Source organism: Phalacrocorax carbo, chromosome 8 (assembly GCF_963921805.1).
Source record: "Phalacrocorax carbo chromosome 8, bPhaCar2.1, whole genome shotgun sequence".
Lineage (NCBI taxonomy): Eukaryota > Metazoa > Chordata > Aves > Suliformes > Phalacrocoracidae > Phalacrocorax > Phalacrocorax carbo.
In genome coordinates this window covers 33848442-33909389 of record NC_087520.1, presented here as the reverse complement: position 1 = coordinate 33909389, position 60948 = coordinate 33848442, and the positions used below count along the sequence as shown (strand labels likewise).

General features: G+C 37.0%; 1 protein-coding gene across 5 annotated transcripts; it reads right to left on the bottom strand.

Annotated features, from left to right (window-relative positions):
- Positions 1–238: 238 nt before the first annotated feature.
- ZNF507 (zinc finger protein 507) lies at positions 239–25060 on the bottom strand. 5 transcript variants are annotated; one of them, XM_064459504.1, is made up of 8 exons: positions 24949–25060; positions 18899–21021; positions 17623–17728; positions 11628–11742; positions 9158–9262; positions 4417–4551; positions 3911–4282; positions 239–2613 (listed from the first exon to the last, which is right to left on the bottom strand). In XM_064459504.1, exons 2-7 carry the CDS (start codon positions 21014–21016, stop codon positions 3919–3921), a joined length of 2943 nt encoding a protein of 980 aa, XP_064315574.1. In that variant the 5' UTR covers positions 21017–21021; positions 24949–25060; the 3' UTR covers positions 239–2613; positions 3911–3918. The 5 variants fall into 5 exon arrangements, with proteins under 5 accessions (XP_064315574.1, XP_064315576.1, XP_064315573.1 ...); XM_064459506.1 differs by having other exon boundaries at positions 3919–4282; XM_064459503.1 differs by having other exon boundaries at positions 239–4282.
- Between the last annotated feature and the right edge of the window lie 35888 nt (positions 25061–60948).

The window sequence follows — 60948 nt, the reverse complement described above, 5'->3', positions numbered from 1 at the left end:
GCATGCAGGCGTACACGTATTTTGACTTAATAGTCTCATATTTCTTTACTACAGTTACTTTTATAAAAATTGTATTAACAGTATTAAAACTAATAACTTGACACCAGAGTGAGAAATGGCAGTAAAGTATTTAAAATACTTTTTGATTTAAAACAGATTCTCATCTCAAAGCATTGGCTCAGTGTTTGAATTTTCCATATTCATATTTCATACAGGTCAAGTAAAAGTGACTAAAGTGTTTAACAAAAAAAGTTTATTACCAAAATACAATATTAAAGTCAATACGTGACAAACTCCTGTAAAGCAAAATAAATTACTCTAACATTGTACAGTATTTCAGAAGGTAGTTAAAGTAGTACTACAGACTTCGCTTCATGGTTCCAAACAGTCATCTATCAGGAACACAATCCTAGAGAGAGCTTAAGGCATGCAGCTTAATGTGCTGGATAATTTTATAAAATGAAAGTCATCCTATTTAATAAGTATCAGAATTAACTGCAGTCTTTACATGTCAGTTTTCTAATTTTTTTTTATACTTTGGCTATAAAAGCAGTGCCATAGTGTTACAATACCATTTTTTAAAAAAATACATGTACCCATGTCCATGAATATCAAATGCAAATGTAAATTTCTATTAAATATATCTTAACAAATGTTACTTTTGAGCACCAACTGTACATTTTAAAAAATTATTAAATAAGTGCTTCTGAAAGAGGAAAATACAGTAACTGACTGAATCCCACTCTGTTTTTCCAGGCCAAGCATAAATTCGAAAGATGAAATACGCACCTATTCACCAGTATAGTCTAGTAGGAAGGAAGTTTTCTCTTTAGTAGAAGTATAGGCATTTAAAACAAAACTTCAAGTAACAGTTCATACCACAGAATAAAATCTAATTTAAACAAACAGGGAATGAATAGCTGATCATCTGATAGTGCTGTGACAGAGATCTGAAAATAGAGCTTAAAGGGGAAGACCGCAGTGTTGGTGACTTTGAAATGTGCTTAAAAACCCTTACATACCATGCAACCAAGCCAACCATACACCTTCTAAAGCAGATAACCTGAGGAAAACCTTTCAGAAAAACTAAGTCTATAATTCTTCACATGCAGAACTGATAAAGTCCATGGGAATTGTGAATGGGTAACTAATGACAAGCAGTGTGGAGACAAGCAGTGTGGAGACAGTTAAAAAAAGTAAATCTCTGCGCATCTGGGAAAAACCTATTTGTTTGCATTTGTTAGGATTGATAATGGTTTTTAGAGGCATCTAACTTTCTACTATTTTATAGGAACATGTGGTCAAAGGTAGAAAAGCAATAAGATGGCAAAGAACAACTGTGAGTAGGCACATCCTGCTTAGCAATCCCATTACCACGAGTCCTGGTGCATTATACTTAATGTGCAAGTGTGGCTTGCATGTACACCAAAACTGTTAATTTTGATTCAAGGTTACATGCTTTTTAAGTCTTGGTTCACTGCCATCTCCCTCTTAGCTTATGAATGCAAGTTTTTCACCTTTTTATCTTTCACTAGCTGAGCAACTTTAAAATAGTTATCCCTTTACACAAAAATAACCATGTGGCAAAACACTGTGAATACTGACTGATAGTTTATCATTACTGTGGATCGCTTTGTACCTTTAATTTTTTCAACAAATGGGATCTCTGAAGCAGAAAGTTGAGATATATTCCAGATAATGTACTATTTTCACATGTATGCTATACTGAAAGTAAAATATTGGTGTCAATAAGACAGTATGAGTATCCCATTAAAAGTTTACTATTTCTAATTGAATTTGAGGTCATGTAAATAAATGATGTTTTCCAAACGTAATATCCATCTTCAGGAATAGGAAAAAGAACATTTAACTGAAAATAATGTATACTTACTTCACATACATATTTAAAACTTCTCAAATATCTGACACAAAAATGCTCTGACATTATATCCTGACCAATTTTTAAAGTAAAATGTGTACCTTCTCCTATCTCATTTATAAACAAAATTAATAGATATTTAACCCAAAAGAACAAGTCAAATTGTGGAAATCACTTGAAAACAAAAATCATCAAATGTACTTGGAATTTTAGTGCCTTTACTCTGGCCTTTGGACTTGTGCTGCTTCATAAATTTGTAACAAGACTTGCTGTTTTCTTTTCCTGTTTGCTACTTCTAGGCAGTGATAGCACAACGGACTGTACACTACATATGCCACCATCTTAGATTTACAGCTGTAGCTTATTTCTGCTAGCAGAAATGTATAAATAGGAAGTAACCATAAAATACTATTTATCTAAGAGTAAGTCCTTTTTTAAGTAATGAGCTACTAAAAATCAGGTAAATGCATCCCCGTGTCAGTAACTAGGCATGCTTCTGTGCATCTGCCATTCCTTAAAAGCAAAAATACATGCCTAAACTAGAAAGTATAAATCTCGCTGCTAAAGGGCTTCTTTGGGAGTGCTACTACTTCACTTGATTGAAATAGATATTTCAAACAATTTAAGTAGCCAACTTTATAAATAACCTCAACAAAGTTGCCAGGTAATTAGCCAGTACAATAATATTCCAAACTGATACGTAGATGAATGTCTTCTACTGCAAACTGCTGTAACTGTAAAAAAAAAAAAAGAAAAAAGCACTGTAATTTTAGAAACTAAAGGCTTTAAAAGGCAGAGACTTCTACATGTTCCTTAGAAAACAAAGTAATCCCTAATTCTCTTTATGAATCCATATTATATGCACTAGTAAAACTTATTCTACAAGTGACTGGATACATTTTTTGCTTAAAATATTGTTTGCCTTTTTTTAAAAAATATGATTTTCTACAGGAAGATTACTCTGTCTTTCACTGAATTATTTCTACAGTTACAGCTCTGCAAGACAGATGGGATATTTAGACAGTCAGTGGGATTTCAAAGAACTCCAAAGCATGTAGGCATTTCTCAAAATCACACTTTGTGCTCACCTACAGCTTTAGAAATCTATAAAGGTTTAATCTACATCTCGTTGTGGCGATTATTAATACCCTGTTCTCATTAAAAACATTGCTTATGCATACTGCAAAGTAATCACAAATTAATAGTGGCATAAGATTATTTTTTAATTTTTTTAAATAGTTGTGCTGAATGGGTCAAGAAAACCATTAAGAAACAGCAGATCATTATTATAGAGGATCTTTTACACACTATCAATTCAAAAGATACCAGTTTTTTAGTTAGGATCCAATCAGACAAACAGTTATTAGCAAAATCTTTCTAGGTTCCTCAGCTCCTGCTGCTCTAAATTGATAGAAAGGATAGCAGTCTTTGAAGGACAACTTGGGAGTTTGTAAGCCCTTAAAAATAGATTGGGAAAAATGAAATGCCTATGCGTGCATGCAAGAACACACATGCCTTCAGCTACCTCCCCTCTCCCTACTTTCCAGAATCCAGGCAGTGGGGTTATGAGATCATATTGTAAAATCTGTATCTGGTCTGTTGCCAGTTTTAAAGAAAAAAAAAGGGTAAAGAAGTTCTTTGCTGAAATACTTGGAAAACAACAAAGAGGGAGGAAGAAAAAAGCTTTTCAATTGATACAAAGCTTTCATACCTTTGGGATTTAATGTACTGTACTAATGCATTATTACTGACTAGTACCTGACAATAAAGAAAAACAACACCCAAAATCCTGCACTCTTGGCACCATATAGAGAAATAACAGGTTAAAATGGATCATTCTATTCCCCACTCCTTATATTTATCTCTTAAAAGATTCATCAGTCCCTGGTTGAACTATTGTATTCCTACTGAAACCAGGACTTAGGATGGGAAATCAAGGTTTGCTTGCAGTTCTTCTCTTTAGCAAGTTTCTCAGGCAAAAATTAGCAAAGAAAGAAAATATTCACTCTAGGAACCCTCTCTTTAACTTACTGCTTCACCTAGTTTGTGCTCTGAGTTGTGCTGTGGTCCTTATTTAGAATGATGTTTATGATTTCACCCTCATGTTCTTTCATATGATCCAGCAGATTTTCTTTGTTGGTAGATTCAAATCCACAAATGCAGCAGCAGAAGAGAAGAACACAGTATTCTGTGCCAAGATGGGGTAGAGTGGAGTTCTTTTCTAAACTGCATGAGGTATTCATCAAGTTAGGTTTTTCATTTTCATCAGAACCTGAAATTTCATTCGTAGTCTGGTTAATAGACTCTGTAAAAGACACCAAGTTGTCTGAACTTCCTAGTATAGGCACTGTACTTCCATCTGTGCCTTCTAATACGGTCTTGTCAGGAAGCTGTCCTTGAAACCTGAAATAATAACAAAAACCGAAACAAATATCAAAACATACAGTTGTTGCTTTTTGGCAAGGACTTCATTTCGGATCAGAGTTGGGTCCTTTGAAAATTCTCAATGATAGGGCTCAAAAGTAAATCAGAAATACCTGCTGCTTTGCGAAATTGCATCATTAATAGCCTTGTTCACTTGTTCATAGTTATAATTTTGGTCACTTGCATGCTTCCACATGTGGGACTTCAGGGATGGAGGATGGCTACATACATATCCACAGAGAGAACATCTAGGAAAAGAAAGTGGAGATACATGTCAATCCTCTTTATGGTCCCTCTTTTCAGTCTCATAACTAAGTCAAGCTTGTTTGCAAAGTTTCATTTTGAAATATAAGACTATTTTTAGGGTCTGACAATTTTGGTTTTTTTTTTTTCTGACTTCTTAAACAACTGAATAACAATCTTATTTGTCTGGCCTATTAAAACTGTTTAAATACTGCAAAAAAGTAATCGTTCTGATGACTGCAGAAACATGGAGTACATGGGTATGGTATCTGGCAGGCAGGTAGCGAGCTCTTTTTGCCATTGCTCTGAACCAAGCAGAAGCTGTTTAATTAGCACTGATAAGTTTAATTGAACTAATAAAGCCTTTCCTAGCGTAGCATATATTTGTTTATTTAAGGATCACAGAATTGTTGAAGTTGGAAGGGACATCTTGAGATCACCTAGTCCAATCCACTCAGCCACAGCAGTGTGCCAAGGACAGTGTCCAGTCAGATTTTTAATATATTGACAGATTGAGATTCAGGCAGGTGACAATTTTGTCCATATAGTTTTCCATCAGCTCGGGTACCATGAGACTATATTTTCTATTTTCCTATAAAACACTGCCTTATACAGTAAAGGAAAAACCCTTGAAGGATAAATCCTATTTACATAGAGATATAGTGTATATTTGCACACAAGTAACCCACGACTGATCAAATCACAGAATCACAGAATCCCAGGTTGGAAGGGACTTCAGGGATCATCTAGTCCAACCTTTCTAGGAAGAGCACAGTCTAGACAAGATGGCCCAGCACCCTGTCCGGATGACTCTTGAAGGTAGCCAACAGGGCTGAGTCAACCACTTGCCTGGGGAGATTATTCCAATGGGTGACTGTCCTCACTGTGAAAAATTTTCCTCTCGTGTCCAATCAGAATCTCCCCAAGAGCAATTTGTGTCCATTCCCCCTTGTCCTCTCCATGTGACTCCTTGTAAAAAGGGAGTCTCCATCTTCTTTGTAGCTACCCCGTAAGTACTGGTACATGGTGATGAGATCCCCTCTGAGCCTCCTTTTCTCAAGGCTGAACAAACCCAGTTCTCCCAGCCTGTCCTCATATGGCAGGCTTCCCAGTCCTTTGATCATCTTGGTGGCCCTTCTCTGGACCCCTTCCAGTCTGTCCACATCCTTTTTGTACAGCGGGGACCAGAACTGTACCCAGTACTCCAGGTGTGGCCAGACAAGCGCTGAGTAGAGCAGGATGATGACTTCTTTCTCTCTGGCGGTGATGCCCTTTTTGATGCAACCCAGCATCCTGTTGGCCTCCTTGGCCGCAGCAGCACACTGTTCGCTCATGTTGAGCTTTCTGTCCACCAGGACCCCCAGGTCCCTTTCCACAGAGCTGCTCTCCAGCCAGGTGCATCCCAGTCTGTGCTGCACTCCCGGATTATGTTTTCCCAGGTGCATGACCGTACACTTGTCCTTGTTGAATTTCATGAGGTTCTTGCTGGCCCACTCCTCCAGCCTATCCAGATCTCCCTGCAAAGCAGCTCTGCCTTCTGGAGTGTCTACTTCCCCACTCAACTTGGTGTCATCAGCAAACTTCATCAGACTACACTTGATGCTGTTATCCAGATCACTTATAAAGATGTTGAATAACATTGGGCCCAATATCGAAATCCCATAGGACTTTTTTCGTACATAAACATACAACAGAGGAGTTTGTTTACAATTGTTTTCTGACATCACTCCAAAGCAAAAGAGAACTCATGATAAAGATGACACAGATCCTTGTCTTTTGGATGCGGAAGCTACTTTGCTTAGGTACCTGCTACTTTGGAAGTTTCTCTGATCACGTGGAAAAGAACAGGATCAATCAAAGGTGACCTTGTTCTAATAAACTATAGCTAGGAACGCATCTCAGTCTATCTCATTCCTCAATGACAGCAAGATGTTTTCTGCTCAACCAATGTGATCCTGATATGTTACACTGTGATAACTCTGTTAAAATTACTACTATACTAGGAAGTTTTTATAAATTTTTAAGACCTTTTCAGAAATATAACCTGGAAACATAAGACCATCTACATAAAACCGTGGTATGCACTACAGTACAGTAAGGTTCACTTCTCTTAGCAACAGTAGGATATAATCCCTAAATGCCTTGCAAATAATCATACACAGGAAACTAATTCTGCTCAGCAGAAGATTGTGAAGAACAGCAAAAACCTCCCAAGTTAGGTGAAGGCATGGTACATTACCTTGCTCATGTAGCAAGATAATGGTGTTCTGGAGAACAACAGGCATGGCCTTCTAGCTCACTTTCCTCTATTACTTGATTTGGGATGTACTATCCTATTTCTATCTTTTCCTTTAATTTGAAGCCTTATAAAGGAAATGTATGCTTTGAAATATAGGCAAGTTCACTCTCAGGTTGAGAATGTTAATATTTCTAATAAGGCTGTTACAAAATAATGGCATCATTAAAATAAGATAAAAGGTAGACCTTATAGTTAATCTATAGATAAAATGAGGCCAAAATAATTTTTTTTTTTGCAAAACACAAAGATCAACAAATAATCTTAATTCCATTTTATATGCACATGTATTCCACTAGTCTTATTATATATATGATTTTTCTGTGCCACTAACACAGCTTGGTCAGTGGGTTGGTAACAATGAATGAAGCAACAGTTCTGTGTTTCTTTTTAATCTCATTTTAATTAAAATCTCATTTTTAGAAGTACATTAATTTACTCAAGTGATTTATTAATCAGATTTACTTTGCTGAGAACAGTATCATGAGCCAGATGCTGTTGACTGCTTTAGCATCAAAGACACAGAAAGTAAACAGCTTTTAGCCTGATGCACTACACTTTATGATCGTATGCTTAATGTAAAGTTACAGTATATGCAAGACATTCCCAGAAGAATAAGACTATTTTACCATTGAATTTAGTAGTAGAACCCTTTCAATTCTATAGCATGATTTGCCCTCCTGGTTGACCTATGTTGAATTATTAAACTTTACTGTTCAAGTGTATCCTAAATTGATCTACTGAGGAAACAATTATCTTGCAGCTTTTGATAGACTATTTCCTTGGAGATGCAGCACCAAAGTGTGGAGGTTTTCAGTAATCTTCAGTAATACTAAGAGCACTCAGCAATACTGTATGAAGTATGACTACAGAGCAAATAAAACTTAATGCTACTAGGAACGTTTTCAGGAAAAAAAATGCAGTGGAAGGACTCTGAAGTTGTAGAAGCAAATTTTCTTGAGAAGAGACTCTTATGTGCATGTGCTTTATTTGGATTCTTCCTATTGCCTTTAAAATCTTCCACTACGAAATGTTCGGAACATTCTGGATTTTCTTTCTTTTCCCAGCTTTTAATTTTTGTTGCAAATTAGTAGTAAACAATTGCACATATTTGTGCCAACATTCTTATATATATAATGTGTTACACATGTAATTTTTTTTTTTACATATATATAAAACCCACACACATACCTACGGACAGACTGTAAAGGACACTCACCACTTAAACATAATGACTATTAATACTAATTCTTAACTAGGGCAGTGTGCTGTCAGTCTGGATTCTAACTAGCATGCCAAGGCTGTGCCTAGACTAGGATATTAAACAAAGCCAGAGAACGTTCCTGGGTACTGGAATTTAACAATCTGTCCTGGTTTTGGCTGGGGTAGAATTAATTTTCTTCCTAGTAGCTGGTACAGTGCTGTGTTTTGGATTTAGGATGAAAATGATGTCAATAAGACACTGATGTTTTAGTTGTTGCTGAGCAGGGCTTGCACTAAGTCAAGGACTTTTCAGCTTCCCATGATCTGTCAGTGAGGAGATGCATAAGGAAGCTGGGAGGGGGCACAGCCAGGACAGCTGACCCCAGCTGGCCAAAGGTATATTCCATACCATATGACATCATGCTCAGTATATAAACTTGGGGGAGTTGCTGGGGAGCAGTGATTGCTGCTTGGGGACGGGCTGGGTACCAGTCAGCAGGCGGTAAGTGGTTGCATCACTTGTTTCTTCTTCCCCTATGCCCCCCCCCCCCATTAGCTTCCTTTTCATTACATTTATTATGATTATCATTATATTTTATTTCAATTATTAAACTGTTCTTATCCCAACTCATGAGTTTTCTTACTTTTGCTCTTCAGATTCTTTCCCCATCCCACCAGGGGGGAGTGAGTGAGTGGCTGTGTGGCGCCTGGTTGCAAACTGGGGTTAAACCACCACAGAGTCTATAATGTTAAATATTAGAAGTGCCCCCGGCATGGTTTTGGCACATGCATTCTCCCAAACAGTTCCAGGCATGCTTTGGTAATTAACACAGTCCAGAAACTACTTGCAATAAGCAGTTTATATGCAACCACCCTATTCTGGAAAGAAAAGGCTGAACACTGTACAAGAGGGAGGTCATGGACATGTTTAATTAGCTAGCATAAACATCACCTGGGAATGCCACATCAAATCTTTCTCTCTCAAAAAAAAGTCACTGGAACGAAGAATGAATCTAGGAGTGAAAAGAATAGGACCTGAACTCTGCTTTGTATCTTAACATAACAAAATCATTACTATCACAGCTTTTTGCCAAATTAGAACTGTTACATACTTGTACTGTTCCATTAGCTGCACTGCCTGATGCTCCTGGGGGTGGCGCCTCATATGGCATTTCAAGCTATTCATATTTGTAGTGGCGAAGTCACATACTCGACATCTAAAGAGACAACAACAAGTAAACTAATCTGACAATTAACTGCTAACACTACTCCAGAAATAAAAATCTATGAGCGCACAAAGGTATCTGGAAAGACTACATTTAGGAATGAGAATATTTACACAAGTCCAGGTGTTGACAATAACTTCCAATTTTTGGACTGTGAAAATCTTTTGCAGCCTAAAAAAGCCTCCACCTTTGAGCAAGAATCACTAGGCATATGGACGATGTTCCTTCCTGACATCTGCCTTGTGTACCTCCACTGAAGTTGGCAAGCATCATGAAGTATGAGGGAGATGGGGATGCACTTGAATGGATGCAGCCCTGATGCAAGTTGCTTGGCTATGTTATTCAAAGGCAGAGTATGACCATAAGAGCTAGAGCAGACATACTGTATTTAGAAGTGAGTCTTGTTCCTCAAGAATGTGTGTTCTACTTAATGCAACAGCCATGTTTCTCATGACATCTTAAAAGCCAAACTATCTATTTGGTAATAAAATGTCTAAGTTTCAAAGCATTATATCTGAAATAGAAGTCAGGGACAGCATCAACACATTTAGATTCAAGTGCCCTAGGACAAGTGCGTCACATCACACTGTCTAAATTTTAATTTTTTTACTTCTGTCACAATATCTTTGTATAAAAACAATACATAAAACAGTCTGGATCTAGATTTACATCCCTGGATTTAGGTCCCAAATTATTACACAAAATACTATGCTATTCATAAATATCAATATACTACAACACAAACTTCCTGTATATAACATATTAAAACAGAAGCCATCAAGCTCAGTTAAAACGCTGCGTATTTATTAGGATTTCAGTTGTTTCTTTTTTTGAAATGGGAAAGTGTCCAACATTTACTAAATATGGTCTAGAGTGTCGAACAGTTTGAGACTACAGGATACTTGAGATACTCACTTTATTTTTTAAAGAACTTAATTGTGCAGTATTAAAATCCAGAGGGTATCAAATCTACAAAAATGCATCATTGGAGGCTATACGGTTTAATTTCCAGCAATTTTTGTCAAACAAATAATAGAATATGTTTACAGCTATAAAAATGGCAGCAATATAGTAGGTTGCTATCTGATACTATGAAAGGCTTGAGGAATACATGTTTCAGAAGGAGAAACACCATAAATACTGGATCTTTATGGTTTTTAGGCTGTGGTTTAAGTATCCTACTAGGTCTGCAGATTTGTCTACGGGATTTATGAAAAAATATTAAGAAAAGCAAGCCAGATCAGTAGGCTTAAGTTTACTGTGCAGCAGTCTACAACACCAATGGAAAATTTTCAAGGATTTCCAAATCAAACAGGCTGGCTAACATCAATTCAGAAAACTACCATATACAAGACACTCTACAGTATCTGCTGTTCCAACCCCATTAAGTAACAAATAATGGCAACAGGGAAGATTCTGAGGAGAAAAAAAATAATCTATTTGTATTCCATATTTGCTCTCTGAGCAAACATCTTGCAAATTTTTGCTAGTGTTCTGGGATATCATTATAATGCACAAACCAAAATACAACACGTCTTCTGGGTTTGTTTATCCAAAAGAGAAAGTCCCTGACTGAGCTCAGCCTTTCAAGGTGTTGAGTTTACAGAATTTGTATTAAAAAGAAGTATATTAGTGCAAAAATTCTGTTAACTCAGCTCTGTTTTCTAGCCACTAGAGAGGGACAGAGATCCACACTGAATGAGCACAGATTGAATTTGCAGGAATTTATGCAACAACCAATAGGAAAATGCATGGTTTATTTTTCTGCTAGGGACCTGAGCTATAGTATTACACATGATTTTAGATATCAAAGTTTCTGTGTAGATTAATACAACACCCGTGTAGAAAAGTTTTAAAATCTGATCCTAAGTGAGTGTGTTAATATTGTTTGAAACCTGTGAAAGATGAGGGGACTGGAGACAAGACAAAGCGCAGAATTTTGCCACAGTCTGTAGAAGCCTATGTGCAAAATAGCAATATGACAATGGAGAACACTTTGCAATAAAGCAAATCCAAAATGAACTGAAGCATGCAAGGAGTTCAAGAATATATTATTCCTATTGGCCAAAGTTCAGCATTACAATGTAATTATTTCCCTTTCCACATCTGAATGCTTCAAACTGAAAATGAGCAGTAGTCTACAACAGCAAGAGGTGCATCCTGGAAAAGTTAGCAAATCTTAATTGCATAGTTTGAGTTGACCAGCAAGTGCAGCTCCTTCAAATTTACAGTAACATTGTGTTACTGAAATTCTTTAACAATATCTTCAAAATTGCATGAGCAATTAAGCAATCTTTTTAGTTAAAACAAGTAAACCAGGCACGTGGCACTAGCCAGCAATAATTAAGACACTTACCTATATGGCTTATCAGAGTTATGAATTCGCCTGTGATTTCGTACACCAACGTAAGTTGTGCTCGTGTAGTCACACACATCACATCTATACAGTTTCTGAACTGAAGACTTATTTCCTATATGAAACAAAATCCATTATTTTAGAGTTGCATTCAGCATTGTAAGGAGTTCTCAGATGATAATTTCAGCACCATTGAATTATGAAACATGAATTAACATTTTAAAGTCATACTTTTAAATATCTATAAATATTTAATACTTCTATGGTATCTGGAGCAAACTGGCAATAGACATAGAGATAATAAAGGTAGAGTTTATTTACCATGCTGTTCTGCATTTACCCTATCATTTACTGGAATTATTAAAATTTTAGGAAAACACAGGGGGGTTGGACAAGATGATCTCCAGACGTCCCCTCCAACCCCTACCATTCTGTGATTCATTTCCCTTCCTCCTGCACCTGGGTTAAAATCCTGTGTTACGGCAAAAGGTGATAAAATGTTGGAACTGCTGAACCCGGCAGTTTTACTGCTTTGCAGAATGGATCAAATCATAGGAAAAGATAGGCATTGAGAAAGGACAAGTTTCAAACTGACAAACATAGAAAAGCAAAGCAAAAGGCCTCCTGAAGCACCTAAATCCTCTTTATCATCCACAAACACTTTCAGAAGGATCTGAAAAAATTATTAAAAAAATAAGATACTGACCAGACATGTTAAGAAATAATTTGGAACTTCTCCAAATTACTAAAAAGCAATTGTAACAAAAATATTTTTTCCTTTCCAGAATGAAGGAGACTCTTGATAAATCAGTGGTTGCAGAGACAAAGGCTAGTGACTCATTTAACACAGGAAAATATGTGCCAAGTACACAGTTTTAATATTTTTGAGATGGAAGTGTATAGACTTAAACAGCCCTATTCCTGCTCCCTCACTGAATCATAGAACTGATTTGGGTTAAAATATTAACATTTGGGAAGAGGGATGGTGGGGTTTTTTGTGCAGACCATTTTCCTATTCCAACCTATCATGCAGCCTTCATGTGCTCCCCCAATGAGGGAACAGCAGAAACATGAAGGAACACTAAGGCTGGAGCTGTTTAAATCAACACTACTGCCAAAGAGACACCAAACTAAAATCAAATGGTTTTCCTTCTGCATGTAATCTCTTCACTAGGCTAAGTAATTATACTTCCCCCCCCCCCCCCCCAAAAAAAAAAAAAGTGAAAGTAAGGTGCTCAAGATCATTTTATCTTTACACCAAATTCTTATTAGCTGGCTGAACAGTTAAGCTACTAATCTCAGTTACATACATGGGCTTTGACGAAGCTCTGACAGAGATCCTCAGAGGATTTCTCTGGTGGGTAAAGATCATTACTAAAGTACACCCCCAATCCAAAATAAATATACAATTCAATAAATAATGCGTGGGAGACAAAGTAAAGCTCAAATCTTGCAAGAACAGACTTGAGAAACTCTTCATGCTCATATCAAGCACATCTCCAGCACAAACAAATCATTAGTTTGTGTTGTGAAGGGCTTTACTACCAGTAGGATGCACCAGAAGATCCTAGGTGGAACAGAAAAGGGTGTATTAGCTGGATGTTTTTAGTAGATATTGCCTTAAGAACTCTGATGGTATCAGCAGGTGATCAGTAGATTTCTTAGACTCCCCAGGCATCCCAGCTCCTCCCCAAACCAAAAACAACTTCCCTCCCTGAAAACTGTGAATTCCCGTTTCCCAAATGGGACCCCTCTATTCTAAATCCTGAAGAATTCTGTTAAAGGTTTGTCAAGGTCAAGAGCACTGAAGGTCCGTGTCACACTGAGAAGAGGGTCTGTCTGCCACTGTTCCAACTTTCAGTTTGAAGAGACAGACAAGCTTGAAATTTGAAGTAAGCGACTGTCCAAAAAGATGGAAAGTAGACTTTTTGGACACATCCCTACTTAGGTCCAAATACCATTAATTTCCTTCCAGTTTAGAGTAATAAAAACTAACTGAAACCCCCTCCTTTATCACATCCTGAATTCAAAGTCATCTTAGCTAAAGAAGGGAGGACTGAGACAAGTAGATTCAACTCAGGAGGAACTGTATATTGTGAAAGCGAAAGTTCCATCTCCTGAGTCCAAAATATCGAACATATTTTGTAAATATAATTTTGTTCTGGAGTTTCCTCTTGATGATGCTGGACTCCAGTAACCCAGAATGAATCTTTTAATTATCAAAGCAACAACTAAGAGTCTGTATGGTACAACCCTCTAAGGAGACATTGCAGAATAAACCAGTAGAATGAGTCATTCAAAATGGAAGTTCAACTTTCAGTTTGATTTTTTCCCCCTCCACAGGTGGGCGTTGAATTACATTAAAAAAATTTAGATATATTATTCTGAGGGACACAGTCACACAGATAAACAGTAAGGGAAAATTACCACTAGTTAAACTTTCACTCCAAAATCCAGCATTTTTCGTTCAAGATGCAAAGTAATTAGGTAGGGCTGACAACTCCAGAGGGTTACTCTGAAGAATATATAATATGTCATATAAAATAAACTAGTAATCTGAATACAGTCTAAAATAAAATTTGAATAATTCTGTATACTTGGAGAGTTTGGGATTTATATTTCTACAATTATTCTTTTATGAATGCACATTTATGTAGAAGACCTCGAATGAATCCAAAGACACTGGGCTGCAGATCTATGGGGGAGCAGGGGCTGTGTGAAGGTTAAGTTATTGTATGCCCTACTTGAATGGGTTTTCCATCCTAAATTCTGCAGCTTTAGAATAAACTGCTTCCAAATGTACTTTCTGTTATGAATTTGGTATCTTATTGGACAGGCAGCTTAAAACAAACAGTATCTAATGAGATTTTTAGTGTGTTATGCAAACATTATCTGTTGCATAGTTGTAAGTGGCTAACCACCCAGTAGCACACACTTAGGAGCCATTTTTTATACCAATCACTATATTTATTCCTTCAACAAAATGCACATAGATTATAATACATCATATAACCTCTCCCTGTTGCAAAATAGCAGTCGTGTCCCCCAGCTCCTCCACTGGCTTATTTCTTTGGGTTTGGGGCCTTTTTTGCGTTCTGGATGGAAGATATCAGGTCTCTTAAAAGACAACATGGAAATGACAGATCTGTGTTCTAGCAGCAGTAACAGGTGCTCCTGTAATGCTGCTTATCGCCCTATTCCTTTATTATTAGACATTTACACTCTGATCATATCCAGTGTCATAATGTTCCCTTTTAATTTATTGTACAACCGTGATGACTAAAGATACTTTTAGGACTATTTCATAAGCAAGAAACGAAACTGTTCCAGCTCAGGCATCTTTCACATAAACAGATGCTTTGCCATAAACTTCTTTGTTTTGTGTCGCTTTATAGGGATGACATCTGTTTGACAAGAGATTGCTGTACTACAGTGGTGTTGCAATTTGATCATAAATTGGTTCTGAAATAATTTAAGCATTCCACAGTATGAGTTAATAAAAGTTTACAAGAAGAACTGTTTTCATTCAAGCCACATTACTAAATTTCATGTGGGGTAAACAATTTGTTAAAGTGCATGGCTGTAACACTTTTATAAGACAATAATAAGCAAACAATATTTTAAAAAAATCTCTAAAATAATTAAATTGAAAGCAGGCAGTTTTCTCAAACAGGGGCTCCTCTTTCATGGAAGTTAAGTTGTAAGTCAGGATATAAACTCTAAAACCACCTTAATAAAACATAGTATTTTAAAAAGCAGATAGGCATGTCGATTTTCAGTCACCTTAACAGGACTTCAGCTCCAAAGGTACAGTATTCCCCCAAATCTGACATATTTAAGGCATTGCTAGGTAGTTATTCCTGTATCACGACATCTTTAAAAATATTGGTTTAAAGCAAACAAAACATTGCACCTTGAATACTGTGTTCAGTTTTGGGCCCCTCACTATAAGAAGGACATTGAGGTGCTGGATCGTGTCCAGAGAAGGGCAATGAAGGGTCCGGTGAAGGGTCTGGAGAACAAGTCTTATAAGGAGCGGCTGCGGAAGCTGTGGTTTGTTAGTCTGGAGAAGAGGAGGCTGAGGGGAGACCTTATTGCTCTCTACAACTACCTGAAAGGAGGTTGTAGTGAGGTGGGTGTTGGTCTCTTCTCCCAGGTCACTAGTGATAGGACAAGAGGAAACGGCCTCAAGCTGTATCAGAGGAGGTTTAGATTGGATATTAGGAAAAATGTCTGTACTGAAAGAGCGGTCAGGCATTGGAACAGGGTGCCCAGAGAGGTGGCGGAGTCACCATCCCTGGAGGTATTTAAAAGATGTGTGGACGTGGCCCTTCAGGGCATGGTTTAGGAGGCACGGGGGTGTTGCGTTGACAGTTGGACTTGATGATCCTAGAGGTCTTTTCCAACCTTAATGATTCTATGATTGTCAGAAGTAATAGTCCAAGCTGTGCTCATAGATATTTGTAACCAGCTAAATCTAAAATGTTTCATTTCCTATCCCTTCCATTAAAACATTTATGCCATTTCTTCTAAAGTAAAAACTCTACTAAATGGGGAATGTTCCTACTACCAGCAGACCCTCCCTAGCTTTTTTCCTGTCTCCTCCTGACTTCATCTGGCTCTCTCAGGCTCAGGTTTTAGGGGTGCAATAAACACTACCAATCCATTTCCTGAATTTAAATGCCTTCTGCAGTCATGAGAGCAAAAAGGAGCTGGGAAGGGTCATTTTACCTGAGGCTGATAAAGTAATTAACTTCTAAGATTCTAACTTGTATTCTGAAACCCAGAAAAAGAGGCACCGTGAGCTGAGAGAACAGATGTCAAGAGTTAAGGATCTCATTTTATTCTGATGTGTACCATTTTACTTTGGACAAATCATTAATGGTTCAAACTGCCCACCTTGGCTCATGCTGCTTAGTTCCTTTTTTCACAAGTAGCTGTGTTAATTTCGATTATTACTTTCGCACTCACTGATCAGCTGTAGAGGTAGAAATATCAACTGCAATCTAAGTAGTATTTTAGCACACATTTTGCTATCTAAACAAACAAGAGACCAAGTTAGGACAGAACAGACCTATACACACAAAATGAAAATGCTTTAGCCCACAGTTATTCGGAGACGATATAATTAATATTAGTAGCATTTTTCCACAGTGCTCTAAAATTGCAAAACACTAATAATTACAGTCTTGCCTTCAGAATAAAAATGCTGTAAATATTTTCATTAGCTCTAATTCACCAGAGAAGAAGATGCATTCAAGGATTTTGAGACCACAACTCTTAAACTTCGAAATTTGGCTATTTTTTCCCCTATTTCACTACCTTAACATACCAAGTGTTTGGGTGGTGGTGGTGGTCGTGTTTTTAAAACAAACAGTTAAATTATAAGCAGATACATAGTTAAACAAGCATTTAGAAAATACATACCTACTGTTACCCTGGCAACTATTACAGATACAGTTTGCATTTTTAGAATGCCTTACGCTTGCCTCTTTAGGGCTAAAACAAATGACTCATTTTGGACACTACCATAATTAAACAGAAATTTCTAAACACAGAATGGACAGTACTGTATGCATATGCTAGCAGCAAGCTATATTACCAGACTGAGTTTATAAACAGTTTTCTTTTTTTACTGTAGGTGATTCAGAAAATACTGTAACTGCTGAAGGAAGGAAAAAAAAATTTTTTTCCTAAAAATTCAGAGTAAGTATTACTCTGAATGAAAAACAACATTCCAGTTGTTTTTAATAACAAGAAATAAAAGGTCCAATTATAGGGGCTAAAAATGTCTTACCTACCAATAAATGTCAGTAAGATCTCAAAACTTACTATGTTAAGTTTTGTACACTGAAAAGAACATACCCTTAAGGTTATGAATAGGCATGAAAACATTTCAGCATGAGATCTTAAAATCAGTTTTATACAAATATAGCCAACAGAAGTAATGTTATGAGTGACTTTTTGTAATTTCAAGTGTAAATATAAACAGTACCTTCTCTTTCATTTACTTCATTGGAAACTATTAGTTTGTTAGATGTAGCTGTTGAAAAGATATCTGGAAGACTATGTTGTTCTCTTTCATGATTTCGCAGTTGGCTCTGAAAAAACAATTTCCCATGTTTAAATATACACTACAAACATACACTGGTCACTTGAAATATTGCAATTGTTACTCAAGTTTTAATGACAACTGGTATAAAATGTATGTTAACATATATACAGATTATCCCTCAGATAATTTTACTAGAAACAAAACAAAGTAAATAACATTAATTAGTAACGTAAAGGATTGATGAGAGTGACTGAGAGGATTATATGATTTGTGTTTATTTAGAAAATAAATTCCTTCTTCCCCCATTCCCATAGACAAGTGGCAAACAGTTCTTCCTTCAGAGTCCTTATACTCCAAAAGCAATATTAGATTAGAGGTTAGAGGATGGCTTGTGTGAAAAATGACTCAATTTTCGTATTGCCTAGTGACTTAAGAATATGTTGTACCTGTTTCTACTTGCTTGGGGAGAAGAGGGGAGAGACCGTCTTTTGCTACCCTACCTGTACATTTTTTCAAACTAGGACTAAACAACCAGTAAATATCGTAAAATTTGCACTACCATTGCCTGCAAGAGTTTCAGTTGTACAGCTAGATACCAATGCTGTCTATTCTATATTCCTGAGTACTGAACTAAGTACATAGGAACGCACTCATCAGCACTAATGCTTGAAATAATTATTACATAAATGGGAGAAGTACATTATTCTGCTCTGGTGTGTATTCTTTCAGATCTAAGTTCTACAGAACATCCAGCCCAATACAACGACAGAGGAAAAAAGAAAAGAATTTCTGCTTCAAAGTTAACCCTGAATTCTGCTTTGTGTTATCCCCAAATGCCGTGATTACTTTTGCACACACTCACAACTAGTGGGCATGTTTCAGCATTCTTTTAAAGTTTCAAATATTAAGTTCTCTGATGTTTCTGTTTCTTCCTGTAGTTGCTACACATGGGCAGAATAACAACATGATATGAATACGTCCATAAGATGGTTCTCAGGAAAATGACTTATGTGAGCAAGCAAGTTTATTTCAGTGGGTAAAGCAGAATAATTATAGCTGAACTGTATATTTGCTGCTCGCAATAATGCCCAATTGGAATGACAATGAAGCCAGGATGTCTGACGGAATTAAGTTAGAAAAAGGGATCACCACTTACTAAAAAAGTAGCAAAATAGGTTATTTAGCTGTTATAGACAGGCACAGGAAAGAACTTTACCTTATAATGAAAGGATTCTTCACACTGCTTGCACTGATACATTCTTGTTTTGCAGTGGTTGATCATGTGGCTCTCTAAATCCTTACTATTGTCAGCAATGTGTTCACAGATAGGACACTGGTATGGCTGCCTCTGACGATGGACTCTCAAGTGTTGTTTTATGTAACCCTTATTACCACTGCTATAATGGCAGAGGCGACAGCGGTAGGGTCGATCTGCGTTAGGTATATATTCTACTAGGTTACTTCCAGGAATATTTGTATCATTTGCATTTTGGCATTGTGCATTGTCTTGTAATTCTTTCAAAATGTCATCATCAGAAGCATTCTGATCTGTCCTCTCCTTCAGTTTTTCAATGACAGTGAGTAGTGACATACTGATGCCCATTTTAATTGGTGCTTCAGACAACTCTGTCCTTTCTTTCTGTATCTCAACTATTGCACATTCACTTTGGTTTAAGCCACTAAACTCCTCTGAAGGATTCTTAAGTGGGGATACCACTTTAGAATGAGCCATACAAGGGCCATCAGCCTCTCCCTGCCCTGCACCTGCACCCATGGCATCTTCTCCAGTCAGAGTCCTAGACCTTGTCAGTTCTGCAGCTCTGATAGGCATTGTAACAAGAGCTTCCGCAGCTAATGAGTGTAGTCGTAAAGACTCTGAATTTGTCCTTCTTCGTGCAGGAGGCACATTTTCATCAGTTGCTAAGTTTTTATTAGAGCTTAATTCATTATCTTTCTTCTCAGTATTATTCCATCCTATTATTACTTCTTGAATTTCATCTGAACGGTAAACTTCATCAGGTTCTTCACAAGTAACACGGGACTCCTCCAAGATTAATTTTTTTTCTGTTTCAATGTCAGTGTTCATCAAGAAAGGCTTTTGTAAGACATTTTCTTCAGCACCTGGCAAACGCTCTACTATTACATTAACATGACCCTTTTTATTTGGACTACAACTGATGATTTTCTGTGCTGATGAAAGTAGGCTATCAGTTGTCATATTCTCCTGTTCTGTATCTGATACAGTCTCTAAAACCTCTGTAGCAGGAGAATGTACTACAGACTGATTTAACATCTCTTCCTCCTTTACATTTGTTCCTACTGGCGATTTACATGACAGTTGCTCAGAATTGCAAATCTGAAGTTGAAGAGAAGGTTCACTATGGATATCAAGTTCATTGTTTTCCAAAGAAAGAACAACTGTATCCACGCTATGAGGCGTGTGAGTTACAACTGTCTCCGACAAGTTAGTAGTTTCATTTTCTTCCTCAAAGATAGGATAGGAGCAGTCAACCTCACCCGCATGTTTCCAAGCGTGTGTTTTCAACATTCTTTGCTGACCACAGGTATACCGACAAATTAAACACCGGTACATGCCATACTGCTCGTAAGTATACCATTTTCTCCTACCCATTTCAGGCACATGAGTAGACTGAGTTACATCTTTACATTCCAGATTTCCTGTCTGATCAGTCCCTGATTTGACACTTCCTTCCATTGGCCCTTGCAAAAATGAACTTGTGACATTTACACATTGCTGCACTTTTGTCTGGATGCTATTTTTACCATCGTTCTCATGGCAATTTTTGAAGTGGGATTCAAGTTCTTCTTGGCTTTTGGAAGCAAAATGACATTCTGAGCACATTAATATAACTTCATTTTTCTGCCCATGTTGTTTTATATGTTCTTGTAGCGTTAAGAGACACGGTGATAGAAACTTACACAGACTACACTGGTAGCACATCACATTTTTTTTGCTTTGTGGAAGACATTCAGTCACAAAATAACCTGCTTGTAAGTCTTCAGTCTTTTTAGTAGCAATAACAGATAGCTCAATTGCTTTAGCTGGGATTTCACAAAGATCAACTGTATCAAAGGACTGCGCAGAAGCATTAGGATGAGAACGCTTTTTCCCTATTAAAAGGCATCTTTGTGACTTCTCACTTTCAACTATTTTGCTTAGTTTCTGGATAACATGGATCAGTGGATCAGTTTTACATTTTCTCTGATCTTCACTGTTCTGCAGGGTTGGGCCAATGACTGTTTCAGAAATCAGCACAGCTTCCTGTTCCCCAATATTTGGCATCAATACTGCAACACTGCTTCCTTCTTCCATAATACCTAGGAGAAAGGGTTTTATAAAAAATTAAAATTCATACATGCACAATAATAAAAATAGAACCCAGAACTCTCTACATTTCTCCGTCCACTAAACAGGGAAGCCTAATCCACTAACTTAAGAAAAAAACTTTCAGAATGGCTATACAAATAGCCAGATTTTGAGGACATTTAGTGGATCACGTAGATGCTATTCAATACAGCTGGACAGAATAATTCCAAGAGAGCCTATAACTGCCTGCCTCCAAGTTGTACAAGGACAAGAGAAATATTTTTCAAGTATAGGCTGATTAGCATTGTTACAGTTATTGTCTTTTTTTTACCAGGACTACACATTTGAATGCTAGACACTTAAATATACCAATCAGTAGTTACTGGCATATTTATGTTTAAAAGCCATGACATAATATGCAAATGTATTCCTAGCATACCTACTCTGATACACTGATGTCTCCCAAAGCAAACAAAAATTTACAACAACTTAATTTACAAAAATAAGCATTTTTTTTCCCTTGAAATGTTAGGAAAAGAAAGTAATTGTTATTTACATTAGTCATTTGACTATGACTATATTAAGGACCACTGAAATGTCAAATGATACTTCTTACTATAAATGTAGTTTTCTAGAAAAGCTACTGATTATAGATTTTTCTACAGTTCCTTAATTGTAGGGAAAATCAATTGGTACTAAAGTTATGAAGAGTAATTTTTTTCTGTTTTGAGGAAAAACTAAAAGCAATAACTATTTCTACTTACACTTCCTTTAAACATTTCTAACCATAAACCACAGTGTCGTGCTTTAACCCCAACCGGAAACGAAGCCCCAACCCAGCCACTTGCTCACTCCCCCTGGTTGGAATAAGTGAGAGAATTGGAAGAGAAAACTCTTGGGTTGAGATAAAGACAGTTTAACAGGTAAAGCAAAAGCCGTGCCTGCAAGCAAAGCAAAACAAGGAATTCATTCACCCCTTCCCATGGGCAGGCAGGTGTTCAGCCATCTCCAGGAAAGCAGGGCTCCATCACACCTAAGAGTTACTTGGGAAGGCAAAGGCCATCACTCCAAATGTCCCCCCTCTGCCACCTTCTTCCCCCAGCTTTATAGGCTGAGCATGACGTCATATGGTGTGGGACATCCCTTGGGCCAGCTGTCCCGACTGTGCCCCCTCCCAACCCCTTGGGCACCCCTAGCCGCACTGGTGGGGTAGGGTGAGGGGCAGAAAAGGCCTTGATGCTGTGCAAGCCCTGCTTCGCAGTGACAAAAACATCCCTGAATTATCAACACTGTTTCCAGCACAAATCTAAGACACAGCCCCACACTAGCTGCTATGAAGAAAATTAACTCTACCCCAGCTAAAACCAGCACATTCTAACAACTAAAACATCAGTGTGTTATGAACATTATTCTCATACTAAATCCAAAACACAGCACTATACCAGTTAACTAGGAAGAAAATTAACTCACTCTCAGCCAAAACCAGCACACAGAGGCAACAGTGGTAGTACTGGAGTTTAAATTAGAAGCCAATATGTATAAATTTACATGAAAGCATACTTTGCGATGTGGGCAAAGCTATGGGGTGAGGGGTGGAGAAGCTAGACAAAAAGTCTTACAGTGGAATTGACTTTTGAAAAAATGTCTAAAAATAACCTATTGAAGTTCCACTATATACACACACATTTTATACACAATATATATTTTTATATACTATATATAAAATTTAGAACATAAAGAGATGCCAGATACATTTTCAAAGATGACTGATAAAAGAAGTATCCCAAGTTCTTTCATGCAGGTGTTTTGTTTTTTTTTTTTTTCCCCCCCGAAGAAACATACACAGGCCAAAGCAGAACTTCCAGAACTGGTTCTAAAGAGCCAGGAAATCCACTCTTTTCTACTTATGGATTTAGTATACAGCAATATAATGAACAGACATATGAGAGTGGTGCCATTCTGTGGTGCACCTTTCCCACTACAGAAAAATTCTTGGCAGAACTACTCAAGTTACCTTTATTTGCCATTCAACGTACAATTCAGGTTATCATCAGAACTATCAATATTATCAACGTTAATATCATTCACACTTCATATGTTCATGTAAAATATATCAGGCTGAAAATGCAGCAATTTTTGTCTATTCTGAACCATTAAGACAGACAAGGCTACTCTCTTCAATGTTATTTTTCAGTGTTAGTTTGAAGAATATTTATGTGGTGATGGCTAAAATCTACATTAAAAATTAATAAAATATAAATAAAGCCGCAGGGCAGTTGGATCCATGATAACAAGAAAAATAAGCAACCTAAGGGCTTATGCCTTTAGCTGGATCTATGTAAGCAGATTAAAAATGATCAATACTGCACTGCAAGAGTAGATCAATCGGAGGAGACAAATAAAAAAATAAATATATTTAAAACAAACAAGTATCATTTTACATAAGTGTATACCAAATAGCCTGGTTATTTAGTTCAAGACCAGTATCACCTTACTAACAGGAATCAATGAATGTATCCAGAGTTACTATTAAACTGAAACATCCAAGTATTTAACTTCTTAAATATAAAACAGTAGATGTCTTGATCTGGATTATCTGCTTCAGTTTCTGTTATCTGTTTGGTGCAGTATATTGGATGACTAACTCTCATCTATGTGGCTAGGAAAAATTGTATCCCTTTCATATAATAGCTCCAATTATATATGCTAAATAGGCAAATATTTCCCCAACTTTTTTCATCTGAAAGCTCCGTAGAAACTAAGAGGAAAGATCCTAGACAGACCATAAAAGAAAACTACTGCCACATACTATTATTATGTCAAAAATTAAAACAGAGAGAGTACCTTCATAAGTATTGATTTTTGATACTTGTAACTAATGTAAGTTATCAGATGTGTAACGATGATACATATACATTATGTCATTCTTTGTTCAGAGTAAATTTAATGCTTACTGCTGCAGACATTGTACGCAAACATCTGGATCCTAAATAATTGCATTGCTTTCACTAAGAACAAAAATGATGCTATCTCCCATGTCATAAAACTTCAGCCTGGCAAATGGCTCTGCCAGCTTGTACCTTTACACAACCCACAAAGTAAATTTTTATTACGGGGTCTGGGGATGACAAAGGGGCCCGAAGGGGGAGATGCAGACCAAAGGAGGACGCCGCTGCCCTGCAGCTGCCCGTTCCACGTGTATCAACCACCCACTCGAGCAGCACTGCAGAGACAAGGTGAAATGCCTCCGGGCCTGGGAAAAGCCAGCCACCACTTTGCACAACAACCGAACTCGGAGAGGCCGGTCCGATCACCTCGCGGCTCCCCAGGGCAGGGAAACTCCATCGGCGGGAGCCTTGTGCTGCCAACCGCCACCCCCGGAGCGCAGAGCCCCTATCCCGGGACCGCGCCTCGGGGGCGCCTGGCCGCGGACCCGCGGGACTCTCCTGCGGGACCCCCCTGTCCCCCGCCGGCCGCACCTGCCGCCACTCCCCGGGCCGGCCCCACTTTATACCGCGCAGGTGCCGCCTGCACAGCCCTCCGGCAGCGGGCCCGGCGCCCCAGGGCGGACGAGGAGCAGCGCCCGGTGGCCGAGCCGCGGGGAGCTGCCCCGCCGGGGAGGCGAGGTGATGTGGTGAGGTGAGGAGAGGATAGGGGAAAAGAAGTGAGGAGGGGAGGAAAGGAAGGCAGCCGCAGCCTGGGCCAGGCCTGGGGGAGGCTCCGCCGGCAGCCGCAGCCTCCCCCGACTCCGCACATGGGCTGCGGCGCGCCGCCGCGGGGCCTCCCTGCCTGCCGGTTCGCCGCCGCGCCTTACGCCCTACCTACCTACCTACCTGCCTGCCTGCCTGCCTGCCGCCTACCCTCCCGGCGCAGCGGTACCAAGGGCCCTCCCTACTTATTACCTGGCTTTTAATGAAGAAAAAAAAATTTTCCCTCACCCCCGGCCACCGCTTCAAGATGGCGACGATGGAGACCACATCACGTGACCGGCGGACTGGGATCAGGTGACCGGCGGCTGGACGCTGCCTCCGCGCCGCCGCCTCCTCGCCGTTGCCACGGAGACCAGCGCGGTCTCCGCCCCGCCTTCGCCGGTCGCCTCAGGGCGCCACAGGGCTTGAGGGGCGGGGCCGCGGCTGCCACCCCGCCTCTGCCGCCACCGGCGTTCTCCTCAGCCGTGCCTCCTTCCCTCCGGCGGGACGGAGCCGTGCCGCCGTGCTATCCTGGCCCTCCCACAGACCGCTGCCACCGGCCCCTTGCCAGGGCAGCACTGGCGTAGGTGGCTCTATCGATACGTGCGTCGCCTTCTCTTGAATTCCCGCGCGGAAACCGACGAGCAATCCACAGCCGCTCGTGATGGCCCAGTGCGGCTGAGTGGGCGGTTTTATTCAAAGTCTCAGAACGGTTGTTCACCTTGCAGCTCCTGTGCTTAGGGGATCTGGCTTCTTGCCTTTGTCAGTCGGAGGTTCGTCAGTATTCCTGTACGCGGTGCCGAGCTAGGCAGCACGATGCGCTTCACAAATGGTGTACTCTCCCAAAAGGTGGTATTTTTCAGTACGGTTTTCAAATTAGTAACACCGGTGGTTAAAAAAACCACCCAACACAACAACCCCCACATTTTGAGTCTCAAATGGCAAACGAATGCAAATGTTCCTATGTGTAAACTGCAGAGAACTGACAAAAATGTTAGCAGGAGTGTGGAGTTGGAAGTGTACACTGCATGTCAGCAGCAACCTTAGAGGCTGCATACTAGAAATGTTACGTGCTGTGAATTTATGAGATATTTCATATAAACTGAAAAGTTTCAGAAGTGGCTCATGGCTGGGAGATGGCAAGTAAAATCTAATGTTCATTTCCAGAAAGGGGCTTGAAGTGTATTGATGTGGCTGGGTCTTCAGTTGGATTTGGGGGTTATCTGGTTAAGTATGGTTAAGATTACCAAATCTGGTAAAATTGTAGCAACTTTTTGCAAGTTCACCTCCTCCCTCAGCTGGGAGTTTGTTAGTGATTGTATATTGTTTCATAGGGATAGGAGATACTGGCAGATCAGGTATTCAAGAGATAGATTTAGCCATCCTTTCAAAGCATTATTTCATATCTAATTTCACTTTGTTACTCTGAGTCCTTAAATTATGAAGCTCTGTTTAATTGTGTGACACTTTAAGACAATTCAAACCTTATCCTACAGTCTGTGACTTGGTAAGATAACTTCAGTAAGATTGTTTTTAAAAGAAATTGCTGTAAAGAAAAAAAGCTACCTTCTTAACACCTACTAAAATACATTTAATTTTTTTAAAAATGAACCTGTATAGTATTCACAATGACAAATGTAGTAGTAATAATAACAGCAGCTTGTTTCAGCTTTTTCTGCCATATTCAGTGAAGCCTTTTCATAGAAATGTGACTATTTTTCATCAACCCTGTTTCTTTAAAGGCTTAGTTTCCACTTCTGAATTTGTCATAGTTTAATTAACCAGTTTTCTGAATTGAATCACTGTCGTGGTTTAGCCAGCAGCTGAGCCCCACACAGCTGCTTGCTCACTCCCCCACTGGTAGATGGGGGAGAGAATCAGAAGGGTAAGGCTCGTGGGTTGGGATAAGAACAGTTTAACAATTAAAAGAAACAACAACAGAAATGCAATGTAAAGGAGAACAACGAGAGGCGCAAAACCCTGGGGGAGGGGAAACAAACTACACACAACACAGCCCCTCACCACCTGCCACTCCCAAGCCACCAACTGCCCCCCCCCTTAATATACTGGTCATGGTGTCACGTGGTATGGAATGAACCTACCATTGGCCAGTCGGGGTCAGCTGCCCCCAGCTGCCCCTCCCAGCCCCCTGCCATGCCACAGAGTGTGGGAAGCTGGAAAGGTAGCTGACCCCCCCCACGGTTAGGAGAATTAACCCCTTCTCAGCCAAAACCAGCACACTCACTCTTACAGATACAGAACTCTCACCCTCCTTTTTCCAATCAAAATTCCGTAGAATCTTATATGTCTGGATTAAAAATAATGGGTTGATAATGAGTAACGGTCTCCATACATCCTGTTATTCTTCTCTGTTGTAATTAAAGCTGGACTGGACTAAGTTAAAGATTTCATCCTCTGCGTAAATATGATTCTACAAAAAAACCTGATTTAGATTTCACGTGTTTACATTGACTTGAAAGGCTTCTTAAATCACAAAGTTCTCTTCATATTTTTCATTTTCATTGCTTTCAAGTTAAAGGAGACATTAAACCAAATGAAATTTGGGTAAGGCAACTATCCCTGAGTGGTAGAGATGACACACTTCTATTGACCATAATATGTTCAGAATGTTGATGTTTTTATAAAAATTTATACAAAATTGCTTTGTAAGTATGGTGAATATGTACAGAATGTCAGTGGCATGAGTTTTATAGTGAACTTTATAAGCTTAATTTAAAAAAGTAATACGTAGTCTAGAAACACTAAGTAAATTAAGAGCTACAGTATTATATAGCAAAGATCATAGAATCATAGAACGGTTTGGGTTGGAAGGGACATTTAGAGGTCATCCAGTCCAACACCCCTGCAGTGAGCAGGGACATCTTCAACTAGATCAGGTTGCTCAGAGCCCCGTCCAGCCTGACTTTGGATGTTTCCAGGGATGGGGCATCGACTCCCTCTCTGGGCAACCTGTTCCATGTTTCACCACCCTCAGAGTAAAAAAGTTTCTTCCTTATATCCAGTCTAAATCTACCTCTTTTAGTCTGAAACCATTACCCCTTGTCCTGTCACAGTAGGCCTTGCTAAAAAGGTTGCCCCCATCCTTCCTACAGTCCCCATTTAAGTACTGGAAGGCTGCAATAAGGTCTCCCTGGAGCCTTCTCTTCTCCAGGCTGAACAACCCCAACTCCCTCAGCCTGTCCTTGTAGGAGAGGTGCTCCATCCTCAGATCATTTTTGTGGTCTCCGCTGGACCTGCTCCAACAGGTCCATGTCCTTCCTGTGCTGAGGGCTCCAGAGCTGGACGCAGCACTGCAGGCGGCTTCTCATCAGAGCGGAGCAGAGGGGCAGAATTACCTCCCTCAACCTTCTCGCCATGCTGCTTTTTATGCAGCCCAGGGTATGGTTGGCTTTCTGGGCTGTGAGTGCAGAAAGGTACTATCTTGAAGTAAATACATGCAAAGCATATGCACACTTTTGTGCACACTTTTAAAGTAAGAGAAATTTACATATAGTAATGTGTCTGTAAGGTGTCTGTTTGTTCTTTGTGGCCTCAGTCTCAAACTCTTTTCAGTCATCAAGATTAATAATTAGGTTTATTTTCATTAATGACTTGCACAGCAATGAGTTATATAGTTGTCAATAAAAAATCCGATTTAGCCTGTGAGTTTCCTACACTTTTGTGCTGTTCTAAACCTATTCCAAAAGCTTTTTAATTTTCACATTATTATAGTGTATTGTATAAATGGGGTCCCCAAATCTCCCATGTGGAGATTAAATAAACTGCTTCAGAAGTGAACCTTGCATGGGGAACTGGTCGTAATAGAGGCCTTGGCTTGTACACCTCTGCCTGGGTGGACAGGACCAAAAGTAGTGTGGGAGTAGTTTGAGTGGCATGTGAAGAGGGAGGTTTTTTCCTTTTCTGTTTTGCTTAAGTTTTAGGCCTTGGCAGCCTTGACGTGGCCTCTATCTATCATGAGGTAGATCCACCACAAAAAAGTGAAATTTGCAGTAGCATTGCAATGCTGTTGGCAACTAGGAATTCTTGTGTTATCTTTATAGACTAACTGCAACATATGAGCCTGGACTTATTTTTCTCATTCTTTTTGGAAGACAGAATGTGGTTTATATTCTCTGTATCTGTATACTAGGTTTATCTGCTCATAACTGTTCTGTTTCTGGAAAAAAAGTGCAGAGCACACAAAATACAGTTGATTATCACATTAAAAATAAAGCTTTGGGAGTTTCCTAGTTAGAAAATAGTAGAAGAATTTGATATATTTACATAGGTGCATGTATTGGCTACATTGATTTATCAGGCTGGCATCTGGGGAGTCCTCACTGTGAAATGGAGCCTTACACATGGGATATTTTGGTCCTCTAAATACAGAAGTTTGCAAACCTGGTGTACAATGTATGAAAACACAGAGAGTAAGGGAAGAGTGGTAAGAATGCTGTATACAAAAAAATTGTATTGTGTTCTTTGTTTATGAAATAGGACTATATTATATTCTGAGAGAAAATATTGCAGATGGATAAAGAATTATTAGAAGTACTGAAAAATCATACAGGGAATAATGAACACACCATTGCTTCATTTAGAGAGACAATACAATAGAACATGATAGATATATAAGGATAATAAGTAGTTTAAGGAAAATAAATTACACTTTAAATATGCTTCTCCTACCATTAAACTCGTTAGGTATTCAGTGAAGTAGAATGGTTGCATTTTCAAAACAGGTAAGGCAAATTTTAGATTTTTTTTTAATATATATTTGGGTAATTAGCTTTTAGAACTTGCTGCTACAAGATATTGTAGAAAACAAAAAACTTGTAGGAGTTAAAAAAATAATTAGCTTTTTATATATAGAGAGATAACATGTGCAGCTGTTCCGGATAGAATTAGAGATGTGTTAACAATATGAAATGTCAATGTTTTAGGCAAACATTGATAGAAGTTACAAAGAATCTTCCCCTGTGAAAGGAGTATATGATGTTTTAAGCTACGAGGCTTAGATTACAGTGTCCTTTGAGGTGGTTGTGCTCACCTGCTGCCACAACCCAAATGTTGTATACAACCCTCTTGTATAGTTAAGAGTTAGTTATCATTTTTTTTGTTATAGCCTCAGAGGTCTTGGTGCTCTGGCATTAAGGCATTAAAACTGAGCAGAATTTATATTCCATAGACGGTCTATTTTGCATTACACAGCCTTTCTTACTACAGAATTAGGGAAGTTCTGTATTAAGTGATATTTCAGCTGCAATAATGACATCTAGGGGCTGATTTATATTAATTTAATTTAGATACATATCTCCTATTTTTTGAGAAGATGGTTACTAATATGTTTGCTAAGTCTAAATTATTAGTATTTGCTAAAAAGCTGTAAATCTGATATATGTTGTATATTCAGAGAATAGCCATGACATTTTAAACTTATTTTTCTGTTTTGTTTTTCCTTGATCTGTCTTTCAATTATTTTAGTACTGCTAACACTGCAAATCAGCAAATCTCTGTCATTCCTTTAGACCTTGTATTTTTCATGGCATGTTATGAAATGATGAGATTTTTTCACACTCTATACTTTATGTATACTTTTCTGTGAATTAAAGGGAGATCTCTTTGACTCTGCCTTCTTATATGACTTATTCTGTCTCCTAAGATTGCATCTACTTTATTATATACAGGAAATGAGACAAAAAATCCTTATATTCAGTGCCCTGCTCTCCCCAGCTTTATGGGTGTGTAGATATAGGCTTGACTCCAGATTTAAACCCTATGATTCAGGGCCACCTCTAAGCTATACGTAAATCCGATTTTATATTTGCAAGTAAGTGTATACGTAAAATACGTAATTACGATTTAGAGATGATTTACCAGCATCTGTCCTATTATTTGCAAACTTACTTTCTTTCCCTTGAATCTTAGTTATTTGATCATAAGTTACTTATTTGGAATTGCTTTTAAAGGAAAAATATTTCTATATTTCTTCCTCATCAGCTTCTTCACCTATATTTACAACTTTTTCTTAGGAATAAAAGAATATAAGGTTTTGCAAAATTACCCTAATGCCATTCTGTGGACTGTATTGTACTATCTTTAACATACTGGCTTTTCATTGGTATTGAGAAGAGACCTGAGTAAGGACTCTTAAGTGTAAGAAATAGGGAGGGAAAGGGTCACCTTTTCCCTTAGATATTTCCTTAAAAATTTTAAGTCATATTTGTGGTTTTGGGAGAGCGTTACTGACTTGACCAGAGAATATTGAGTCATAGAATTTATATAGCTGGAGAAGAGAGAGAACAAACAGAACTGAAAAAAGGAAAATCGCCCTAAATGTTAGATGCTCTAAAATGTAAAAGTTATAGCTGTATTTTCATAGAACCAGCTAGTCAGTTGTTAGGAGGCACTCAGTTTAAGAGAATGTGAAAAATCACTTGACATGAGGTTGCTGGTGATATACTAAGAGTAGAAGCTAGGGTAAGCTAACTTCCTTCTGTCGTGGTTTAACCTGGCAGGCAGCTAAACACCACACAGCTGTTTGCTCATTCCCTGCCATGAGATGGGGAAGAGAATCAGGAAAAAAGGTAAAACTCATGGGCTGAGATAAAGACAATTTAATAGGACAGAAAAGGAAGGGATAATAATAATAATAATCATCATCATGGTAAAAGAATGTACAAAACAAGTGATGCACAATGCAGCTGCTGACCAATGCCCAGCCAGTCCCCAGGCAGCGATCGCTGCCCCCCAGCCAGCTCCCCCCAGTATATGCTGAGCATGAGGTCATATGGTATGGACTATCCCTCTGGCCAGCTGGGGTCAGCTGTCCTGGCTGTGCCCCATTCAGCTCCTTGTGCACTCCCAGCCTCCTCACTGGCAGGGCAGTATAAGAAGCTAAAAAGTCCTTGACTTACTCTAAGGACTGCACAGCAAGAACTAAAACATCAGTATCTTATTGACATTATTCTCATCCTAAATCCAAAACACAGCACTGTACCAGCTACTAGGAAGAAAATTAACTCTATCCCAGCTGAAACCAGGACACCACGATAGTTTTCCTGATATATAAGAGAAAGAAACTACAACCAGCTGAGCTGAAAATAGTGAGACATAGAACGTTTCACCTTGGCTCAAAACAAGGTACTGAAATGTTCTCTGCAATAAATAAGGCTGTTTTTCCAATACAACTATACCAACAGGAAGTTGTTCATATAACAGTTATACTGGCACAGCAATTCTTTTCACAGCTGCTCTATCTGCTGTTTTCATCCATGAAGTGAGAAAAAGCTTATTTCTGTTGGTGATATCGGCAAAACATAATTATAGCTGCATTCTGTATTAAACCTTACATTAAAATGTCATCAAAAAGCACATCCCTAACTACTATTAGTATGTTAATATATGATTTTTACAGACTTGGTCGAAGTATCACAATGGATATATTTGTCTCCTATTGGAAGGTCTGCAGCGAGTGTAAAGCAGAAGAAAAGAAATCTGAGCTGTAGTTGAGTGTGAATGGGACTGGAGGAAGGCAGGAACAGGAGAGAAAGTTTTATAAAATTAAAAAATAAGTAATGATTCTTTAAATTTATATTTTTTGCTTATATAACACTGTCATTTTATGGTTCTGTGTTGAAAAAGAGTGGGTTTGCGATGGTGACTGAAGGTCGTAGGATGCATTATGACTTGAAGAAATGCTTCGAACACCAGCATTCTCCTGCCTTTGAAAAAGTATATTTAAAAAATAGCCAAACCATGCCATATTCTACTTAATTCATGTTCCGAGGCAAAAGATGGAATCAAGAGCATTGGATCCTCTGAAATCAGGGCACTGCAGGAAAAATTGTTAGGGGATGAGCTACAATCTGTTGATTATTTGGACTCAATTCTACAGTGAGCTAGGGCAGTGAAAGCCTCAGAGAGGCAACAGAATCTAACTTTCCAGTTAGCGTGTCCCTTTACCAGTTTAAAGTTCTGTCCAGTTGTCTACCCACTGGTAGGTGACAACTGGACCTCACTGCCATCTTTTTTTCTTTCTTGGGGGAAATGATAAATCAGTAGGTGTGATTCTTAAGAGGTCTTTTGCCATTGTCTTCAAAAGACCCAGGGCTTCTCCTATTCCTTAAAATATGCAATTTTCTTACGTCTGCATTAAGGTAAAGGCAGTGTGATCTGTGTACGTGTACTGAGGACAGATCTATTTTAAAGTAGTGAAAATTGTAAGGAAAGTTTGGATTGGTTTTTTTACTGCTGAATTGACTGTGGGGAAACTCTACTTAGGACAGGGACAAAAATTATTTAGCTATACAGAAAATATCAAGGCAGTTCATAGAGACTTGCCACATGATGTACTATATTTTATTGTCCATTATTATTTTCCCTTTGTATTACTTTGCATAGATACTGATATTTTTGCCAGCTCTTACTCCAAACAGTGCTTTCTTAGGTATGTAATCCAATTTAAGGGAGCGTAGAATGTGATTTGTTACTGGCAGTTGTTGCAAGGGGAGTCATATGCATGAAAGACTCCTACAACAGTGACAGCAAACTCCTACCCTTTTTTTCCTGTTACAGTCAGTGAAAATACAGAAGTGTCCTTTGCGTTCTTAAGAGAAATCAGCTGTATGCAAAGTGTTGTATTGTAGCAGGTACATACTAATCCCAGTTGTTACATTTGCCATTCATATATGCCCCAGTGACTGCCCTTGGTGTGTGTTTTATACATTCAGGAGAATTCATTTGTGAATGATAAGCTGCAGTAAGGCTGGAATCAGATCCTACATTACATAAAGTAATACTTCACATGTAAAAGGAGATTCCCTAAAAAGAATTCCCTAAAAAATTGTAGTTAGTTAAAAGACATTACTTTTTCCTCCTTGTTAAATCAGTCATGGTAGACTAAAATACAGTGATTTCTGGTGCAAGAAAGAACTTCTAGAGTATGTACTACGTGCTAACTCCCGAAGGATAAGATACCACCAAATACATGTAAATCCAGTCAGGTGTGAAACACTGGTATATCCATGACTTAATACCAGTATCAATTACCAGTATAGGGCAGAATAAAGGTATTAAGCTTTCCTGCTCAGCATGGAAACTGGATAACTTAAATAAAAAAATAAGTGCTTTTCAGTACTTCTCATGTTATTAAAGGGAATTGTGGACCAATCCTCTGTCCTTCAGTGAATGGTCTGGCTACTCCTGGCAACTTTCCTTATGTTCCATAGACTGGTCTCCTCCTGCAGATGTTTTTACTTGAAGCGTGACCTGTTTTTTGCCAAATGGGGTTTGGTAGGGTTTTTCAATCAAGCACATAGGTGCTTGAGGTAGGTTTTAGGCAGTAGATTGTCATTTTAAGGTGTGGCATTTTTCAGATAAGTTCAGTGTAACAGTCACATTAACCTAGCCTTGATAAATTTCACAAAATTTGTCAATTTCACAGATATTTGTCATGATATAATGGTGCGAGGCTCCTGTAGAACTTTTAGGAATACAAACTTATAATAATTTCTGAGCATCCATACAAACACACAACACTGCTGAAGTTTCGTAGACCCGATAAATACATTGTTCCAGTTTTCTTCATTAAAATATTTATTTGGCCTTCAATCCTTAATAAGAAAATTTACACAACACTCATATCTGTGCTACAGAACTTATTGTGCACTTGTTCCCTCAAAATATGTATTAAAATACAAACATAGATGTGACTGGAGTCCTCCATCCTACTGTGATTTTTGTCTGAAAGTTTCAAAAAGCAACAAACAAAAGCCCTGGAAAGGTTCTGGACCAAAATTTTAATTCTGTTTTCAATTTTACTAAGTCAAATTCTTGTCCATGAGTATGTGTAAAATTAAGACCTCATGGTTTGGCTCACTTTATGAACATTCCTTGTCATCCAAAGATTTTTTTTCTCTAACTTCTAGCACTGTGCGTGCCTGCAGGTCTGCAAGTGCATGTATATGCACTTCCATGTACACAGAGACATAAAACTGCATTTTCATTGCAAATAGGCATGTGGAATCTGCACACAGTGAGCATCGAACAACTACATGAAAACAAAGGAGTCCATTCTTAGTTATTGAATCTTGCTACTGTTTATTAGATATGAGTATACTGAAATGAACCATCACACTTTTCTGTAGTGACCTTGAGGTGGCAGCAGCATTACATTCAATTCTGCCATACACCAAGTCCATTAAAGGTGAAAGTAAAATTTGTAATAAATCAAAATAATACTGATTGTTATAATTTTATTACCAGAGCATTAAGTCAATAAAACTTATCTGAAATGTCATTTGCATTGTATACAATTTTTACTAGTTATCAAGTATGTTTTAAAAGCATGTTTAAAGCAACCAAATGAAGAAATAAGTCATAAATTGTAGGAAAGCTGGGACTTGTCTAATGGCGTAGTAAAACTAAAGTCTGTTTTGATCTCTTGTATTATAAAAGACTGTTTCTGAAAGCATTTGTTAGTACAATAATGTCTTGTGTCTTGACTAACTATATTTAATGTCCTAATGTCTGATTAAATACTTTCCTGCAAGTTGTCAGGTCCTTTTTCATTCATTATTTTATGTAGGAAGGTCATCTAATTATATGACACCCTTTCAGTGAAGGAGAACGTGTTTGTTTCTTTTAATAATGAGGAATAATGAAACTTATTTATGTTGGAAGTCAGAGAAATTTATTGGAGAATTACAACATGAGAAACATGAAAATTAAAAAAAAGCTTTTAATAGCTTATTCATCACCAAGAAGCTTGCAGGTAATGAAATAGTTGTATGAAAGCCAGTATATTGGGTGATATAATATTGCTCATGTCAGTTTTCAGGACATGGTTATTATGCATTTCTATGTTGCCAATTACTATTAGGTTACTAAATTATTATTAACTAATTACTCGAAAGAGGAGGCACTAGAAGAAAAGGTTAAAAGCATGTGTTTTTACAAACTTCTAAAACAACTTCTGGCTGGGAAACCATTTGGTGTGTAGCAATATTCCACAGCGATCTTGCTGTGTGGGTTCATTGCCGCTCAGGTATTGCTGTTCTGTTCTGTGAGGCTAACACAAGTTTGGACTAGAAGCCAGAAGAGATATCTGTTATGCAACTTAATGATGTTGAAGAAACAACATTCAAAAGTAGTTACCCTAACAAATGCAGAAGAGTAATGTTAGTGATGTGTTTATACATCAGTTAAAAATTCATTTGAAGGAAACCCTTTATGCAACTGCTGCCAAAGGAGTCCCAATTAACTGGTTAAAGATAGCTTATGTAATATTTAAAATAATTCAGTGGTAACTTAATGAAAAATAGGTTATACTGATTATTTAGATTTTGGGTTTATTTTGTCTTTTGGGTTTTATGTTTATACTAAGATATGATATCTAGACCTGTTTATCCTTATATTCTTTACCCATGTTTCACTTGTTTTGTTTGCTGACCAGTTGTACCTTGACAACTTTTTCAACTCCTCACGAAATGCAAATATTAAATATAAAAGAGTACAGAGTATATAAACAAAAATATACATAAAAGTTGAATTATAGCTTCAGAATGACATGTTGTTAGATTCAAAAAGCAGATGGAGAATCACAAACCACAAGCATGAATGCTGTTTGGGCTGTGCCAGTGGTTACTAAATCTAATACAAATACTGTTACTTCACCAAGGCATAGATCTGGTCTTTTACTTCTTTAGTTTTCTCTTTGTTACACTTTGCTGTTTCTTAAGCTAATTTCCATGACTTTATAAAGTTTCCAAAGGTCTGAATGCAGTAAGTGACAAAGCAGCAGAATACCTGAGGTAACAACAGAATTCCAGTGAGGAATGTAATTCACTGTTCCTCGTTCTTCTTTCTTTCCAATTTTAACCTTGTGGCTCTTTGTCATCAAAACATATTTACCTCAGAAATAAAAGTAAAGCAGCAATATATATGAGCTGAACATAGTTAACGTGGAAACTAATGTAATCTCTTAGAAACATATAGAAATGAGGTTTAGAGGGTACCCCTAATCTCTGTAGATCAGGAACCTAGATTATCAGTATCCCAAAATGAGAGGTGTGCTTTTTATTTGTCTTTAGAGCACCACAAACACACATTTTGTTGGTGAAATAAAAAAATTACAATTGTCACAGTGGGGGCTCTTTGTAAGTATACAAAATTCAAATAACAGGTTGTCCTCAACTTCAGTGGGAGAAGAATCTATTATAGGTGTTGCAGAATATTCCAGAGATTTTGACCTGGAGCCAGTATTTTAGGATTTATTCAAGTGTTAGTTTAACATTTGCCTAATGTTCATGTGCTAATATTAAGTGAGACCTTGTCAGACCTTCTTGTCCTGAAATTAGAAAATTGCTGTCTTAAAAGTACCATTGCTATACTGAAATGGAAGGTACTTATGTGATCTGTCTCTTCTTGGATAAGATGTGTAGAATTTGATAAAGGGTATTTTATTATTTTGTGGAAAAATTTGTATAGCAAAGAATATATTGCAAACTGTTTGGTAAGCAATACTATTGTTTGGTAAAATCACATTACCTAGAACATTGAAAAAATAATTCTAAAACATGATTTATAATGATTTGAACATGTTTGTAAAAAATAGATGACCATTGTACATTTACAGTTGACACAGAGGTCCCTAATGTCAAGAAAGCACTCTTGACCTTGATGGGTAGTTGCAATTCCATTTAAATCAATTGCCAATACAAGTCAAATGAAGTTCTTATGGCTGTCTAGTGTGCACTTCCCCGTTCTTCTGACATTATTGTTCTACTCCAGGTCATTCTTCAATCTTTTAACAGCTGAAAGGGACCTGCATTCTGCAGCTTTATGGGAAAACAGCACTAAGTTGTACTTCTCTGTGTTTTGAAAGCTTCCACTTTTTTCACTGACTTTATTTCTGAGCTAACTAACCAAACCATGTCCTTGTCTACATAGAGTACTTAGTCTGTTGCTGGCAAAGCCAAATATTTCACTATTCAGTGAATACAGAATGCATTTTCTGTGCCTACAATTTTACTGGCCACTCATTTAATTTGATAAAAAAGAAACTGATCTTTTACCTCTGAAAAGTGGAGATCTCATTGTTAGTTTAGCCTTATTAAAACCTTTTACTGTATTAAACATGATATATTCTAAATGTAATTTACATTAAAAATTATGGTGAATACAGTTTTGAGGTGTTTTGTGGGGTGGAGGAAAACATAGCAGCTCAGAAGAATAACTTGAAAATTTATCCTCTGTGCATGTCTGGGTACTTATTTCTTCAAAGGATTTTGCTAAAATTGGAGATGAATATATGAAAAGTGATATGAATTTGTTTAATATTTTGCACAAAAGAGAAGATCCTTGGATGTACAGCGCTTTCTAAAAATATCTGGGTTTTGTGTTACTAACTTACTTGTAATGTTTTCACTCTTCTAAGTGAATTTAAGTGTCTGTCTACCTTTTGACAAGTGGGAGTATTAAAAGGTCACATCATGGCACAGAGTTTACAAGACTGAAAAAACACGAGTTTCTCAAAGATTTTCTCAAAGACAGATATTGCAAACTATGGCTAATTCTCTCCAGGCCCCCACCCCCAACCTCTTTCATAAGTAGCTCAGGCGTTCAAAAGATCCTGTGTTAATGGGAATAGTAGGAAAACTCAATTTGAATGATATGGTAGCATTAAATACATACAACAACTAATAAGTAATGAAAAAAGTGATTCTGGTTGCCAGTGGAACCTGGCTGAGATAGTGTTAACAGGTTGCTGCAATTAATGGAAAACTAATCACCAATCCTCCATGGAGAGATGCAAATTGCAAGTTGTTAGAAGGTCTGTTCTGTTCAATAGGATTTGTGTTGCAGCTAATCCACTTAGCAGCATCTCATGTTTCTCTGTTGAGGTGTTTTTATCTAGGAAGGAATGAAGTATTATTCCTTTCTAGAGAGCCTATGAATTTCTTTAGTTTCTATATTTTGGCTCTTCTGTTTTTACTAAATATGTAAGTATGTTTGCCTGCTCTTTCCTTCCCATTCCCCTGGGCTCAGATCAAAGTGAGCTAATTTTGCTCCTTTTCCTAAGTCCCTGGAAACTGTATTTTATGAAGCTACAGCTATAGAATTGAACACTTGACATACAGGAAGCACGTTACATATACTGTCCTCATCTGTGCAATTGAAATTCATAGGTTCTGCTGTATCTGATGTTCCAGCCATCTGCTAGTGGGCAAGAATAGCTGCATAAAACCTGCATTTAGTTACCTGTTTTTCAGTGTTAAACACAACATGAATCAAACCTTTGTGCTTTGTGTTTTAATTCATTCATTTAAAAGTAGTTATGGGCAACATTGTTTTGTTAAATGGTCTTTTACTCCTCCTTACAGTGTCTATGCTTATCAGCAGCCGGTAGGAGGAAATGTATCAGCGATGGGTTGGTCTGTTCCTCAGCAAAGAAACTTGCCCCTAAGCCTGGGTATTCAAATACTGTGACTTAATTTCTGAAGAGAGTAGCTATGCTGAATGGAGAGAGGTAGAATGTGCCCTTATGACATTGGTAGTATCATAGAAAGACACGTTTGAAGGAAGGCAGTGCATAGCTTTTACTCCCATGGAAACAAATGACTAAATCTTAACGTTTGTCTTTAATTCACTAGAGGAGCAAGTTCAGGCTTAGTGTGGAAATGAAGAACATTGGAACACTAATGCTTGATCTTACAAACCCAGTTTTGATGGCAGAGTAAAATTTCGTTTCTTTTAATTAGTTATAAAGGGATAATTCCTTTCAGAGCAAGTGCAGCATGTGTTATAAGTAGATTTTGTATATAAAAATGCAATGTTATTAAAATTGAATGTTTGGCAAATCTTTTGTCCAAAAGTACAGACAAGTTGGTCAGTGTTTGTTTCTTCACCAAGTGTTATGCTTTGTTGCCACTTTGAGGCTAAAGAGCCAAAATACAAAAGGTTATGAAATCTCTTATCTTCTGTCTTTACCATTGAGTGTTTGATCTTTTATCGTATAATATAGTCTTCTCACACATTGAAGATTTTGATTCAGACATGCAACCAAACAAGAACAACTTCCAGAAAAAGAAGTAATTTTGGTTTGCACAGCCTTTTACTCTGACATGAAAGCCATTTCTAAAAAAAAAGCCTTCTGATACTTTATTCTGTGGCTGATATCAAACAATAATGTCCAATTTTAATATCATACTGCTTGGCTATGTACTGCACTAATTTGTTCTCTGACACCAATGAATCAAAGTAGAGTTCCTGATAGAAGAACATCAAAAGGAAATTAATGTCCCTGTGATAGTATTAATAATTTCAGAACGGACGAGTTTTGCTCGATTGTAACCATTGAAGGCTGTGTTTTGGCAGACTATTAGATCAATATCACAACTGCTACACAAATCGAGTGTGTAAGAATGAGACTGGTATTCTTCAGTAGCTGGTCAGGAGTGTCATTACTGATGACAAAAAGTTTACTGAACGTTCTTGGTTGGATTTTATGGTTACTTAAGGAAAAGAGGCAGGGAGGTGTGAAATTGGTGGTGGTGGGGGGAGGTGTCTGGAAAAATAAAAAGTCACTACATTGGGAAGAGGGTGGGCCTGGCATTAAAGGAAGCATCAGCAGAGCTTGTAACCAGAAATTAACTGTGTGATACTGGAAGAAATTTAGTGCAAATTGAGGCTAATTGATAATAAATTTCAGGGATACTAAATGCATCTCGGGAAAAGATATGTGAGGAGTATAGCATACTGGAGGTGTCATAATGTGTATTCAGCATATATCTCCTGGAAATACTGTGTTTTAAAAAATTCTTTATTATTTTCCTTTTTTTTAGTTTTATATATAATCCTGTGAGATGAATATAATGTTGATTAGAAAGAATGTTTCTTTACATAGCCTTCCCAAATATCCATACATCTTCATTCACGTCTTTCCCTGCAAATAGATATAGACATATACAGGATTTGACACAATAAAAGAAAATGAACATTTGGAGATATAGATCCTTCTAAGCACTTATGCAATTCAAGGGTAGAAGAAAGGGTTACTACAGTAAAGCATGCCTGTTGTAGCTACACAGCACAGTACCCACAGTCAGAATGGGACTATATTTAGGGTTCCAATTGTGTGCTGAGAACAGAACTAAATGAGTACAGAGATTCAAATGTGTAGCTGAAATAAATATTGGCAGTATGGGTGTATGATCAAAATATCCAAATATATCAGAAACTGACAGCAGAACTTAGAGTCAGTAATAATCCAGGTAGGGATAAGATTTCAAATAAATCTAACATTCCCCTCTCTTTATATTTACCACATTTGGCTTTCCCCCCTTTTTGTCATGTTTTGCCCTCAACTGCCAGTCAGTAGCGCTCATCATCCTGGGGATGTGGTGGGTTGACCTTGGACTGCAGCCAGCCGCACACCCAGCTGCTCTCTTATCTCACTCCTCCACAGGACAGGGAGAAAATAAGATTAAAAATCTCATGGGTCAAGATAAAGACTGGGAGATCGCTTACCAATTACCAGCATGGGCAAATCAGACTTGACTTGAGGAAAATTAATTCAATTTATTGCCAAATAAAATAGATTTGGATGGTGAGAAACAAAGACAAAATTAAAACAACACCTTCCTACCCTCCCCTCCTCTTCTTCCCAGGCACAACTTCACTCCTTCCCTCCTGACTCCTCTACTCACTCCAGTCCCAGCCAGGGCAGGTTGTGGTCATCTGTGCTGCTTCTTCCTCCTCACACTTCTCCCCTGCTTCAGTGTGGGTCTCTCCATGGACAGTAGTTCCTTCAGGAAATATCTGCCTTCTTTGATGTGGGGCCCTCCATGAGCTGCAGTTTGGGTGCTACCTTGTGGTTTTTCCACAGGCTACAGGGGAATGCCTGCTCCAACCCCTGGAGTACCTCCTCCACCCCACATCTCCTTCACCCTCAGCGCTCGCAGGGCTGTTCCTCACACTTTTCCTCATGTTTTCCCTGACAATGTCCCCTTGCTGCTGGGCAGCATTTGCCCTGTCTCAAATACATTTCCAAAGAGGTACCCCCAGCATGGCTGAGGGTCTCAGCTGTGCCCTGCGCTGGATGGCCACAGAACCAGCTGGAACTGGCAGTGTTTTGGCATTCAGTGGCCCCAACCTCGCCTCACAGAGACACCCCTGCAGCCACCCGCAAGAAAACCTGGACATGGACACCAAACACAGTGTACTAATTAGCTTTGTACTAATGATCTCTTAATTTCTTTATTCATATAAGACTGCCACTGATATTAATGAGCTTGTTTTTTGTCTAGGAAGATGCAGTGACTCTCTTATTATTCCATAAAATTCCTAACAAGACTGACATACTTTCTTCTAGATCAGCACTGTGAGAATGAGGGCTTTTTTCTGCATTGACTGAGATAAAATCAGATGCTTTTACAAGCTCTTTGCATCTCATATACTATAATAATATCTTGTATTAAGGAGAGTAGATGGGTAAGCAGAGGAAGACCAATACAAATCTAACCATCAGCATTTCCATTCTAGCCTCTTCTTCACCACCTCCTTTGCTTTCTCTTCTGCCCAAGGTAGAGTTTTCAAAGGGAAACCAACTTAAAAGGTGTTTGATAATATGACATTTGAAGGAACTGCTTCACAACAGTCATAGATTCACAGTACACCATTTTGACCACTGCAAATGTGCTGTTGGATTGTCCCTGCCTCTTTCAAGGGTAATGAAGAAAGTCATGACAGGAAAACTGTGAAGTAATCCTCCTGTAGGCATTGAACAAGAGCTTGTTCCCAATTGCTGTCATGGAAATTAAAGGAAACCTTCCTATGCTAGGGGATAGAAAAGTTTGTTGCTTTGTAGTTTTGCATGCAAATCCCAAGGATCCACTTTATCTGCAGAAGTCAGAATTTTTTTTTTTTAATAATTTTTTTCCTCTTTCTACACATGCAATTTCTAAATAGCATAGACCTTTGGTGAATTATCAGAGTGAGAGACCATGTCCCCACAGCAGTCCTGGGAAGCCATTCAGGAAGATGCCCTTCACATACCATGTTCTATTGTTCCTCTCCCCCAGGAAGCACACTGATAATGTGCTTTCAGAGAACAAACTTGCCCACTTCCCCTGGAAGCCTAGTTTAGAAAACCTCCCTGTCCTCCAACTTTTAAATAACTTCAGATCTGGAAAGCAATGAACTCTGAATATTTTTTTAACTGAAGGAATATTTAGACAGTATTTGTGAGCACTGAAGCAGTATCTGTAGTTAGGGCTAATAGCTTATCTTCTTTATAAGAGCAGGTGAAGATCATGCTACATATAAGCATGTGGAGTTAATGTCCATTTAGGTTTACTAAAAATCTGCATTGTCTACTGAAAAATTTAGGTTATTAAATACATAATGCATTGCAACTATATATGCAATGGCTATCTGTCTACTTGCTCTCTGCTTTTCTAAATTCCTTCTACAAAATATATTTTATAAAGACACAACATGCCGTGTTTCAATGGGGTCCTGCAGGGATAGATGCAATTAAGAATGTTATGCAATAATACATTCTTTTTCTTACATATAATGTATTTGTGAGCATCACACATGCAGGCAAAATTGCTGACCTCAGTAATTCATGTCTTTTAATATCTGTACTGTATTGGCTGCTTTAGCAGTTTTAGCACAAAAGTATAACTCCAAAAACAGTATTAATGATAAGAAATAGGAAATAGTTCATTAATTTTTTGTACAATAATAATGAGCATGTTACTGTCTAAAGGCTTGCCAGATATCAGTTACATTTCTCTGTTTTAATAGAGATGGCTTATGTCTGAAAAATTCTATAGAGAGTGGTGATGAAGCAGAAATAGGCTTGATTTTTGACACTCAAATGCATTGTCAGTTAATATTTTTCATTAATTATAAAAGATAATGATGAGAAAAACCTATCTGGTTGCCAGTTATTTTCCTTTTGCTAAAGCTGGACTTTGTATTTGTTGTCTTTTTCTAGGCTTTCTTTAAGTTTCCCAGATGTTGGACTTCCTGAACAATCTTTTTGGTGGATTTTCTGCAGTTGCATAAATGTAAGATGATGAAAACCTTCTTAAAATATTTACCCTCAAATTTTGTTTTTCTAACATTAACATAACCTCTACTCTCTTCTCACTAACATTCACAATAATGTCATTTTACTTTCTCCAAAACCACGTCAGCTAACTAAAATAAAAAGGTAAAAATCTTGCTTTGTAATACTGAATGCAGTAGTTCAGTAGGAAAAAATCCAGTGAATGAGGTTTTAATACTCTGATAAATCAAAGCAGTACCTTTTATTTCCCAATTAATTTACTACTATATACAGTAAATAATAATAATTAATAGCAGTGCTGTTTTCCTAACTTGGCTGGAGTTACCATTGTGACCCTTGGTAATGCTGCAATAAAAGACCAAACCTTCTGAACTGTAGATGTGGGCGAATGTCTTTTATGGGAAGTAACACAAAGTTTCAGAAGCTAAATTATTAATCTTTCATGAATTAAACTTGAACCTGTTAGGTAACTGTGAAAGCTGTATAAACAGATATCTGATATCTGAGCAAACACATTTTTTTATGTATGCAAGTATTTACTGTATTGTACTTTTAAGAAAAAATTGAGAGAACTGAATGTATTTGGGTACAGGAATTTGTGTCTTGTTATGCATATATGTCTAAATTAAAACCATGAGGAAATGAAAAGTAATAATTTTCCTCTTACATTTACTTTTTGGAACTTAAAAGTGATCAGACTAACTTCACAGAGTAATTGCAAAACATTTTTCTCATATTGAGAGGTTGAGTATCTGTGGTGATATGTTCCTGAGTGCTCACTGACACATTAGTTTGAATTCTGGGTGGCGGTTTGATTTCTATGCTTTAAAGCAAAAAAATTGATTTCACCTTTGCAGCTAATCCAGAAGGCAAGGGTAACCCTGATTTTTTAGGTTTCTCTATTTTTAGATGCCAGATAGGGCACCAATTCAGCAGTAGATCGCCAGGGAATACTGTTATGTATGTCAGCTATAGGTATAGTCAGATAATGTGTGAGTGCTGAAATACTTGCTTCTGATTATGAGTTAAAACTGTGATTAATTTTAGAATATCTGTAAGCTGCTTACAGTGTTATGGAAGTCAAACTTAGTGGTATGGTTGATAGACTGCTTTTCATGTTAAGCCTTTTAAAACAGTTTTTAAAAGTTTTTGGTCACTGTGGTGAGTATATGCAGAACTCCTGTAGTGTCTGCTACTTGCAATCTTTATTACAGGAAAATGCTATTAAATATGAGAAATGTCAATATTGGTGTCATGCTGGTATCTTTACACTCTCAAAATTTTTTTTTAATTATATATTTCTCATACAGTGATAATGATTGTTTAAGGGCTACATATTTCTGTGTCAAAAAGTCATATGATTTCAATAAAATTCATGTTCTGTAGTTTATATATTTGTTTGCAATACCTTGGGGAAGTAAAATGTCATGTCAGTTTTGAAGGAAATAATCAATTTAAAATACAGATTTTATTCATTGGACCCCAAAAATTGGTGTTTAATGAGCAGGTATGTCATGCCTGTGCTTTATATACATATATTAAATACATTCACTTATTAAAATATTTTGAGATTATTGTTTCTAGGGAATGAACTGCATGATTTTAAGGCTCTTTAATATAAAAATCTCAGAGGAACTTTTCAGGTGGAAAATTACAAGAGTTTTTATATTCAGAAAATACTTTCTTACCTATAAAGTACTTGTTTAGGGAAAAAAAGCATATGTAGAAAAATAAAAAGTATCTATGCAGGGCTACTGAGAGAAAAAAGATTCTAAGATCTAGAATGTTTAGTTTTGTATAGACTTTTTAATGTACTGGTGACTAATTTATTCCCTGAGTGACTCAATAAATTTAAAAGTTCTATAAAAATCCCTTTTGTGTATGTATAGTAAAATTTTCTTCAGTTTGTCTTTTTGTAATACCTGTAGTTCATGAACCAGCTTTTTACTACTGATCAGTCATTTCAGGAAGTACTAGTACTCTGTTGTTCTTTGGTGGCTTATTTATAACTCGAGCTGTTGATGTAAGCTCTGATGTTGATCTTCTAGTCTTATTTTCAAGTTGTTTGGTAAGCATATGCTCACTTCCTTGGTACAGCTGTATGTGAAGAACAGGTAACCATAAATTCTCTGTGGCTAGTTATCTGCTTTTTTTAACACTGCTTCTTGTATGATGTACTCTTTGATATTAATTTGCAATAGATATAACATTAGTAAGCAAGCTCCTATTCCAAAATTGCCACTTCTTGGATGAACTATGCTGTAATCGCTTCTTCCCAAGAAGAGTGATCAGTAAACTATATATGAAGACTGCCTCTATTCCTGTGGAAATTTCACTGAGCAAGGGCAGAAAATGCAGTCAAAAACCTTCAGGTGATGATAGTGACTGGGAAGATGCTAACTAGAATAATAGAAGTAATAAAGAAATTGCCGCCCCCCCCCCCATCTAGAAAGATTTGCCATAAGGTGATAAAATAGACTTTCAACTGAGTTAACAATATTGTACTGTGCAAGCATCGATGTCTCAAAATTCTGAATAATTTATAACTTTTAATGTAGTTATTAAGATTTACCTGGTTAAAAGCTGACATAGCTATAGGAACTAGACAGGACAGTAGTAGGGGTGAAGAACTTTCTAAGGAAACAGTGACTCCATCTTCTGGCTGAAAAGAGAAACTTGAGAATTTTTGATTAAGACTTACTTGAGGACAAAGGTAGAAAATACTAAAAGGTGTTCTCAAAAGTAGCATTCAGAAAATTATATGCAAATACCAGTAGCAAATAAATATTTCATTAGTTCCTCCTTTTTTTTCTTTTTTGACTGCAACAAATTTCATATGCTAGTATAAAGCATATTGTAAGTACATCTCGAAAAAGAAATCTTTGCTACATTCACTTTATATAGGAAAAGTTCATTCAAATAATATTTTGAGAACAATGATGTTATCTTGAAAGCAATTTAGATATTTTGTTGGTACTATGGATTATTGATTGACAACAGATAGCAGTAAAGCAGGTGTGTTTACCTGGTAGCAAACACAAGTTAGTATATGAGACATACGGTTAAAATTGGTAGAAAGGCTTTTAGGAGGCTAGAGACTTCTCTTAGATTATTTAGTCACTCCAGAAAATATTGTCCTTTTGTTAGGAGTTAACTTGCATCAGGAAGATCTGTGACAATAAAAGATGGGCTGAATTCTGCAAGTTAATTCCTTACTCACCCAAAGAAGTTGCTACAGAGACTGAAGAAGCCTTCAGTCTATCTGAGGTAAGCAAAGCTGTCCTTTCCATTCCCTCCTCATCTCTCTGTTGAGTCAAGCTTTAGTGCAGAGAGGAAACGCCCCAGTTTATTTTGTGATGTTCTAATTTCAGTTTAGTATCTTGGCTGGAAGTGCCTATCTCTCCATATGGAGGCACAGAGAGTTTTCTCTGAATTGTTTTTACTCTGAATTTATACTCAAGTAAATCTTAAGGAGAAACCTCTTTCAAGATGTCCTTGCCCTGCAAGTGCTTGAGAATATCAACATTGGTCTCAAAATCACATAAGATTTGAAAAAATTATAAGAAAATGAAATGAACAAAGAAACTCCATATTTATACTTTCTTTTATAAATATGATTTTGCAAATATTTTGTTATTTTAGTTCACAGCAATTTTTAAGAGAATTGAGATGTCTGTAGCAAAGTAAAATTACCAAATTATATTGTAGCAGTATACCAATTTCAATGGATCTAGAATGTGACAGTAAAGATTATTTGTATGCATTGAGCTTTATGTACATGTCTAAACGACAACCCTATTTATGGTGGCTTGTAACCTATATGTACAGTTGGATAAACAGTTTAACTATTCATGTGCATTATTTTTATATGATGGAGTGCAGTACAGTAAGTACACCCAAAAGGATAATACTGCTCACTCCTCTTGTGCTGCAGAGACCAGCAGGGACTGGCCATTTAGGGCTATCAGTAAACCAATACTGTGCTAGGGTGAAAGAAAGCATATGAATCATAAATGTAGCATGCTTCACCTGTTTTGTTGCTAGCTTTATGATTTCATGCTGCTTAAACATTATGATTTTGTGATTGAACTGTCTGTTTTCCTCCCTTGCAGTGTAATAAGATGACATTGAAGAAAACCCTCCTCTTCGGGTTATAGTGTGTTTAAATATATCAACATTCGATCTGAATCCCTGAAATAGCCCTGATTTGCCCTCTATTCTTTTCAGTTCGTGAGTCTGCACTCTTTTCTAAATTACTGCATGGATACTTCGGAGAGAAGAATAACAAGAGTCAAGAAGTCTTCTTCAGTTTGAGAGCGTTCGACTTGCATTTTATTGTTTGCTTTTTCTTCCATGTCATCTTCTGTATATATTTCTGTATATATTTCATGCTTGTTAAACAGTTAATAGAAACAAGGATAAAATGGCTGTAATGTCCTTTCTGCCAGTTGAAATCCACATGTCAGTATGAAATTTTATATTAAATGCCCATATTTAGGAATACTTCCTTTTAGAAGAATACCCACGTTTCCAGTGAAGAGCATTGTGCTAGAAGGCCCTGCTGCCTGCTTATTACTTCAGCCAAGGAATAGATAAATCTGAGTTTTTTGGACAGAAGATACTGTCTTACTCCAGAAGATCCTTCTGTGGTTTTTCAAAGGAAAAGATGGAAGTTTTGTTTTGAATTCAGAGGAAGCAAGATCAAAGTCAGTTTAGACATAAGAAATGAACAAAAGGATTTGACACAATAACATGTAATTTAGATTGTTCTGGTTACACATTTATCTGAGAGTTTTCTCTTATTCTGAATCATTAATTTATTTTTTATCAATGTAATGTTTTATGCCTTGGATTTTTATAGTGCATTTGCATTTCTGATATTGCTATTAGACAGGAGCAATAGAGCTTGATAACAGTAGTGAGGTTGACACAAACATGTTAGAAGACGTTACAGAGATGAAAGTTCTCTATGATGACTGTAGCTTTAGAGCCATTGCCTACAGGAACATTCAAGACCAATGACCACTGCATTGCAGATAAAAAAGTGACATTGGTTTAAAACAATATTTTAAAAACAATTTACTTCTAGTTCTTTTTGTTTCCTTTAGTATTCTGAAACTTTTGGGTTTGAGCTTGCAGTGTTTTCTCATCATTACTGAATGTTAGAAATGTAATTTAAAAAAAGAAAATGAGATTTTTTAATATAGTAATACAAATACAGGAGTGGTTAGATGAGAAGGAATACCAAGTAACAGGAGACTTGTGATAAAATCATGAGTGTTGCCAACACAGTAAGAAGAAAGGGATATAAATCACAACAAGCATCCATTGTGTTTTGTTTAGACATTTTCCCATTCACCTTCCTGGAAAAGTATAGTTTTATGTTCCCATTATGGTGGATTCTTCCATATGCATTGATAACTAAACTGAAATCAGAATAGTAGGCCAAATACAGAAGTAATTTGTTACAAAACAGCGGTTCTTAAGTTCTCAAAACTGTGCTGTCTTAATAAGTGGTGGGTTTCATTTCTGTTTTTCCCTTGAGATGTCATGACCCTAAATTTATTTCTTTAGTAACCTGTCCATTGGGCTTCTTGATAGCGGGTTAATACTTCTGACTGAATGTTCATAGTACTAACTGGTAAGTCTGCTAAAACTGGTAAACAAGCATAATCAGCAGTGTAAGAAAGGCCTACAGGAAAGGGATGCCTTTGGCTCAGTTCATCCCAGACTTTGACACATTCTGCCATTTAAGACATCTTGGTGATCTGTAAGTCATTTTCAATGGGTTGATATCCTTTCGATCTCTGCACCCTCTTCAGTAGCTGGCAACCTAGGGTGTCTGAAAAAGTCATCTGTAATGAGCCCACTTAGTAAGATGGTAAAAGCTGATAAAAGAAGTTGTCAGTGGGAACAAAAAGTATGTGAAAAATAAACTCAGAGCTTTCTCCCTACCACCCCCCAATAGTTAGAAGAAGATGAATGAATTCTAGAAAGTCAGTAAAACAGGAGGAAATTTTATTTCTTTTTAAAATTGTATTTTAAATAATGTGAAAGCTCCTATTAAACCCTCTCAACTTTGAGCTATGTCATATGATGAATTGTGTCTCTGTGCAAATTCTGTCTCCTGAAGGCTGAAGACAATATTGTTCCGGACCTTTGCTGAGGAATACCACACAGATGTTCATGGATCATGATGTTCTCTTTTCCATTGATCAATAACTGTCATCTGTCCCCTGAAGAAGCTATTCTCTGTGTTTAGAAAAAGAGCTGTCTCTGGGGAAACTGAACAAGCACAGATTTTAGTGATGTGTTCAAGATTATATGAGAAGTTTGTAGAAAAGCTAAGAATAAACCCCAGAGCTCTTGATCTCTGTTCTTTAACAACGAGACTGTGTTTTCTCTTTGGCAAAGCTCTCGTTCAGTTCTGCTTATACCTCATTTTATCCATCCAGACATGTTAGTGCTTTCTGTAACAGTTAAGTTTTTGAAGATGGAAGTAGTTTAGGATAAATAGCTTTCATAGCAAGATCCATTGTGCAAAATACATTCCAAAGCAGATGTTTAACTCAAGTGAACACCTTGAAATCTTGAATCAAGGTAGGACTACATATAACAGTTTACATGCTATAATAACTGGAAACTAAGGAATAGAAAATTACAAAGTATTCTAAAACTAGCAGTTTTAGGTAGAACTGCCAGACTTGCAGGTGAAATAATTATAATTCTGATTTTTTTCCTCATGGTAAAATATAGAAGTGCCTATTCTCTGTGTATGTTAACTGCTAATTCAAATGCCCATACCTACCTGCATAGGTCCTATATTCAAAAAGGAATCTGAATGCCTGACCGTTGCAATAGCTTCAGTTGCTGAAAGGTTCCATGCACAAAGCAGCTACTTATGTTAAAAAAGCCCCCAAATCCAAAAGAAAAAACCCCACACAATTAGATGAGGTACAGAGGAAATCAATTCTGTATTCTTGAGCCTTTCATCAGCAGAATGGCATTTGGTATATATGCTATTAGGTTATTTCAAGTGTTCCTTTAATCCTTCAGTTGCTAGTAAAATGGGTTTATAAGGTAGTGAGTCTCAAGTGATGCCTTCTGTATATATTGTGCTTTCTTGAGATAAAAATTATGATATGTTAATGATATATTTCAATAGAAGTAACCATATCTGTGTAACTACTGCATAGATGCATGATTGAAATAGAAATGGCAGGGGAAAAAAAAAGAACAGAAAAGAAAGGAGAAACAAAAAAAAGCAAAGCAGCTGCTTACAACCACCTGAAAGAAAGATTATCTCTTATCCTAGTTTCCTCTAGCTGAATAAAATGTGATGTGATCAGGTCACTGCATGTAAAATGCTGTAAGAATGGGATCTGTACTTCATCATTATAAAATTCAAACATTCCTGAACCTTTTATTCCACTCTGTTCATACTTATCTTTTTGGTCCTGCCTTCATCGGGTACCACATTTGTATTGATAAATTGTAGGTACTTGGAGATGTATTGATGGGCTGAAGACAGTTCAAAATGTAGAGTGCTGTGGCTTTGCATATCATTACACCTAGCTCGCTCTTTGCCTCTTGAAAGCTGTCGATTTGTGCATTATTGCTATTCAGGCTGATAAATGACAGTAATTGTTCTTAAGTTGAAGAGCTGGCTTAATGTGCTGACTTGCTTGGGAATTCTGAGCACCAGGGTTAAACTAGTGCTCCATTGGTTCTAACAAAATGGTCTTTTCCAGCTCAGAATAGATACTTAATTGAATTACTTTAGTTTTTGAGCATTTTGCAGCTTTGCATTTGAAGAAAAAATATTCATAACAAGATCAGGGAATTCAGAGCTGTTCGTAGGGAGGTCAGGCTTGGTATGTGCCCCCGCTTCAAGGCACCTGCCCCCAGTGGTGCTACCACAATTAAAAAAAAAAAGTTGAGAGGGAGAATATGTTAGTTCTACAATGGCACTGAGAAAGACATAAAAAATTAGATGGAGATGTATCCATATTCTTTTTTCCACTGTCCCAGTGGTGGAACTTAGTAAGACACATTTATAAAGATGAAATACATTTTGTGGGATTTTTTTAAACAGTGTTTTTCCATGTGTAGTGGCACTGATTTTTCAGTATAATTAGTCTAGGAATGATGTCTTAAATCCCCTGTTAATTCTGAAAAAGGACAGATTTTTTCAGGTATAACTGAAGAATAATTCCTCATGAAATTTGGGGTTTTTTTTCCTTGAATATTGCCCACAGAATTCAAACCAAGAATTCCGTATTTTCAGAAGCTGAGTGTGACTTGTATTGAATTGTTTACATTTGGCACTGCTTATATGTGCTGCAGTACAAATTAAGGCTCAATCGAAATGATTGAGTGTCTCAGGTTTCTTTGCTTTGGTCAATTGTCTTTGCTTGAAACAGTCTCTGTATAGTTCTTTTGGGTAACAGCTGTGCATTTCCACTTTCCACATTGACGTAAAGAAATCTCAAATCAGATTGAAAAAATTGAGCTGTTAAAGAAGAAAATAACAGGATTCAGAGTGAAATTTATTTACTTCATTGTGATTCTCTATGATGACTTGTTTCATGTATAAATATTGAGTGGGATCCATCCCTTTCACATGAGGTACAGAAAGTGTTTCTTTTTACCTACAAAGAAAATATATTTATTAATGGTCTTCTCTAGTTCCAAGCATGATATTTGGGATTTCCTGGGTTGGCATCATAAAGATATTGATTGTTAATTCAGGGAGAATTTTAGTCACAGCCTTACTGCAAGATTCTTCTCTTCTTGTTTATAACTGCTGTAGCTTCAGTGTATAATGAATATATTAAAAAAAAATTATGAAAACACTGGAAAAATAATAAATTCAATAATTGTTTAGTCATCTTAGTAAACAGGAGTCCTTAGTCTTAAAAAGGAATATTGTTTACAGTTATATAAATGTGACAGATGGTCAGTCAATAACATTATCAGAAAGGTGTATCTTTCTCTTTTACAAAGACTTGTGATTGTTACCCTATGTAATTCAAGGTTGTTTCCTGCTCAGTCCCCTCAAAGCTGGGTTTTTAAATCAGTCACCTACACTTACCAGCTAATCTCCAACCAACTTCTATGAGTTCAAGTGTAGATTTGATGTTTGGGACCACTGAAGATTTCCCATGGGTATGCAGATGTACCCAGCATCTGGCTTAGTTGATCCAAGAGTATTCTTAAAGCTGACAACTGAGCAGGGAGACAGAAAGGGTTTTATACTACTCATGGTCTATATATAAATCTTAATATTTTGGATTACTATCGTTAAAGTAGGAAAAGTCGGCATCACTGGAAACTCTTGCCAGCTCTTATGACATTTATGCTGTTCAGATTAGATGTTGGTGTTCACCTTTTGAATTTAAAAGAAATACTTGGTTATATAGGCAGTAAAATTTTGATGCTTTCTTCCTTCCTATTCCTTTGTTGCAATACAAATCTCCTACCTCTACAGATATTTGTGCGTTTACTGAACTAGAATTCACTGAAGATACTAGTTAATTCTTATTTTCTCCATTCCATGCCTCAAATACTGTTCCCATTAAGAAAAGACTCAGTACCTGACTATAATAGTCTAGAAAATGGAGATTTTCCTCAGGCTGCTTTTTTACTAATTTTTCCTCACTTATCTGCTTTAAAATTAAACAAAAAAGTAAGAAATTACTTTTGGAATAGGAAAACAGCATTAACTGAGTTCATAGGAAGGTGGACTTCTTAGGCCTTGTGTGGATTTATTCAAGTGGTTTTATTCAACCACTTTTCTTGAGTGAGCTCATTTTTTGTTATTCATGAAACCTAAAGCCATTGCAGCATAAATCTTAATGGATGCTATCTTTCACATACTGATCTTCACATGCCCAGTTTTCTTGCAGGGTCTCTGATAGAAGGTTAAAGAATATTGTGACTCAAGCGTGTATTTTATTTTTCTTAATCTACTCTTCTCCAGTTCTTTAAATCTTTGCTATTCAAGTCAGGATGAAGAAGAAAGTGTGAAAGTTGAGCTCATAGAAGACCTTTAGAAACACATAATTCAGAAATTTTATGCTATTGGGCACATTTAATATCTGTCCACAAGTTTTACAAAATTGATAATACATTTTTTGCAATAATTAATTTTTATTTTAAAGAAAAATGTCTAATTGTTTTAATTCCAGGAGAACTTTGAAAACATAGACCTCTTGTTACAGATTTGTTTCTGGCAACATTGATAGTACATTGTATGCACTTTTCAAACACAAAATGCCTCTCTGCCGAAGATAAACAGATGTAATCTTTCAGAATGTATGAGGTGAAATAACATTTGTGAGCTGTTTTATTCAGCCAGTTGTTATTTTGACTATTTTAAATTTAGTAATCTATGAGTGATTGCTTTTAAGGTCTCTTGATTTAGGGGCAAAGTCATGTACTATGGAGTCCAAACTATATCTCTAATTCCAATATAATGTGGAGAAAAGAGCTTGCTTGTTTTAGGGTTCTAAGTGCTGGCAGGTTCCGCTGAAGTGAGTTGAAATCCTGAAGAGATGGGTAGCTTTGAAAATCCAAAGTTTAGTGTAAAAGTTTTTGGCAGCTCACTGGTTCCTTTGTTGGATGTAATTTCTTTACTTTTTTTTTTTTTTGGTAGCTTTTTCTGTAAAATGAAATCTAATTTATCTTAATTGAAGTGTTGGAGTAACATGCTCTGGGAAAGATAATACTAAGGAGAAAAGTAAGACAAATATCTTGACTGGGAAGGTGAACTTTTGTTTTTCTCTCCATACATTTCATTCTTCCTTTTAAAGGGTAATTAAAAGTGTTACAAGATTGTGGTCTTGTGATTCTGCATCATACTGAATCTCTAATTATCATTTCCAGTGGGCTGTCAGTTGACCTAATGGAAATCCTCTGCAGTGATTGATGCTACTTTATACCCTTTGTTGGACTTCATTCAGCTCCTCAGGTGGCTGTGGTTTTAAGTTTGTAGTAATCATGGTTGCTTCTGGATTGGTCATACAGCTGGGCTGCTGATAGCTGGTCTTGGCTCTTTTATCCTTCTGGACTGTTCTTTGCACATGTATGGACTGTTCATGTGATCCAACAGGAGATAACTATGCAGATGTTTCACAGTTGAAAGAGGGGGTGGAGAGGGCTTTACTGCCTGCTTTTTTACTTTCCTGTGTTCATCTATGTGCTTATACAGATGTGCCAGTATTAATTTCTGTTATGTATTCAGTAATCTGTCTGAATCAGAGCTCCACCACTTTAATTGGCTATGCAAAGCCATTTCATGTGAGGGTGTCTACACCAAGAATCTTATAAAGATTGACCAACTCCTTCCTCCAGGAAGGAAAAGGAAGGTAGATTAATCATTGCATGGAATGAAAAAATGTTATTCAGGACAGCGTCTACTAGAAGCTGGAGTGGAATGGATCTTTAGGCAAAATTCCTATTTAAATTTTATGCCCTATGTGATGTACTCTGTAGAACAATGTTTTCTTCTAAAAGGATGAACTCTTCTGCTCTAGGCATGCAAATACTGTTATAGCAGCCTATGCATCACCCTTGATTTAAGTTTGTCCAACCTTTCAAATTTAAAAAAAAAAAAAAGTTTTTGTGTCTTGAAACTTTGTGAAATGTCACCCATTTTTATGGGCTAAAACTCGCAAGTTCCTGAAAATTTTGTGTTTCAACTACAATGTTTTAGGTTAATATTCAAATAGTCTTACTGCTGTTTCTTTGCAAGTTTTAGTGTTCACTTTCTTTGCAATTGATGGATAGCAGGAGGGCACATTTCTTTCAGTTTTGTATTTTGTTGTTCACATTTTAAAAAATGTAATTATTTGGACATGCTTTTATATGTTCATTAGAAAGTTTTGACTTGGCAGGTAAGTTTGCTGCAGACAGGATCAACATTTCTGCTTTGGAAAAAGCTACGTTAGAATGTAATTACATCTTGAAAGTGCTCTCTTGCATTTTTAATGTTTGTTAATGAAACGTCATGGTTGATACAATAGCAGGAAAAATTTCAGTATTGTGAAAGCATTAAGGATTAGTTAGTTATTTGGAAGTTGTCCCACCAGCTGTGTAGTATTCTGGCTCCAGGATCCTTATTGGCTGAATCATTGCAGGAGTTTTGGTACTCTGACATGGGTTTCACTTTTGTAACCAAGCTGGTTGATGGGATCCTGCTGTGTCATAAGGGAGAGTTGGAAAGTTGCAGGTGAAATAACAGTAACCCAGGTCCAAACCAGACTCAGAATCTTTCTTCCTTGGAGGAGTAAAAAGATTCTGTGATTATTTTTCTTTTAATTACTAAGTCAAAAGTCTCAATCTTCATTTACATCAACTCCCCCTTCCCCTAATATTTCCTGCCCAATCCTAACACTTGCTACAGAGCCTTGTTAGATTAAGTGAGTGCAACTGGTGCTGCAGTCACAAACCACCTGGCAGAAATTGTTTACAAGGGTGTTTCTCACTTAGTTTACCAGTTGTAACAATTCCAGTGAATCTTCTGTGTTCCTTTTTTCCTACCTGTGTTTAGAAAATATCCAGTCATCTCTGACAGAAAAGGTATGTGTGTGTAGTTTGCAAATATGTATATCTAGTGTAAAAATCATGCATTTTGTGTGAGAGTTTTAGAAAGGATTATTTGATACAATAGTGGTTATTTGGTGATGAGTTAGACTTTTGCTTGGTTTTGAAAGTTTCTATGAAAGCTATAGAAAAATGATAAGTGGGTAAACTCCAAACATTTTTATGTCATGAGTTGGACCTACTGTAATTATGTGACTGGCATAAAAATGGAGATCTTACAATGTAGAAAATATTTGTTCTTTGTTTTCTTTGTGAGTTCAGGGTTTGTTAGGATAGACTGGATTTTTAAAAATTTCTTTTGTAATTAAGAAGCTTAGGAAAGAATTTTTTTTTTTTGGCCATCCATTATTGTTTATAACATTGGTTATAAAAACCTGAGCATTTGAGGAAATATAAAAACTTTTATGATTGGCAATGTAAAAAACCAAACAGATTTGATCATCTTCTATTATGCTTAAATTGTGGTATGTCATGATGGACACATTTTGGCAGTCAAGCCTTTTCACACCAAATTTGACATCTGTGGTATTCAGAGTATGTGTATTTGTAAAGCAATGAGCTAGTAAGAATCTCAAATTTTTAGCTACCAATGCCTGAAACCAAAGAAAATAAAGAGGAATCTGCAGCACTTAAAATAGACTACCTATTTGTGCAGTAAAAGTCAGGTAAATGTAAAAGTGTGCAAATACTTTCCTCCTTGGTTACTGTTTTTGAGAAGTATGGTATTGTGTATACAACAAAGGGACATCTGTAAAATTTTTCCTATTGCATACTTAGTCTGTAAGAATATTTCGTGCTTTGCAAAAATTAGCTAACAACTTCAAAGGTAATACAAGCATGGTAGCATCCCCTACCATCCTTTTAGAAATATAGAAAGCAGGAAAATCTCAGAGTCTGGAAAACTTGCTGGGAGAATCATTTGCCTAAATTAGGTTTAAAATTCAGAGATTCTTGGCTCCTTTCATAATTTCTGTCATTAATATTCCACAAGATTTTTAGACTTGCTTTTGTGGGTCCTGTGGTAATGCAAATAAAACAAGGGAAGTTCTAAAAGTAAACTACCTTTTCATATGTTTAATCCATTTTTTGTTTAAAAGATGTCATTCACTGTGAGTATTTTTTATAGTCTTCTCCCCAAGTGTAGCTGGGGGGAGTTGCAGAAAGACACAAATATTGAAGGCTCCAATAACTGCATGTTTCCTATATTTCTTCTGAAGAAATGTTTGGAAGCTCTTTTTGAGGAGTTGAAATTGTTTATGCTTTGGGTTTGTTTGTTTGGGGTTTTTTATGCTGCTCACTTAATTATCGTGGATGATAGCCTAATTCCTATGTTTCTTCTTACAAATAAAATGGAGGAATAGTTACCAATATTAAAAAAAATAGAAAAAAAGATGCACTGCATTAAGAATTCTATCTCTTGCCTTTTGTAATGTGCTTTCTACTTTCTCAGTGCGCAGGAAACTAGATACACGTGTGTGTTTTCCCTTTTGTGTCCCTGCAGGACTCATTGAATTTGAACTTCTGTGTTGTCTGAGAATGATGTAGAAAAGTGATTTGTTGCTTTGTACAGCAATGGACCTTGATTTTGAATGCATAATGAATATTGTGTAAGGAAGCAAACCTGGGGAAATTTTACGTGTTCCTAGATAATGAAATTGGGGAGGAAAAAAAAATTCCAAAACAAAACCAAACTTCTAATCATCCCCTGCCTCCTCAAACACCTAGTGCCTTGTCAACTGCAGAATGATGTGTCTCTGCAAATTAGCCTTGAGGAGAGATTTTTGTTCCTGACTGTGAGCAAATCGAAGAACTAGCAAGTTAAGGTTCTTGTCCTCTAGAGCTCTGTGTGGGGAATTGTTATAGGAAAGGAAGCCCTAACTTCTTAGGGGATGAGTGGACTTGCATTTGAATCCTGAACATACAGTGTTTTCCCTCTTTCACCCAAAGGAAAGTCTTTTTTTATGCCAATTTCCCATAAAAGTGATAATGAACTATATTAGCTTCATTTGGTAAATGGATTCCTTTTGACAGAAAGGAAAAATGTTAAGTATGCAAGAAATAGTCACGTATGAATCTACTAAGCAGACCATGATGTTTACTCCTGCAGGCTTTACTGAATAAAAGCTAGTGGATTAAAGAAATGATTTGATAAGTGTATAAGCATTTGCGAATGAGGGCTTTTCAATTCTTCATCTTTTCTGTAAGGTTTCTGCCTACACCAGCTTGTACTCCATCATCCGAGCTCATTTCCTATACTTAGGTCTTTGAGTTGTTTCTGCGTTTGACTTTGTTTCCAGGAAAACACAACAAATCTGTGATCATTACAGCATGCCATAGTAATTAATAACCTTTGGTTTCTGTTTGTGGAGCAGACATGATAGTTTTAAAGGATATTTTAATCTAAAATCAAGCGGTAGAGAGATAAGGGAAAGCAATAGTTTTTGTTGTAACAGATGCATTTGTTGCCAAGACTGACCATCAAGAGGCTGAGATATCTTCGTTATTTTAGATGGATAGCTAATTAGCTGTCCTCTTTTTTTATTATTCCTATTTCTGTTCTTCACGTGGTAGTTATGAATTAACTTTGTGCCATTTTCTAAAGTATCAGGCATTTTTATACATTTGGTATATTGAATGGCAAATACTTGATGTAAAGTCTGCAGTTTTACTCTATAACCAGATTGTAAAATATGAACTGAATTAATCATAACTGCAAAGAGTAATGGCACATTTTGTCTTATTTTATCTTTACTGCCTTTCAGATCATGGTTTAAAACCTCTTACATCTGGTGCACAGAATGAGGCAGCAGCTTTGGTAGTGGATAGCAAGAGGCAAAGGTCAAACCAGAGGCTGCACAAATATTGTGCACTGGATTTATTGTTTTAATTAAGAGTGTGGCAGTTCATCATAAACTGTTTATGGTGTTTTTGCACAGTGCAGCATTTTGAAATCAGCTGTTTTAATGAAAACATAATGTCATATCTGTCAAAGTTCTAAATATTTTGAAAGTGAAATATGAAAACAAGAACTTTAATTCTGGGTTTACTGGGATTAGCTCTTGGAATTGTTTTAAAATCCCTTATGTGTCATATCACAGGTAGCATAGTTCTGTGTTAGAACGGGAATGGCAAGTCATATACGGAGCTTGTTATATAATTGTGAAAATACATGTTGAGGGTTAATGTATTGAAAGACAAAGCCCTTATTTGTGTTGTAATGCCAGAATTAAGACATAAACAGAGGTAAGGCACTCCCTTCCTCATAAATGATATGCAAATGCTGTATCCTTAAGAAAACGCCCAACACCCCCCCCCAAACCCTCCCCCCAAAACAAACAAAAACACACAAAAAAGCCCCAAACCCAACCTAACAAATAAACCCCCAAAACAAATGATTCCTTAAACCTGGGAAGAAAGAAATATGCTGTGGGTCATATAATGCCATGATATATTAGCATCAGGGTCTTTGCAACTGATTATTTACAAGACCTAATGTCTTTCTCTGGACTTTTAAGGCTGAGCATTTTGTAGCCTAGCTATTTTCTGCTATTGTTATGGATTCATGTAGATATGTAAGGCAATTCTGGTTACATTTTTTGCATAGTCTGATAAAATATTTGTATAATCTGAAAATTATATTTTTGTAGTACTCTTCTTGGAAAATAGAAATTAAGTCTGTCATTAGATGCTAGGCCACAGTAGTTGACTGAGCAGGGTAATGTATGTTACATTTTGTGCTGTACTTGGTCAAGTTTCATATATATCGTATTCCACGTTATTTTATTAAATTTAATATCTGCACTTCCTATTACCAGACATGCCTCTCATTCAAAGCACAGAGGCACAGTTCTCTAATCAGAAGTGACAAGCTATATACTTTCTTTCAGCCATTATTCGGTAGCCTAGAGCAAGGAGTTCTGTTTCCTTGAAAATGTTTTGAATTGGGTTATTTTTATTGAAGTATTAAAGTAATTCTTCAGATTTTAGGCTATTATTTAAGTACTTTTGGGAGAATGCAATAACCTCTGGATTCTGTAGCCTTTGTTATGTTAACAATTGTAGCTGCTAAATGTATCTTTTCAATGCTTGTTATGTAAGTGTTTGGGAAAATCATCTGACTGATAGAAACTAACAATATTTAGGAAATAAACAAGATTAGTTGGCTAAATTAGTTTACTATTGAAGTATAATATCGAAGTGACTTACTATTTAAATATACCAGTAGATTCTGGTCACCATAGCTTCACCAAGAAATATATGCGACTAACTGCTAATTTTTGCAACATAGAGTTCATATTGATTCTTAAGGAGTCTGAAAATGATACTTTCCTATCTTAAGGCAATCTATTGCTTGTGATGATGTTGTTTAAAGACCTCTGCAAAAACATCTGATATTCTGGTTCGTGGAATATATTTGAAAGGACTTCTGGGATCTTTGCAAATTTTATACCTCCTTCTCTTTCCTTTAAGATGGAGAGCACTGTGAAAATGTCAAAATAGGTAGGAGAAAGGAAGCAGTTTTCCCAAACCTCAAAGATATGGCTGCCTTTGTACCTCTTCTG

What these genes read in the sequence shown, in the direction of transcription:
- ZNF507 (XM_064459503.1), bottom strand. Translation starts at nt 21,016, where the DNA reads ATGGAAGAAGGAAGCAGTGTTGCAGTATTGATGCCAAATATTGGGGAA. An exon ending in AAGAATCCTTTCATTATAAG is followed by an intron (nt 17,729 to 18,898) that starts GTAAAGTTCTTT and finishes TTGTTTTTTCAG; the next exon opens with AGCCAACTGCGAAATCATGA. An exon ending in GCAATTTCGCAAAGCAGCAG is followed by an intron (nt 4,283 to 4,416) that starts GTATTTCTGATT and finishes TTATTATTTCAG; the next exon opens with GTTTCAAGGACAGCTTCCTG.